At 44.2% G+C, this 71225-nt stretch overlaps 5 protein-coding genes across 5 annotated transcripts in view; all 5 read left to right on the top strand.

Moving 5' to 3' along the window:
• The window catches only part of LOC127345484 (coiled-coil domain-containing protein SCD2), an 8003-nt gene extending 4619 nt beyond the window's left edge, over positions 1–3384 (top strand). The window contains exons 11-17 of the mRNA XM_051371963.2: positions 344–457; positions 549–670; positions 1434–1503; positions 2195–2236; positions 2368–2408; positions 2494–2620; positions 2790–3384. Coding sequence (XP_051227923.1) covers positions 344–457; positions 549–670; positions 1434–1503; positions 2195–2236; positions 2368–2408; positions 2494–2620; positions 2790–2896 — 623 coding nt within the window. The 3' untranslated portion in view covers positions 2897–3384. The remainder of the gene's footprint in view (positions 1–343; positions 458–548; positions 671–1433; positions 1504–2194; positions 2237–2367; positions 2409–2493; positions 2621–2789) is intronic.
• Positions 3385–8680: 5296 nt separating this feature from the next.
• On the top strand, positions 8681–11738 carry LOC127345483 (uncharacterized). The gene is made up of 4 exons (XM_051371962.2): positions 8681–9468; positions 10735–10965; positions 11063–11233; positions 11382–11738. The coding sequence occupies exons 1-4, from the start codon at positions 8806–8808 to the stop codon at positions 11463–11465; spliced, it is 1149 nt and encodes a 382-aa protein (XP_051227922.1). The 5' UTR covers positions 8681–8805; the 3' UTR covers positions 11466–11738.
• Positions 11739–30580: 18842 nt separating this feature from the next.
• LOC127345482 (transcription factor ICE1) lies at positions 30581–32266 on the top strand. Its single transcript, XM_051371961.2, has 4 exons — positions 30581–30699; positions 31425–31637; positions 31712–31882; positions 32023–32266. The coding sequence occupies exons 1-4, from the start codon at positions 30622–30624 to the stop codon at positions 32125–32127; spliced, it is 567 nt and encodes a 188-aa protein (XP_051227921.1). The 5' UTR covers positions 30581–30621; the 3' UTR covers positions 32128–32266.
• A 15399-nt stretch (positions 32267–47665) lies between these two features.
• LOC127345480 (transcription factor SCREAM2) lies at positions 47666–51334 on the top strand. Its single transcript, XM_051371959.2, has 4 exons — positions 47666–48268; positions 50426–50626; positions 50720–50890; positions 51007–51334. Exons 1-4 carry the CDS (start codon positions 47735–47737, stop codon positions 51079–51081), a joined length of 981 nt encoding a protein of 326 aa, XP_051227919.1. The 5' UTR covers positions 47666–47734; the 3' UTR covers positions 51082–51334.
• A 4784-nt stretch (positions 51335–56118) lies between these two features.
• On the top strand, positions 56119–58706 carry LOC127345481 (transcription factor SCREAM2). The gene is made up of 4 exons (XM_051371960.1): positions 56119–56557; positions 57805–57963; positions 58061–58231; positions 58377–58706. Exons 1-4 carry the CDS (start codon positions 56201–56203, stop codon positions 58443–58445), a joined length of 756 nt encoding a protein of 251 aa, XP_051227920.1. The 5' UTR covers positions 56119–56200; the 3' UTR covers positions 58446–58706.
• The last annotated feature ends 12519 nt before the right edge of the window (positions 58707–71225 follow it).

Here is a 71225-nt window from a genome sequence, read left to right as displayed (position 1 = left end):
AGGCTGCTGTGCTTGTGAGGATATTTAACAAGCCTTTATACTGTCTGGTTGATGTGTTAGGCTTGCCTGGTCTCCTACTCCTAGCCTCCTAGGAACTCTTTTGCACCTTGCACGATGGCTGACAATAGAAGTACTGATTCTTTAACACAGAATAAGAGCTAACTGATCGAACTGCTACCAGGCCAGCCCAACTATGTATAGGACTGGATCTGTACTTAGGTTAGGGGACCAAAAGGAAAAGGACCATGAAGTCTATTCACATGTGATGCTAATTTCTGATGTGATTTTATTTCTATCCTGATCCTTGGTTGTCTGATGGCTTGGCTTGCTAACAAACTTGAAGGAGTTTATCCCGAGATTGCGGTATCAAAGCATGAACATTGGTCATCTTTAGCCCCTCTTCCTCTTGAGGTGGTTCTCTCTGCTGGTCAAAAGGCTAAGGATGAGCCTAAGCAAGGCAAGTCTGCATCTATATACTGTAGAAGTTGTAGATCATAGTTTATTCCATGCACACTCCAATGAACTATTCTTGGAATTTATTCAAGCAGGTGAGGATGATGCTCAGAGGAGAAACCGGCTTGTGCGAGATATGAGTGATATTATGGGAGAAGGCAACATAGAGAGCATGCTTTCAGTTGAAATGGGTCTGAGAGAGCTTTCATCTTTAAAGGTATTCTGTCCTTTTCCAGCAGCAAGTCATGTTAACATATTTTTCTAGATTTCAACGGCAAAGCTACATTTGTAGCACTTATTCAAACTTCAATATAGGAACAAGCTGTTCCGCCAAATATCGTGGGTATTAGCTTCTAATATTCTTCAAAGTTTGACTGAGCCTCTGTTGATTCCACCCATTGGAATGCTAAGAAGTCGTTTGGAAGCCAGGCTTTCATTTCGTTTGTAGCATTTTGAAATGAATACATTTACATTGTAATTCCAGAAATGAACACTTGTTTGGTTGCCACAGGAATTGCAAATGACAGTAGAATTCAATATTGAATTTGTAGATGGCTTCCATAGAGAAACACAAATGACAGGTCTCAGTTTGGAATTGTGTTTACTCATGGCATCATTTTGCTGGATTTTCTAAATGAAATGACGGCCCAATTCTGTGGCAACCAAACAGCCCACCTATGGAATTCCAAAATGAATTCCAGGATTCCAGGCCCAAATGATGGATACCAAACGACTTCTAAGTGAAAACATAATTTAATGTGCTGGCAGAGTTTTACATCTGCCAAAAGTAAAGAGTAATTGATTTGATTTCTGATGTAATAGAGGGACTCAAAACTAATCTGTTTCTTCTATGGAGACTATTTCAACTGCTGTACAAATGACACTTTTGATCTTTTATCACTGTACAGTTTCTCTCCTGTCTGTAACTGCTAACTGGCTTCACAATCACTAGGGTCCTCAATATAGTTATTGCCATGTAGGTAGAAGATGCTGTTGTAGTTGCACTGGGTCAACACCGAAGACCTAGCATAGTTCGGCAATTCACATCAGGTTTGTTCTTTTGCATTGTTTCTATCATACTCATTTACGTTCTATCAGTATGATAGTTGCTTCTTTATTGCTCCCTCTGTCCAATATTATAAGATTATTACAACCATTATAGGAGTATATTGGTTGTAATAACATCTTATATTATGGGATGGAGGGAGTACTTTTCATGAAATCAGTGGTGGTGTTACAGCTTTTTGATGGCTTCACTTTAATAAGCAAATACTTCTGCGTATGCAATTTATTTCTTTATTTTTATCTTCTTTTAAGTTTACAATGTAATGGTAGGGCACAGGACCTTTGATGCGTACTATTGTAATTTGACTATTTTCAAGGCTCATTAGTTAACTTTTTTGTCCGGTGGAATTGGTAAAGGGAAATCCCTTATCTACAATCAAGAGGGTCTCACGATGAAATTTTGGGTTTGCATTTCTTCTAATTTGCATATGGGGGCCCTATAATGTGGTTATCTATTTGGAACATTACAAACTCCTCATATAAGCATTTTATCTTCTGTCCAGTAACTGTTTCACTAGCATCCAGCCATAAAATAGTAAGTGTTGATTGTATCATATCATCCACAGGTGCATGCAGTATATTTCAAATTACAGGAATTTTCTTCGTCAACTCCATTAAGATGCATTTCTGTGCCCTTGTTCGCGTTCTTACTAAGCAAGCTATAAATTCTTTTCAGATTATAAATCACCTGGCGAACCTAAATTCTTGGAGGCATTCGGTAACGCATGCCTTTTTCTAATTGTTTATTTGTGGATTTCTGCTTTTACTGTTTCGAGATTGTATTATAGGCACCTTTTTTGAACCGGGTCTGTAACTTCATTTAAGCTGAAACTATTTGACATATTGCAGACCTTAGCCCAGAAGAGGCAGAGGATGTTAGCTTCAAGCACGTAAGCCTTTTAGCAATATGTGAACTGCTAATATTTTAGTAATTGTTACCTGACATTTATGAACTCCATACCACACCAAATGCAGGCGTGGCTTATATACTTCTGGAGACGAGCGAAAACTCATGGTATTGAGGAAGATATTGCTGATGAGAGACTTCAGTTTTGGATTGGTCGCAATGCACATGCTCCAAATTCTCATGATGCTATTGATGGTAAGATGCCTGTTCCCTATTATGGAATATCTATTATTGAAAAACTAACCATTGGCAGATGCCCCTGTTATATTACTAGTTTATCTGAAAAACTAACTAATTCTCTGAGCTAGTATGCCATGATTTTGATTTTCTGCTTTACTGAAAACTGTCTGGTTTGTCACTGCAGTGGAGCGAGGTCTGACGGAGCTGCGAAAATTGGGTGTAGAGCAGCAATTGTGGGAGGGCACGCGTGCAGACATAGATGAAGCTGCTTCGGCAGCCGAGAACGAATAGGGGATGCATCATGAATTCATGGTTGTTTACGCTCCATGTATCATCCCAGTTTTGGAGAAATGGGAACTCTGGTTCCCAGCAGGTCTCAGGCCCTTGCTACCATCGAATCAATCTCCGAGGCGATGCTTCTGTCCATCAGTGTTGAGCAATGGACTTGTCCAATGCTCTGACAGTTTGTATCGCGAGCCAGTATCATCTCTTCATTAATATAGTTTTTGTGGAATGTGTTATAGTGTTTCTTGCGGCAAGATGATGATGACCTCACTTCACCTGGTAACTGTGAATTTTGTGATTACTCCCCCAACGTCCCCTCTTTGTTTCCTAGTTTGTACAAGGATCCTCTGAACAAATGAACAAACCACATGCTGTTAAGGTCCCACTTGTGCATCTTCATCTAGCGAAAGATGTACCACCTGATGCAGGTCGCTTTGTTGTAATTTGTGTATTAAACACTTTGTTTATCGCGGGAAAAAGCTGACCTTGTTTCTTGCATCGTCTTCTGACCTGTGCACGGATCGACGATGCAGGGTCTTCAGATGGGAATGCGACTCTTGGAGTCCGCTACAGAGACAGTTGGACAGGTGCGTCAAAAGATCTCGCCGAGTCACTGTCCGTCCTTTTTGGCTCGTCACATGTGCTGCGATCTCCAGACCCCTACAGTCCTACGCCACACAGACAGGCCCCAACTCAAACTTGTCCTACGCGTGCAGCACATTGCAAGCCAGCGAGAAGTAAATTACGTTTGTTGTTTCTCCATTATGATAATGGTTACAAAAGAAGTCATTACTGCTACACATCTCAATTTCGTTTTTTACCATGTACAAGATGTCAAAGTTACAAGTCCCTGGAAGCTGGAAGCCTGAAGCTAGCACGTACACGGCGACTGTCGCTGGCCGGCGGCGGCCAGCTGCTACACAGGACTGCGTGGGTACGTACATCGATCTTTTCCTGAAACGGAATTTCATCGTCGGCGGTCGGCCGGTTTCCTGGCGTCGAGGGCACCCGCAGCTAGCAGCATCGCTGGCCGGCGGTGACTGGTCGGGTCTAGCTGCTCCGTCGTACTTAGATTATGCCCACCATACGCGTCTGGAATTGATCTCTTGACCGACCGATCGATGGATCGATCTCCTTTTTTCGGGTGAAGGGTCAAGAATGGTTTAGAGCCGTCACGGGGAGCCTGCTGCTGGGCGCGCCTACGTACGCCTTTTGCCGCCGCTCGCTCTCCGTTTCTTATTTATTCCCCACTCCCTTTCATACCTTGCGCCCCTGGGCATTCACTCGCTCGCTCGATCGTCCATCAATCCATGGCCATGGATCCACGCACGGCTGCTTGCAATTGCATCATTGCGCCTGCTCGCTAGCTCATTCCCTCGGCTACACGTTAAAGGCGATCGATCGATCGGGCCTCCTTGTCGTACCGTCGCCGTCCCATACGGTTGGCACTTGCTGCCTACTAGCCAGTGTACGTAGTGGCACTAGTAGTACGTACTGCTTTCTGTACTGTTAGGTAGCCTGTAGACAGCCATACGTATACGTGCAAGATCGAGCGTCAAGTGTGAGTTCTTGTATCATGCGCATGGCCACTTCGTGTGTAGCACAAGAGATGTTCTTTGTACTTGAGTTCGAATTGCACATGATCCATGGACCATGGTTTTGTTGTTGCATCATTCCTCCCACAAAAACCGATACATATGTTATCAACATGCATGGAGATATGTACATTGCGCTGATGTTAAATTACTACTCCCTCGAGCCGTAAGTACTTGTCGCAGCCTCGCAGGTAGGGCTGCAAGAAAAGCTCGTGAGCTGATCGAGAATGACTCGCTTTTTTAGCTCGACTCAAGATCGAATCGAAAATAAATGAGCTGAGTATGAGCGTCTTCTCTAGCTCGACTTGAAAGCCTGATTTTAACTCTGTAGCTCGGAATAATAGCATAATATATATGTATAACTATTTGGCTATGTATCAATAGGAAATATGATAATTTGTTACTCCACATGTGATCGAAGGTGAATTAAAAGAGAAAATTAGGCATTAATCATACCTAGTTTTATGAACAACTTCACGGCCGGTGGCCACTCCAAGAGCACCTACTATCTTTGCACAACACTAGAACTTTCATGAACCTTTTCCTCTAATTTGTCATCCCAGCTAGAATTTTGCGAGTCTTTTTGCTATGCTACAATAAGGTAATAGTCTTCTGAAGAAATTTATATTAATTGCCATGGTTGTTATTGAAAAATATCTTATTGTGTTTGCTATGATGTTGTATTTTAAACTATATGAAAGAATTGCCTCAGAATATAAGAATTTCATTGTCTTGCTTAGCTAGCTTGAAACTCACTCGAGATCGTTACAAGCTGCGGATGATCCAATTTTAAAGGTCGACATTTAACTTGACTCAGTCTGAGCTCCTTCAAATTTTTCTATGAGTTGAGCTGAGCGAAGTATAGCTCGCTCCAACTCGACTCATTTGCAGCCCTAGTTGCAGGTTTAAGCTGCGACAAGTATTTAGAGCGAGAGGGAGTACATACCTGAAAGATATACAATCGGACAGTCCTACTACCTGTACATACGAAGCTAGCTAGCGCTTGCAAGTTGCAGCTACAAGGTGGCCTCTCAAATCAATCAACAGTTTGTCAATCTCACCAAATCTTGCTGGCTAGAAACTTGCAGCTGGACCTGTCAGCAGCAGTACATACATTATCTGAGACGTGTACCGAGTAAAAGTGTAAAACAGCGGCGATGACATTTATGTTCTTCCAAAGGGCGGAATTGTAATGATATCTAGTGCTACCACCCCTTTGCATGCTACCGTGCTACCGTACAAAAAAACGTATTTTATACGTGTCAAAAAATTGTACGAAAAAATGTGAGTACTCATGAAGCATGTCCCTACAACATCACAAAATTTTATATCCAAAATCGACATGGACACTGAGAAACAAAAAAGAGAAAATCAGCATGAATAGTGCTACCTAGTGTCACAAAAAGACAAATCAGAAAATGACACTATTCATGCTGATTTTCTCTTTTTTGTTTCTCAGTGTCCATATCGATTTTAGATATGAAATTTTGGGATGTTGTAGGGACATGCTTCATGAGCACTCACAATTTTCCGTATAATTTTTTGACACGTATAAAATACGTTTTTTTGTACGGTAGCACGGTAGCATCTAAAGGGGTGGTAGCACTAGATATGTTCTCACAGTCCATCAATCTTTAGCCCAACCTAAAACAACATTGATTTTATTAGCATAATAGCGGTTTCATTGTTTAGCAATTTTCTGCAGTGACAACTTATTTAAATCCATGTATATTACTATATGTTTTTCCTTGGTTAGAAAAATTACAGTTCCACAAATTAAGTCTAATATTAGTAACCATATAGAGTTACTGACAGCCTATTTGTACCCATCAAGAGGTAATAAGATTATTTGCCAGTCGGCTACACAAAATTAACGGTTGACATCAATTTTGTGCATCTTAAAAATATTCTTATAGATACGAATCTAACCAACAAATGATTTTTTCGTATAACAAAATAGTTTGGCTTGGTTTACATACATTAGAAATAATTTGGCTTGGTTTACATACATTAGAAATAACATAGCATAATAATATCCAATCAACTTGCAGGTTCGCGCATGGCAATGAATTTCTTTACAGAGTCGCACTCCTATTCTTTCCCTTCATCGTAAACAAGTTGTTTACTTTCATTGTTATGCTGCAACAATGAGCTGCTTTAGCTCGTGAACTTGTCGGCTTGCGATTTAAATCTCCAATCATATAACACAGAACTTGCTTTAGCTCATTGTTGTTTAGATAACAGAAGATAAGTTCGCGGTCTCTGCATCATAGATGCACACAACCAACTTGGCGACTCGTAATTTCTCCTCTGATCATAGCGTACGTACATACTGTCTACGTCAAATTAGGCCGGCGAATCGGAAGAAAAACTCAATTCTCTTCCTCATACTTTACACACGTGAGTCCTGGTTGTGAGGGCAGACCTTTTTTGAGTTTTCCCTCCAATAATTCCATTCCCAAGACCGCGTTGCATCCGATGAAGTTCTCTTGTTCAACTCCGGCAGGGTCACAAGATGCATGAGAGAGTTTACAATTATCAGTACACATACACACACTCGAGGGGTTGAGTAGGAATGCAATCATGTACTCTTCCCTCATTCTCAAACCGTGAACAGAATTATATCTCTCTTGATGTATCTCCTTCTCATATCCAGCACAATTTTGTAGAGAAGCGGGCATGTGCAGATAGTGAGTGTATTTACACATAACCATTGAATCAAGATAAGGTAAGCAAGTAGTCGGAACACTATGTGTAATACACTAGTATATTAGATCCAGCTGTAGTGGCATTTAGATGGAGGATAGAGTACATGTTATATCAAAAGAGAGAAGACATAAGAATTGGTTGGATGGAATTACATAGTTCGTATGTAATTATCGACCAACTATTTTCTTCTTTTAATATCCACTAACTACTATGGCGTGTCTAGGACAGTCTGGGACACTATGTAAATACATTCTGCTAGCCGACTTTTCGTACTATACATAAAAATTGAAACAATAAACTTGGGCAATTTAGCCAACGCCAAGATAGATTAGGTTTGCAAAGTCGGTGGCAAAGTGTTTCTTGTTTCTTTTTTTATGATTGAAGTAACCTTCTGTACTCTTTTTTCTAAGGGAAAACTAAGCAAGCAACCTTCTTTACTTGTGGGCAAGCAAAACAGAGAAACCAACAGAGACATCTGTTGCGCAGCACCCTAGCTCCAATTATCACGAACAGAAAGCCAGCTCATTTGCCATGGGATGCTTCTCCATGGAACAGTACACGTGTCACTCTCCCCAAAAAACCTTGCTTGTAAAAATCGAAATGTCCCCTCTCTTTTCTTTCAATCTTAGCCCCACAGATACACCTATGAATTGCATGCCAACTCACTATTTTTTCTTGCATGCAATATTTTTTATTTGCTACAGGACATTACAATTTGGGGTACAAACAAAACCCCAAAAGACAAAATTCTAGCAGCATCAAGATCGAACCAAACAAAAAACTTCACTGGTGCCAACTCTAAAGGAAGCATATGCATGTACTCCATGTAAAAACTATACATCATGGCACACTGAATTCTAATGCCGCCTTTCGTTTCCACCGAATCTTCCTCTTCTTTTCCATGTCACCTACACATGTGCGCCTAGTCACCGATAAATATATCCTAGGAGATATAATGTGTTTATCACTCTTCCAAAAGAATCCAATGATCTCCTAAAATATACAATGATATTCTTGCAAATAAGTAACAAAAAAAAGTATGGTTCTACTACTTTTTATCTATTTACAAAATGTAATGTTTCGAGTTTTCGGTGGGGTGGCCAGTTTGCGGAGGAGACATGACTCTAATTGGTGGTGTTCAAATTTCACTGCAAGTGCATTTAATTACAAGAAATCTTGCGGATCCGAAAGATTATATCACCTAATGAACAAACAAATGTACAGGCCCGACACAGGTGTGTCCTGCCTTGTCCCATTTACCATTGTGGTTGTCGGACAATTTCACAGGTACAGCCTGGGGTTTTATTGATCTTGTTTGATTCTTTTACTGTAATGTTTGTGTATTGTCTCTCTTGTAAGGAGGAAAAACAAAAAAAAGAAGGCATATCCAATTACCAAGAAGGGAGGAAAGCCTCGGAATACAGCTTTGCGAGGCGTAGGTAGCTCTCTGCAGACGCTGCCAGCCACTGGCCTCTGGCCTCTTCGTCCTATAAGAACTGAAGCTAGACACCCGAGAAGGGTTCGAGTTGCAGAGGAGCGGTGTGAGGCAGAAAAGGATATAATAATAATTGAGTAAGTAACTGACCGAGAAGCTTAGCGGAGGAGGGCGCGATGGAGGACCCGACGGAGAAGGTGGACGAGATGGCGGGAGGCGTCGGCGGCGGGGCCGACTGGGCGTACATCCCGTCGGACACGATGGCGTCGGCGGGTTTCCCGGCGTCATTCCCGTTCCCCTGCGGCCGGGACGTCATGTCCGCGCCGACGTCGGCGTCCCTGCTCATGTCCATGGAGCACGCCGCGCTGTTCGACTTCCACGCCGCCTTCCCGTCGTCGTCGTCCTCCGCCGTCGCCGGCGCGCCCACGCTCCCGGCCTTCCACGACTTCGCGTCCGGCGGCGGCAACAACCCCTTCGACGTCGACGCGCCGCCGTTCATGCTAGGGGCTCCGGCGGCGGCGGGTGGGCAGAAAGGCGGGTTCTTGGCGCCCCCTCCGCTGACGTTCGCCGGCGGGATGGGGTGGGACGACGAGGACGAGGACGAGCTGGATCAGCAGAGCGTGGACGCCTCCTCCTTGGGGCTCTCAGCCTCGCTGGAGAATGCCGCGGCCGTCGTGGCTGCCCCGGGGGGTGGTGGTGGCGGCGGCGGCGGCGGCGGCAACGGGAGGGGCAAGAAGAAGGGGATGCCAGCCAAGAACCTCATGGCGGAGCGGCGGCGCAGGAAGAAGCTCAATGACCGCCTCTACATGCTGCGCTCCGTCGTTCCAAAGATCAGCAAGGTGACGAATTTCTCCCGTCATTTCTCTGTTAACTAATCCCCTACCTGTTCCCATCTCTACTATACTATTGTTTTTACATGTTTTTAGTTCATGAGGGTATGATACTGTTATTGTAGTAGATGGTGAACTGGTGATGAATTCTTGAATTGGGATGCATATAGATCACAAAAGTATCCAATTTTAGTAGATTTTTCAATTTTAGTAGATCTATGGCACTCTTAGAGTCATGTTGTTTGTTCCATCTCTAGGAGCAATGAAACTCGTCCATTATAAAAAAAAATAAAAAATAGAAAAACTCGTCCATTACGAAAAAGAAAATCCAGGCCCTGTTTGGAGCGTGGCTAATTTCTTGTTTACTGCGAGAATTGAAATTATTCACATGGAACAGGTTGCAATAAAATTCTTCCATTATTTACTGGAGCGCGATAATTTCCCTTGTTTCCTTTAGGAGATGAATTTATTCACGTGAAGCAAGGAGGAATAAGCTCTTCCATTATATACAAAAGATCTGTATGCCTATTTAGAGTGTGGGAAATTCTTAGTTTCTTGCAGGAATCAAACTTATACACGTGAAATTCATCTGTTACAGACGGTCTTTTGTCGTGACACTGGTACTCCTTCCATTTAAATGGAAGATTTGATCACGTAACATGTTCTTGATGAATCCATTAATTCTCAGCTTGCTGGATGTTTGTTTTACTATCCAGCCATGGTAGATTTCAGTTCTGAAACTTCATCTTTATCTTGGGGTTTTTTCTTATACTGTTGCCTGAGCTTATTTCTGGGCACCTGTAATTCTTATACTGTTGCCCAGACTAAACGGTGCAAATTTAACACAGTGCCATGCACAAGGTGTTACTACCGAAAGCGACCTTCCAAGTGCATTTTGTTTTCCTATGTCCTTTGACAGCTCTTCTTGTTGGGGTTTTTGTCTTTTGCTTTTGTTGGTTTCCTTGACAAAGTCCTGCTAGCTGTTGGAAGTTTTGGTGGTGTGGCAAGCAACATTTTTCTGCAGTTGTTTCATGTAATCAAGTTCACTTTCTTCACACTGGCCTAGATTGGTTTGAACAGTAAACAATGGTCTGAATTACAGTTCTTAAACACTAATTTTTTTCTAACGTTTCTTCTAGTTTAGCAATACAAGTATATATATATGCACAAAATATGTCCAATATTTCTTCTTAATTCTAATGATGTCTGGATCGTGGGATGCTAGTTTTAGTTGATCAGCAGCTCATCCTCACCAGTTTTCTTCTCGTGCACCAGATGGACAGAGCTTCAATCCTCGGTGATGCAATTGACTACCTGAAGGAACTTCTGCAGAGGATCAACGATCTCCACAACGAGCTGGAGTCTGCTCCAAGCTCCGCACTTGCTGCTGGACCAGGAGTAGCTAGCTTCCACCCCTCAACACCCACACTGCAGCCATTCCCCGGCCGCATCAAGGAGGAACGCTGCCCGCCCTCGTTTCCCAGTCCCAGTGGTCAGCAGGCAACGGTTAGTCCATGTCATGAAGTTTGATATCTGTTGTGTGTGTGTGTGTGTAACGGTGTGGAACCGAGTGGAATTCAGATATGTTTGTTGCTGTGTTCAGGTTGAGGTGAGGATGAGGGAAGGTCAGGCGGTGAACATCCACATGTTCTGCGCTCGAAGGCCGGGCATCCTGCTGTCCACCATGAGAGCCCTTGACAGCCTCGGCCTCGACATTGAACAGGCGGTCATCAGCTGCTTCAATGGGTTTGCGATGGATGTCTTCCGCGCCGAGGTTCGTATTTTCCACGCACCATTATATGTTATATGTATGTCACTGTGGCAATGTGTACCAATTCTGTCAAGGGTGTACGTTTTAGCATGTTACCGTTGCTGTTACCATCTTTATGGTCTGATTTGTTCTGTTTTTCCTGTCGATCCAGCAAAGCAGGCATGGTCCTGGGCTCTTGCCTGAAGAAATTAAGGCAGTGCTCCTGCACTGCGCCGGTCTCCAGAGCGCAATGTAGGCAAAATTCCCGGAAGAAGACCTCCTGCAGGATGACGATGGTGGCCCTTTCCTCCGAGGGACTCTCCATTATTGATCATCCGATCATAGGCATTGGGTGGCACACTGGTACTGCCCTGTTTGCCTGATCAAGATGTATAAAACTTGATGAGATGAGGCTCGCCATCTACAGACATGAGCAACGACCGGATCTATTCGGTCTTTTCATCGATTTTCTCTCTCTGACCTTGTGAACTTGTGTGATGTTCTAATACCAGTTTCTATCGTTGAACTATCTCCAACTTTGCATGGAGGCTAATGATGAGATGTGATGGGAATATGAACTGAGTGTGTTTTCTTCTGCATACATATCCCCATGGCGTCAGTCAAGCTGCAGCACGATCGTGCTGATAGCGGGCGAGAGATTCAGTCGGCCAGTACAATGCTTTCATGCAGCTTGTTGTCGTTGCAGACAAGCTGGGACTCGACTGTATTGAATCCTCTGGCATCTTGTTATTTACTGTTCTTAATATGCAAACTGTTTCTGAAGCGTAGCCTGCTGTCGTCTGGCTGGATCATCATAACCCATGTGCAATTCTGAAATGAGGGGCGGGGCGGGGTGGTGCATGAATGGATGATTAGTTGGGATCAGACTGGCTTTCGATTGACTGCCTGCAGTGATTGTTTCGTTGTTTGCAGGGCCTGTTGTTCTTTCTCTCCGTTTGTTTAGAGCATCTCCAGCGGGTGCGACCTAAAACAGTAACCATTGGATTCAATTTTTCCAGTTTGGGTGGCGTTGCGGAAATAAATTTAAATGTGGTCCAGCCTGCTAGACTAATGCCTCCGGCGACATGACCCATTTGGTTCGCGCTGGCCAGTTTGAGAGAGCTCGGGATGGCAAGGGGAAGACGCAGGAGCACATGGAAGGACGCCTGCACTGTCCGGCCCGACGCATCCGCGACCCAAATTTTGGTGAACGGATGGGTCGGTCCGCGCTAGTCGGTCCGTTTGGGTCATGCCGCTGGAGCATGCGTGACCTATCCGTCAATCCGGGCGGACTTTTTCAGAGAGGGCATAACCAGTTGGGTCACGACGCTAGATCATGCAAAGTAACTATTTATCTGCGCGGATAAGAAATGTTGTCTCCACACCTCTAAGAGGAGGAGGCCTGAGATTGGCCATGGAGGCCTTGTCCGTGCCGCCGCCACCGTGGTCACCGTGGCCCGTGTCGCCTCGTTCCTTCGGCATAACACCGCGAATGGAGTACCTGAAAGGACACGGATGTCGCCTAGAGGGGGGGATGAATAGGCGATTTAAAACTTTTACGAGATGGGCTTAACAAATGCGGAATAAAACTAGCGTTTACTTTATCAAGCCCAAAGCCTATATACTATTGTTCACCTATGTGCACCAACAACTTATTCTAAGCAATGGTTCACCTATGTGCACCAACAACTTATGCTAAGCAATACAAGCAAGTATGTGATAGCAAGATATATATAACTTCAAGCACGATGGCTATCACAAGGTAAAGTGCATAAGTAAAGAGCTCGGGTATAGAGATAACCGAGGCACGCGGGAGACGATGATTTATCCCGGAGTTCACACTCTTGCGAGTGCTAATCTCCGGTGGAGAGGTGCGGTTGCTTAGTGCTCCCGAACGCCACAAGAGGCTCACCTTGAGGTGTGGTTGCTCGATGCACACCAACGCCACAAAGGCCTCACCCCAAGATGCGGTACTCACACCACACACCGAACGCCACGAAGGCGCCTCACCTAAATCTCCGGTGACCCTCGCCACAAAGGCCTAGGTCACGGTTCCACTAAGGGATTTCCTTCGAGGCGGAAACCGGGCCTTACACAAAGATTGGGGCACACATCCACAACTTAATTGGAGGCTCCCAACAAACCGCCACAAAGGCCTAGAATCCGTCTAGGGTTCCAAGAACCCAAGAGTAACAACTTCCTTGCTTTCACCTCCACGAATCACCGTGGAGAACTCAAACCGATGCACCAAATGCAATGGCAAGAACACCACAAAGATGCTCAAGTCCTTCTCTCTCAAATTCCAACAAAGCTACAAAAGCTATTGGGGGAATAGGAGAGGAAGAACAAAGAGGAGAACACAAAATTCTCCAAGATCTAGATCCCAAAGATTCACTCACAAAGAGATGATTTGGTTTGGTCAAAGTGTGGATCTAGATCTCCTCTCTCTTTTCCCTCAAAATGGGGCAAGAATCATGGAGGGATAGAGAGAAAGGGCAAGCTTCTCAAGAACAACAATGGAGGAGAGAGAGAGTAGAAGAAGCAACAGCCCAAGGAGGAAGAAGGGGGTATTTATACCCCCCCAAGAAAATCGAGCCGTTGCAGACTTTCGAGGGCCGGATAATCCGGCCTAAGTTGGGGCCGGATAATCCGCCCCCCGGATAATCCGGCCTCAGGGACAAAACCTGGTCAAAATCCGGCCAAAAGTCCGGCCCCTAGCCTGAGCAGCAATTCCCCAGGTCCTTAGCCGATTTCGAGGGGGCCGGATATTTCCGAAATATCCGGCCCGGATAATCCGGCCCGGATATTTCCGAAATATCCGGCCCAAGTAAACTGCAGAAACACCAAAACTAAAACGGGCATAACTTTAGCATCCGGACTTCGATTTTGATGATCTTGGGCTTGTTTTGAAGCTAGGAACAAGCTCTACAAGATCATGCAGGAAACCATCATAGTCCAACAAGGGAGGATAGAAACAAATGATGAAAGGTTTGACCTATCTAAAAAATACATACCGGTAAAACCTCCAATCTCGAAAATGCAACAAGTTGCCCGTGCAAAAACCATTCTTGATGAACTAGAGCTTGTCATGAGAATAAGCACAAGCTCTAAATCATCACATGGATAAGATCCAAATGACAACCAAGAAAGATGATGAACCAAACTCGAAAACGCAACAAGTGATCTATGCGAAATCCGTTTTCGATGAACTAGAGCTTGTCATGAGAATAAGCACAAGCTCTAAAACATCACATGGATAAGGTCCAAATGACAACCAAGAAAGATGATGCAAGGATGCAAAGGTTTGAGCTCTCTCCGAACGATATGATCGAGTTACTCACTCGAGAGCCCTCTTGATAGTACGGCAACTAAACTATAAACCGGTCTCCAACTACACTATGAGACCGGTGAGAAAGAAACCCTATCAAGAGCAAACCTTATACTTGCGCATTCCACTTGAGCTTGATGACGACGATCTTGACCTCAACAAGATGGAACGCATTTCTTTCTTGTGCTTGCTTGACGAAGTCTTGTAGATTGCTCCCCCATAAACCACCATGGGAGAGCTTCTTCTTCGGCGCATCTTCGCATAACCATGACCACCATGTGGATTGCTCCCCCATAATCCACCATGGGAGAGCTTCTTCTTCGGCGCATCTTCACATATCCATGATCACCATATGGATGGCAAGACTCAAGCAAAGGATCTCTTCGAGATGGCTCATCTTGAACTTGCACATCATTTCTCCATGGCAAGCTTCAAGCTTATGAACTCTTCGAGTTGGCTCATCTTGAACTTGCACTTCATTCTTCATTCTTCATCATATTGATGTCTTGAAGTAACTTGAGGGCTCACTTCATCTTCATCTTCAAGACATACTTGACACTTGATATCCTTCATCAATTTCTTCTTATTGCAACCTTGAAGCCAACATATGGTTCAAGAATTGCTTATGGACAACTCCTACAAATATAACTCAATGCAAACATTAGTCCATAGGGATTGTCATTAATTACCAAAACCACACATGGGGGCTCCATGCACTTTCAGTACCCACTGCCTTCCTAGGCGCCCCATGCGCAGCGGCCACCTTCTCCTCCGCCCGCACCAACATTGTCGTTGATGCCTCAAGAGCCTACGCACTAGTCGTGGCCTTCGGCACCTTCGACCTTCATCAACCTTGGTGACGACGACCAGTAGCCAGTCATGCGGGCGTAGCTAGGGTTATTTTCTAGTTTTTCCAATGTATTTTCAGCACTATGAAACTAGATCTATTTCAAAAAAATGTTGGCAAAAAATGTTTCGAGCTGCCAGGGCTACTCCTGGACACAAATGGACATACCAGCCAACGAGGCCAATTTCATGTCTAAGGCCCACCCCAAACGGACATGGACAGATGTTTTTGGTGTCTATTTTACATCGGGCCGTTGGAGATGCCCTTAGGCTGGACGAGCTGCGGCTTCTGCTGCCTTCAAGATCTGTCATCTACAGACGCGTTGCCTCCTGTTTGTTAATAGTGCGATTTGTCAGCTGAATTATGCTATGTGCTGGGGACTTTCTGCCCGGCTTGGCGACTATATAAGGTTGCTGCCCTCCTTTCGTTATCCCCGTTTTTCTTTTGTTGATCGTATCTTCTCTTCTTCGTCCGCTCCATCATTCGTTGTTTCTACGCAGGTGCATTCGTGTGGTCGCATTCCTCGGTTCGTCCGCCCACTCGTGCCATGAAAGGAGGCCGTGTTCGTGCACGGGGCTGCTCCAGCGCCCGTGTTGTTTTCTGCCATCGAGCTAAATTTTGTTGTTGTTTCTTCGCCTGGTGTTGCTTTTGTGCTCCTGCTGGTGGTTTCTTCTGCCATTTCTGTTATTGGCAGCATGCTGAGGAGCTGTTGGATCGGTCACTTCGTGGCACGCGATCTTTGGTGGTGCCGTTTGCCTGGTTTCTCTGGGGTGCATCGGTCTAAGCCTCCTCTTCGTGTTGCTATTGCTTAGTGAGGTTTGTGTTTGGTTGATGTTTTCTCCTTTATTTTTCTGCGTACTAGCGTGTTGTTGGTTTAGATACTTCTTGTTGTTTGGTTTCTTGTGTTGTTTTATTGTTTTCTGTTGGTATGGCCGTTGGTTCCTTTCCCGTCGGTGGTTGCTTTTCCTTAAGTCTGCTCCGCATGTTGGCATGTATGTTAGCCGCCGTGAAAAATGGTTCTCGTGCTTTCTTGCTAGATGAGACGCGGACACATCATCTCCCGTGGGCTACGCGATGCGATTTGTCAGCTAAATTTTGATATATGATGGGCATTGTATGCTCGCCTTCTTTCAGCGATCCGCCTGGAGGTTGCATAAGAGTAACGACATTTGTTCGATCTCCTAACCTTCCTTTTGTTGATCATGCGGTCTTCTTATTCCGTCCTGTCGTTTGGCAGTTTCGCGCTGGTCCGCTCGTGAGGCGGCAGCTGGTAGCCATTTTACTGGTATTTTTGCCAAGCTACGTGCCCGTGTGTCGTTGCGTCATCGATGATACTCTGGTGAGGGGTGCCTCACAGAGGTGTGAGAGAGGGGGAGCCATGGGCGAGGAGTCACCGGGACGGGGATACACAAGTTACCCAGCTTCGTAAAAATCACGACGGTAGTGATGCCCTACTCTTTCTTGTATGGAATTATCGGGCAACAAGTGCAAGATTACAATAAGTTGTGTCGTGCCTCTAGGACTCGCACTATCCGGATTATAAAGGCTTCTGATCTAGGGTTACAGTTGTAGAGTCCCAACCGGATACGACTAAGCCTATGCTACGCTTAGTAATCCTTGTCATGATGATACATGCATTTTACTTCATCAATATAGTGACTTATATGATTAGTTTTGAATCATATTTGCCATGATCAATCATAATTTATGACTTTTTAGTTGGTTCATGGGACTTTCCTATAAAGTCCCTTTCATTGGTATTTAATTTTTCCGGGGCAAAAAACTTCCTTTTTCATATTTTGCTGTTAAAGAGACCTTGTGGACTCCTAAAAATTAAAGGAAAAAATACCTGATGAGTTTTTCACAGAGAGGAAGATTGTGGGCCAAAGAAGTACGAGAGGGGAGCCACGAGGGCTAAACGAGGCCAGGTCATGCCCCCCCCCCCAACTGGGCGTGCCACCCAGGTCCATTTGGGCCTCGAGCACCGTCTCGACCCCTCCTTTTGAGAGAACCTGCTTCTCGTCAAAAAACCTACGCCATATTTTTCCCATGATTTACAGAGGTGGAGGCGGAGGCAAAAGTCCTCTCCTACTTCAGGATAGGGCAATCCTGCAGCATAGGGATGCACTTTGATGTAATGATGAGGTTGGGAGGGACGAAATAACAAAAACTGTCTTCCAATACTTTCAGTTGCATTAAAGGGGTTTATGGCGGGGACCAATGAACTAACTGCTATGATGGGACATTTATGTCTTAATGATTTCTAAACTTGCTCATGAAAATGGCTCTAGGACTCATTATAAGGGGTGTATTTGCTCATACCTATGGCTGAGGCTCCATCTTAAGGGAATAAAACTTGACAAGACCATGTTGTGTATGAATCTAAATTCTAAGTTAATCCATGCCGCCCTTGGGAACGGTTGTCACATATAAGTTCACACACACACGCACACGCACACACACGCGCGCACGCACACACACGCACGCACACACACACCGACACACACACACACAGAGATACACACACCATTTTATTGTTTTACTTGTCAAACTTACTAACCAATACCTTCATCTCCTCGTGGGTTCAACAACCTTTCTTATTGAAAATTACTACAATTGATCTCCTCCACTTGGGAGCCATCGATCAAGACACTTTTCTGGCGCAGTTACCGGGGAGTGTGACGCTATTGGTAAGGAAACTTTTATTGTTTTATGTATTTACTATTTGTTGTATCATGGTTTTGTTAGGCTGTGAGAATATGAAGCTGAACTCTATACCTTGTCATGCTATTCCTAAAATCATTATATTAAACAATTTCTATGTGAGGTTACCTCAGCATCTTAGGGACTTTCTGGATGAATCCTCTGAAGGAAGTTTCACTAATAGAACTAAAAAAGAAGCAAGGGACTTATTGGATACCATTTCTAAAAATAGTGATGCTTGGGATCTTGATAAAAGTAATGAACCCCACTTTGAATATGAATATTCATGTGTAGAGAACTTATCTACTACTATATTGTTTAAAGAGCTAAGTAACAGGTTTGGCCTTGATCCTCATGTTTTGGTAGAAGTTAGTAAGTCTTCTGCTAACCATTTGAATGTTCCTAAAAAGATTTAATGTTTATGTTGAATCTTATAAATACTCTACATTTGTTCCTAAAGTTGTGAAACATGTTGATCAAGTATCATTAATCAAAATTTGAGAATATGTTGAAACTCCTCCATATCCAAACAGAGTGAAGGAAAATTTACTCACTACTATTGCAAACAAGATGCTAGAAGTGTAGTGAACCATATGAACAAATTGAAGTTAAGCATCAAATTTCGGGCATTAAAGAAATGAATGAAGAAACTCCTTGTAATGTTTATCTATGTTAAGATTCCACCAAGGTAATTCACGATAACACTACCAAAGTTGGTAACCCTATTGTATCATGTGCTATTGGAACTTTATGCTATCATGGTCTATGTGATATTGGAGGAAGTATAAGTGCGAAACCATATTTTATATATCTTGAAATCGAGCCTGACATTGATCCATACACATGGAAGAGACAAGTATAACTATCCAACTTGCTAATAAAGAATATAGTTGTCCTCTAGGTATGGTTAGATATGTTGAAGCATTAGTTGGAAAGATCAAATACCCCGTAGATTTTGTTATGGTTGGTTGTTCCCAAGATTCATTTTATATATGGTTGACCATTCTAATATACTGTGGGTGTTGAAATTAGTTTACCGAGAGAAGGTATTCATTAAATGTGCTGGTGAAAGACTAGAATGTAACTTTTCAAAATTTTATGATAAGCATTTAGAAAAAAATCAAAAACACATAGTGGAAACTCTTTCTTCTGTGGCAGTTGCTTCATCGAATGCGACGGAACGATATGTACTTAATCACGAGGAGCCATTTAGTGATGAAGAAAAAGAAGCATTATAACAAATACTATCTCAGCAACCACCACAACTATAGTTGCATATTCCACCTGATGATCTAGGAGAGCTACCCCCACCAAAGGAGGATCCTAGTTTTGAACTTAAACCTTTGCGTGAAGATATGAAATATTCATTCCTTGTTGAGAAGAAAATATATTATGTTATTATTAGTGCTAAACTTTTAGGTGAGGAAGAGACAAAGTTACCTTGAAGTACTACGAGCTCATAGGCCAGCTATTGGATATTCAGTTGATGACTTGAATGGTATAAGCCCCACTTTATGCATGCATAAAATTAACTTGGAAGAAGAAGCAAAGCCTTTGTTGATTATCAACGCCGTCTTCATTCAAAAATGAAAGAAGTGTTAAGAAAAGAGGTAATCAAACTCATTGAGGCAGGTATTATCTATCCCATAGATCATAGTAAATGGGTAAGTCATGTTCATTGTGCGCCTAAAAAGGGTGGAATCATTGTGGTTCCAAATGATGAAAATGAACTTGTGGCCCAACATACTGTTACTAGTTATAGAATGTGAATTGACTTTAAGAAGCTAAACAAAGCTACTCGTAAAGATCATTGTCCTTTGCCATTTATTGATCAAATGCTAGAAAGATTATCTAAACACTCACACTTTTGCTATTTAGATGGTTATTCAGGTTCTCGCAGATTCCGATGCACAAAGATGATCATGAAAAGACTACCTTCACTTGTCCCTTCGGTACTTTTTCTTATAGGAGAATGCCATTTGGTTTGTGCAATGCTCCTGCTACTTATCAGAGATGCATGAATGCTATATTTGTTGATTATATTGACAAAATTATGGAAGTATTCATGGATGATTTTTCTGTGTATGGTACCTCATTCAATAATTGCTTGTTCAATCATAACAAAGTTTTGCAGCGTTGTGAGAACCAATACTTAGTACTAAACTGGGAAAAGTTCCATTTCATGGTAATAGAAGATGTTGTTCTTAGACACCGAGTTTCAGGAAGAGGCATTGAAATGGACCGCGCCAAGATAGAAGCCATAGAGAAGCTACCATACCCGCGGGATATCAAAGGTATCAGAAGTTTTCTTGAACATGCAGGTTTTTATAGAAGATTTATCAAACAGAATATCAAAGCCTCTAACTAACCTTTTGCAAAAAGATGTTTCATTCTCTTTTAATGATGATTGTGTAGACTCTTTTCATGTCTTAAAGAATGCTTTTATAAGTGCTCCTATAATTCAACCTCCTAATTGAAATTTGCCATTCGAAATCATGTGGGATGCTAGTGACTATGTTGTAGGTGTTATTCTAGACCAAAGGGTTGATAAGAAACTGAATGTCATATACGATGCTAATTAAACTCTTGATGTCGCCCAAATAAATTATGCTACCACTGAAAAAGAATTTCTAGATGTGATTTTTGCATGTGATAAGTTTAGACCTTATATTGTAGACTCTAAAATCATAGTACGCTCTGATCACTCTGCTATTAAATATCTTATGAACAAGAAAGATGAATCCTAGACTTATTAGACCAACTCTAACAGAGACTGAAAAATGGGCCGAAACCGAAACATTCTGGCGACAATACGGGTTCAGGCCAAAAGAGGCCCAGAACGAAGCCCGAACTCGCGGCCTGGATAGTAAAATAATTTTGGGGGCCCGAGAGGTGGCCGCCCCGTATTAAAACGGGCCGCGGAGGGGAGTTCGGTTTCCAAACCCTACTCCCCTGCGCTGCTAGCACTCGCTCCACCGCTGCCAGCCTCCTCTCCAGCGAGCAATTCCGCCGCCGCTGACGCCGCTCCGCCGCTGCCGCCACCACCCCTCCCTCCGCAATGGTGCGCGCAAGACGGAGCGGTAGGGGAGGGGGCCGAATCGGCGGCGGGAAGTCACCACCGTGTCCGCCGGGTGTGCAGTTAGAGGCGGGCGCGCTCCGACGGAGCTTGGAAGCGGGCAGCACGCAAGTGGCCGCGTAGGTTCGTGCGCCGGCTAGCGCGTGAGGAGGCGCGCGAAGGGAAAGCTGAGGCACCCCCCGCCGGCTCGTGCAGCCCGCCGCTGCCGGCGCTTCCACCGCGCGGCGATGACAACGACGATGACGATGCAGACGGGCCGCCTCTCACCTGCGGGAGCTCGGCGGAGGCGGCGCCGTTCGAGGTGGCCGCGCTCGTCGTCGCATAGGCATCGCCGGCCCGGAAAAACCCTAGCGGAAGAACAGCCCCGGTGACAATCCCAAGGCCAATTTAGTAGTTTAACTAGTCAAATTAACGAGCGTAGTAGAGTTAGTCAAGTATTTTGGCTAGTATTTGTAAATTATCTTAAGAATGTAGCTCGATTGGAGCAAGAATTGGTTTCGTTTCGCAAGATCATCGCAGCATATTTTCCCGCGATATTTGATTTTCTGTTTTTCAGTTCACGAGTTCGGTTTCTAATCAGCGCGGTGACTAAAAACATGTAAACTGGACAGTTCGGGAGACCGAACTCCGTATTTTCGGTTCGGATAAATAGAGACACTACTAGAGATGCTCTTAGATGGGTTCTCTTGCTACAAGAATTTGACTTACACATTTTTGATAGAAAAGGTGAGGACAATATGGTAGAAGATCATTTATATAGAGTGGAAAACATTACGGTAGATCCTATTCTTATTAATGATAGCTTTGATAATGAACAACTATCAATATTAATGTATCTAGTGCTAGAGTATCCTCCCCATGGTTCGATAATTATGCTAACTTCATTGGTGGAAAATTTATGCCACCCCACTCCACTTCCCAACAAACAAAAAAATTCTATGATATTAGACACTACTTTTGGGATGATCTATTCCTTTATAAGAAAAGTGTAGATGGTATTATTAGACGTTTTTGTGCCCAAATTTGAGCAGCACTATATCATAAAGGAGTGTCACGACAGTCCTTATGGAGGACATCACGCAGGAGACCGCACAACTTCAAAGGTATTACAATCTGGTTTTTATTGGTCTACTTTATTTAAAGATTGTCCTAACTATGTTAATGCATGTGACAAGTGTCAACGCGTTGAAAATATTTGTAAGAGAAATGAAATATCTATGAATTATTCACTGCCTCTTGAACCATTTGATGTATGGGGATTTGACTTTATGGGACCATTCTCGTCATCAACAACAAAACACACTCACATTCTGGTTGCAGTGGACTATATTACAAAATGGGTGGAAGCAATTCCAACAAAAAGTGCAGATCATGCTACAACAATGAGGATGTTTAAGGATAGCATCTTTCCCAGGTTTGGAGTACCTAGATTTTTAATTACTGATGGTGGTTCTCATTTTATGCAAGGAGTCTTTAGGAAAACTTTAGCTAAGTATGGTGCCAATCATAGAGTAGCATCCCCATATCACCCTCGAACTAGTGGTCAAGTTGAACTAAGTAATAGGGAAATCAAACTCATTTTAGAAAAGACAGCCAATAGTGGTAGGTCTGATTGGCCAACCAAATTAATGATGATTTATGAGCTTATAGAACCGCTTTTAAAAATCCTATGGGTGTGTTTCCTTATAAAATGGTTTATGGTAAAGCATGTCATCTCCCATTAGAGTAAGAACATAAAGCTAGATGGGTTGTTAAAAAAACTCAACTCTGATTTCAAAACTGCTGGAGAGAAAAGAATCCTAGAGCTAAACTTGTTAGATGAATGGAGGAATGAAGCTTATGAAAGTGCTAGGTTATTTAAAGAGAAAGTAAATATTTATGAAAGTGCTAGGTTATTTAAAGTAGAAGATCAAGTATTATTGTTCAACTCTCGTTCCAAGTTCTTTGCAGAAAAGTTAGAATCAAAGTGGTAAGATCTATTAGTTATGCAGGAGGTGTATCGCTCTGGAGCCATCCGTCTTCATGGAGACTACAAGGGTAGACCTCATGTTGTTAATGGACAACATCTTAAACATTATATTTGTTGCGGTCAAAACCCACTGGCGAGCAGCGACGGGCAACACAGTAGAGCCGGGAACAACTTAAGGCTGCGGCTGGCCCTGGTCCCTCCGAGCGACGGCCCGCAAAGCCTCTGGTACACACGTCCGATGCTGATGCAAGGGCGTGCCACCTGACCTATACCTGGTCAGGAAGGTGATGGAGATGCCTCGCTTAGTTTCCTGCATGGCATACACGTAAACATTAAATACGAGCCTCGATCGGCTCTCAGGTTATCCTGTGAATCGGCTCAAGGAGCCGATCCACCCATGATTCGTACGAGGTGCACGAATATATGGTGGTCCTGCTTGATCAAGATAAAGCTAATGCGATCTACGACGATTTAGGGTCTTCACCGCATAATCGGATCATCCTACTCACGATTGGGCCTCGCGGCCACGCACAGTGATCGTAAGCCGATCCTAGACAAGGCCTAAAAACCAACACGAGGTTGATCCCCGGAACATCCTATCTAGGACTAGCAAACGACACCCTACGTGCCGCTGGATCCTCCAACCCTTTGTAAGGCCTAACTATTGCAGATATTAAACTAATCCTTGAAGAACAAGGAGCAACCGTAACGGATCGAATCTACTAAATAAAGATCAAGCGGGGTGCCGCCCCCACACCTAAGACAGGTGTGAGGGCGGCTAGATATGCAAGGGTTGCACTACGATAGCATATGATACGAAGAACAATGCTAACCCTAACATATCTAAGATAACTACGTTGCTCGCCATCAAAAAGGCTTCAGTACGAGCAACGCATGAACAACATAAAGCTCGTGCTGCCTAGATCGCAAGATGCGATCTAGGCAGCATGATGCTTACCGGTAGAAACCCTCGAGACGAAGGAGTTGGCGATGCGCCGAGATTGATTTGTGGTTGAACGTTGGTTGTTGTTTATTTCATAAACCCTAGATACATATTTATAGTCCGTAGACTTTCTAACGTGGGAATAATCCCAACCGTGCACGAGGCAAACTCTAACTAACCGACACGTATCCTACTATGTTACAGATACACGGGCCAACTAGCCCAAACTTTGCATATAAAGGCCGATTCACGTATTCCTTCCATGTATATTCTTCAAGCCCATCTCCAATCGCGGCCCACCTCTGATCCGGTCAAATTCTGGTGATAACACATGCCCCCCTGGTTTTGGAAATGACAATTCCAAAATCATTTTGCTTTTCCTTCGTCGGGTCATGTCGTGGCAGAGCAGAACCGTCGCAGTATCCTCCATCATGATGCCTTGCCTCTTCCACTTCTGCGTGAACTCCCATTTTTGAAGAAGGTTTCGACGAAGGACCAGCCGATGACACCCCAATCGGCTTTTAAAACAGAGCATCTACCAGGCCAGCTGCCCCCCGAGCCTCAGCCAAGGCGAGAACACTGGTGAAGATGCAGAGATCAGACCAAAGGCTTGGAACTCAGATAATTCTGAGACAGCCACCCTGCCAATTCAGCCGCTCTTGACCCCATCGATTGCCTCTTCCCCCGTTGAAAGCCGATGTTGTACGCCAAAACTGACTTCTGACAAAGATCGTTGTAATCGGCTCATTGCAGCTGAGGAAGCTCTCATCGTTTGCCCCCTCGAGGAAGCAGAGGGCCTCAAGAAATCCGTGTCTTGCACCCCAACCGGTAGATCTTGCGTAATTGTACTAGAGTCGATGGTTGTGCATCGGCTGTATGTCATGAAAAATCATCTATGGAAGAACATTGCAAAACCAAATGACATTTGGACTGAAAGGGCAAAAGGTAGCATCTTCTGGATATTATCAACATAAAGTAATATAACAAGTGCAATATGCAAGTATGTAGGAATCAATGCACAGTTAACACAAATGTTTGCTTTTTTAGATAGAAGGAAATGGGTAAACTGACTCAACAATAAAAGTAGAAGAAAGGCCCTTCGCAGAGGGAAGCATGGATTGCTATATTTGTGCTAGAGCTTTGATTTTGAAAACATGAAACAATTTTGTCAACGGTAGTAATAAAGCATATGTATCATGTAAATTATATCTTACAAGTTGCAAGCCTCATGCATAGTATACTAATAGTGCCCGCACCTTGTCCTAATTAGCTTGGACTACCGGATCATCGCAATGCACATGTTTTAACCAAGTGTCACAAAGGGGTACCTCTATGCCGCCTGTACAAAGGTCTAAGAAGAAAGCTCGCATTTTGGATTTCTCGCTTTTAATTATTCTCAACTTAGACATCCATACCGGGACAACATAGACAACAGATAATGGACTCCTCTTTTATGCATAAGCATGTAACAACAATTAGTAATTTTCTCATATGAGATTGAGGATATTTGTCCAAAACTGAAACTTCCACCATGGATCATGGCTTTAGTTAGCGGCCCAATGTTCTTCTCTAACAATATGCATGCTTAACCATAAGGTGGTAGATCGCTCTTACTTCAAACAAGACGGACATGCATAGCAACTCACATGATATTCAACAAAGAATAGTTGCTGGCGTCCCCAGAAACATGGTTATCGCACAACAAGCAACTTAATAAGAGATAAAGTGCATAAGTACATATTCAATACCACAATAGTTTTTAAGCTATTTGTCCCATGAGCTATATATTGCAAAGGTGAAGAATGAAATTTTAAAGGTAGCACTCAAGCAATTTACTTTGGAATGGCGGAGAAATACTATGTAGTAGGTAGGTATGGTGGACACAAGTGGCATAGTATTTGGCTCAAGGATTTTGGATGCATGAGAAGTATTCCCTCTCGATACAAGGTTTAGGCTAGCAAGGTTGTTTAAAGCAAACACAAGTATGAACCGGTAAGACAAGAAAACTCACATAAAAGACATATTGAAAGCATTATAAGACTCTATACCGTCTTCATTATTGTACCTTTTATCATCATATCGAAGCCGATCGCTTGAACCGGCCTCCTCTTTGTCCTTGCCACCAGAGTGACTGCTCTCTTCTTTGTCTTTACCATGGCGGTATACAGAAGCTGCCCTGAAGACCGACTTGGTGAAAATCCGTGTCTTGAACACGCAGCGGGTAGATCCATGAGAATTTTTTTTTACTGGCCGATTTTTCTATCGGCCCCCAATATTTCACTGCACATGTATCACACATGTTCATAGCATCTGTCTATCTGATTATGTGCCCCCCGAGCCGATTCTGTCAGGTTACTGCAGATATCGGCTCTGCAGTTATCCACAGAACTATACCTGAACATCGGCTCTGCAGACATGACCAATGCCGATTTCCTCGAGCTCTCAAGCCGATGTAGTCCCACCGGGCGTGCCAGAATGTGTTGCGGTCAAAACCCACCGGCGAGCAGCGACGGGCAACACAGTAGAGCCGGGAACAACTTAGGGCTGCGGCTGGCCCTGGTCCCTCCGAGCGACGGCCCGCAAAGCCTCTGGTACACACGTCCGATGCTGATGCAAGGGCGTGCCACCTGACCTATACCTAGTCAGGAAGGTGATGGAGATGCCTCGCTTAGTTTCCTGCATGGCATACACGTAAACATTAAATACGAGCCTCGATCGGCTCTCAGGTTATCCTGTGAATCGGCTCAAGGAGCCGATCCACCCATGATTCGTACGAGGTGCACGAATATATGGTGGTCCTGCTTGATCAAGATAAAGCTAATGCGATCTACGACGATTTAGGGTCTTCACCGCATAATCGGATCATCCTACTCACGATTGGGCCTCGCGGCCACGCACGGTGATCGTAAGCCGATCCTGGACAAGGCCTAAAAACCAACACGAGGTTGATCCCCGGAACATCCTGTCTAGGACTAGCAAACGACACCCTACGTGCCGCTGGATCCTCCAACCCTTTGTAAGGCCTAACTATTGCAGATATTAAACTAATCCTTGAAGAACAAGGAGCAACCGTAACGGATCGAATCTACTAAATAAAGATCAAGCGGGGTGCCGCCCCCACACCTAAGACAGGTGTGAGGGCGGCTAGATATGCAAGGGTTGCACTACGATATCATATGATACGAAGAACAATGCTAACCCTAACATATCTAAGATAACTACGTTGCTCGCCATCAAAAAGGCTTCAGTACGAGCAACGCATGAACAACATAAAGCTCGTGCTGCCTAGATCGCAAGATGCGATCTAGGCAGCATGATGCTTACCGGTAGAAACCCTCGAGACGAAGGAGTTGACGATGCGCCGAGATTGATTTGTGGTTGAACGTTGGTTGTTGTTTATTTCATAAACCCTAGATACATATTTATAGTCCGTAGACTTTCTAACGTGGGAATAATCCCAACCGTGCACGAGGCAAACTCTAACTAACCGACACGTATCCTACTATGTTACAGATACACGGGCCAACTAGCCCAAACTTTGCATATAAAGGCCGATTCACGTATTCCTTCCATGTATATTCTTCAAGCCCATCTCCAATCGCGGCCCACCTCTGATCCGGTCAAATTCTGGTGATAACAATATTGTAGGTTAAAAGTTTGTTGAAAAGGTGGAAAAGTTAAATCCCTAGTTAGGGGTGACGTGTGGGATGTGGGTTTGGTTTTAATAACCTAATCATGATAAATATTTCATCAACTTGCGGCTTTTTGTACAACAATAAATTGCTTAAAAGCCGTGCATGTAATTTTTCCCGTACCATACACTAAGTTGTTTGAACACACGTATTAACTTGTCGGCTTTAATTTTCCTTGTTATGGTACAAAAATGAAATTGTCGTATAATTCTCCAACCTTATAACACAAAATAGCTTTAGCTCCTTATAATCTGGTAAATAATGAAAGACAATTTATGTCCTTTGCATCATATGATGCATGCAACCAACTTGCAAATTCATAATTTCACGTATGATCACAGCGGAGATTCATACAATCCACACCAAATTAGGCCGGAGAGTTGGAAGAAAAACTCAATTCTCTCCATCCCACTTTACACAAGTGGATCCTGGTTGGAAGGGTGGGACCCTATGAATTTTTCCTCCAACAGTTTCATCCCCATTTTTCCTCCAACAGTTCCATCCCCTTGCTCGGGTTGCTCCGGCAGTGTCACAAGATGCGTGGGAGAGCTTGTAAATTGACATCATACGCACACACACAAACACAAGGGTTTGAGTAGGAATGTGATCATCTACTCTCTTCATTATCAAATCATGAATATAATTATCTCTCTCTCTCTCTCTCTCTCTCTCTCTCTCTCTTGATGTATCTCTTTTTCATACTCACCACATTTTATTTTAGAGAAGCGTGTATGTATAGCTAGTGTATGTATTTACAGAACCTTTAAATTATAATATGACTCAAGCCAGGAAGATAAGGTTAAGCAAGCAACCTGAATAATGGTTATATTATAGGAATATCCTATTGTGGTGGCTTTTTGATAAAAGATAAGAGTCAATTGTATCTAAAATCTTAAAATTAGGTGGAAGGGAACAACATACTTCGTACTAAACTATCCACCAACATTTTTTTTCTCCTTTTTTAGATCCACTAACAATTATACATATACAGTGGGTTATCGCTTATCGACGTGTCACAAACAGTACATAAATATGTATCTCTAACCAACTTTTTGTACAATACACTGTACATGAAACGAGAAATTTAGGCAATTTAGCCAAAGCCAGAAAAAATTAAGTTTGCAAAGTATTTTTCTTGCTTCTTTTGTGTCTGGATTTATCTTCTCTTACTATTTCTTATAAAAGGAAAAACTGAACAAGCAACCTTCTTTACTTGCTTTTTTTTCGATAAAGGGTGCTTTATTACTCAAATAATATTACACCTGGCCTATGCATAATTAAGATGCACACAGCCGTAAATATCTAGTTACTACACACCGAACGGAATTAAAAAGTCTAGGCGGCACCGAAGCAAATGACTAAAAGCTCAACTATGTGGTAGGCGGTCCAATCTGCAGATCACGTTGCCACTCATGTTGGAAAAAAATATCTCTCGCCGTATCCTCCAACCGTGTAGACACTTCCGTAAAGAGATTTCGATGAACCACATGTTGTAGAGGTAACCACAAACGGAGCATAGCAAAACAAATAAACAAGCAAACAAACAAACAATCAAATACATGTATATGATGCACATCTCCCTAGCTCCAAATATCACAAACAGAAAGCGAACTCATTTTCCATGGATTGCTTCTCCATGGAACCGTACATGTATATCTCTCCCAACAAACTTTTCTTTTTCATAAAAATTGCTATAGTTAATCTCCTCTCTACTTTCCACCTTAGACTCACACATACACCTCTGAATTGCATGCCAACTCATTGCTTTTTTCATGCAACTATCTATTATTTGCTACATGACGATACAATATTGCGTACACACAAGACTAGAAAAGACAAACTTTTAAGAATCAGCAAAATCGAAACGAACAAAAACTTTTCTTGCCCCACAGAAGCATACGCATGTACTAAATAAAAAACCATGTAGCATGGCACACAGAATTCCTATGCTTTTCGTGACTTGAGTCTTCAATTTTTTTCTTCCTTTCCATGTCACATACGTGTGAGCACCTAGTCACTGACAAATATATCCTTGAAGCTATAATCCGTTGACCACTCTTCCAAAAGGACCCACTCATGACTCATCTCATGTGCAAAACCCAAAAAAAAAACATGCTTAAATTATTTTAATAAAATGTATTAATTAACTTTAGAGTTTTCGGTGGGGTGGCTGAGTTTTTTTTAGAGAGAAGGGGTGATCTAGTCAGGGGTTCAAATTTCGGCCGAAATGCATTTAATTAGTAGGATCATGCGGATCTATAATATTATCGCGCTCCGAGCAGATACCCTTGCACCAACATTTTTTAGCACTGAGCACTCATGGTACCGCCGACTTATTCCCACTTACCGTCATTGTTGTCGGTTATACTCTCAAGTAAAATGATCCACATCACAAATCTCGAAAATTGCATCGGCGGCTAAATTGGCAAAAGAAAATAATGCCGCTGTAGGGTTTTGGTGATGTTATTTGTGTTTAGTCTTCTTGTAATGAGGAAAAATAAAAGAGCGGGCATACCCAATTACCAAGGAGGGAGGAAAAGCTTCCGAATGCAGCTTTGTGACGCGCATGTAAGATAGGTAGGCTGCAGACGCTGCCATCCACTGGAATTTGCATCCTATAATAAGGGAAGCTAGCCACTCAAGAAGGGTTCGAGTTGCAGAAGAGAGGTGAGGAAGTAATAGTAACTGATCGGCAGAGCAATGAACCACGCCCACCTCTTCGACTTCCACGCGCTCTTCCGGCCGTCGTCGTTATCCAGCTCCGCCAACGCGCTCGCGATCCCGGCTTTCCATGTCGACGCGCCGTCGAGTGGACGCCTCCTTCTTGGGGCTCTCAGCCTCGCTGGAGAACCTCATGGCGGAGCGGCGCCGCAGGAAGAAGCTCAATAACTGCCTCTACATGCTGCGCTCCGTCGTGCCCAAGATCAGCAAGGTGACGAATCTCTCCTGTCATTTCACTGTTATAACTAATTAACTACCTGTTCCCATCTCGACTGAACTATATATTGTTGTTTTACCATGTTTTTGTTCATGAGGTGATAGTAGTAATAAACTACTACTTTTTTCTGAAAGGACTATACATGAGTAATATTAAGATGGATTATAACTGCAAGGTGAATTTTGGTGATGAATTCTTGAAATGGGATGCATTTAGATCACAAAATCATCCATTTTAGTAGATCTATGACATTCTTGGTGTCATAGTGTTCCATCTCTAGGCCATGTTGACAGAGCAACACAAATATTCCATTATCTAAAAAAATATCTCTAGGCCCGGTTTCCAGCGCGGGGAAATATTCTTGTTTCCTGCACGAATTGAACTTATTCACGTGGAACCCCGAGCAATAAAAATCTTCCATTATCTATTAAGGTGGAATGGAGAGTGCAGGAATTTAAATTAAACTCAGTCTTTCGAAGGTGCTCATTGTGGTAGGGTGTGCGTGTGCGTTCATAGGGGTAGGTGTATGCGCCTGTATGTGAGTGTCTGCGTTTGTACTGTGTTTCTCAGAAAAAAAAAAACTTATTCAGGTGGAATGGGGAGCAACATAACTTTTCCATTATCTCAAAAATATCTCTATGCTTATTTGGAGCGTGGGGAATTCCATTGTTTCCTGACGGAGCACCCCCATGATCACCAGTTTTCTACTCCTGTGTCAGGTGGATAGAGCTTCAATTCTTGGTGATTCAATTGATTACCTGAAGGAGCTCCTGCAGAGGACCAACGATCTTTACAACGAGCTGGAGTCTGCTCCTAGCTGTGCCCTTGCTGCTGGACCAGCAGCAGCTAACTTCCACCCCTCCACACCCACGCTGCAGCCATTTCCCAGCCGCCCGGCCTCGTTTCCTAGTCCCAGTGGCCAGCAGGGAACGGTTAGTCCATTTTCTCTCTGCCATGAAGTTTGATACCTGTTGTGTACATCAGCTCTCTTTGTGTTCATGTTCAGGTTGAGGTGAGGACGTGGGAAGGGCAGGCAGTAAACATCCACATGTTCTGCGCGCGAAGGCCGGGCATCCTGCTGTCCACCATGAAGGCCCTTGACAGCCTCGGCCTTGACATCGAGGAGGCGGTCATCAGCTGCTTCGATGGGTTTGCGACGGATGTCTTCCGCGCCAAGGTTCGTATTTTTTCCACAGGTCATTATATGTTCTATGACACTGTGGCAATGTGTACTAATTCTGTCAACGATGTACATTTTGGCATGTTTCCAACTTTCCATTGCTGTTCACCATTTTTCTGTGTTTTCTATCGATCCAGCAAAGGAGGCATCCTGGGCTCTTGCCTGGAGAAATTAAGGCCGTGCTCCTACGTTGTGCTGGTCTCCGACGGACCCCTGTGCTGGTCTCCGACGGACCCCATTAGTGATCAACTGAACATCGATCACAGGCATTGGGTGATCGTCCTTTCTGATCAGGAAAGTTGCTATATGTATAAAACTTCATGAGATGAGGCTCCCCTTCAACAGACATGAATTGAATCATCTGGCATCTTGTTATTTAGTTATGCAAATTAAATATTTCTTCTTGGTATTATTATATTTCCTTTGTCGAAAAAAATGCGAACTGTTTATGTGGCGTAACCTACCGTCCGGCTGGCTGGATCGCCATAACACATGTGCAATTCTGAAATAAGGGGTGGAGTAGTGTATGAATGGAGGATTAGTTGGGGATTAGAGTGGCTTTGGATTGGCTGCTTCTCTGCCATGGCTCAGTCGTCCCCATCGCTGGGACCTGCGGATTGTGCTATACACGCAGGGGCTGTTTTTGAAGACGTCCGCTTCGGTGCATGCACCCCTGCCCACAAAATTTTAAACAAGGCATCATCATCATTTGGCCTTAATTAGCGGTTAAATCAATTAATTAACATTGACCCGTCGAAGAATATATCCAAGCCATGCATATACCTATGTATACCCAACCATTCATATCGATAGTTATCGCCGGTGCGTTCTCGGACATTGGGGTGAGACCACACTTTTTGGTTCGGTATGGGGCAGTAAGGAGATCCGGATGATATCAAACTGTACGGCAAATACACAAACAATTTTTACCCAGGTCTAGACCACTCTAACGAGCTAATGATTCTATGTTCTGTTTCCTGAATTTTTCGATGATTACATGGAGATTACAACGATGAACCTGACTTGGCCGGATAGGCTTGTCGAGCTCTGTCTTGGCATATTGGGGCAAGGTTGAGAAGACTCTCGACCTTAACCAAATCTCTAGAGGTCCAACCCCTTTTTGGTAGCTGAAGCCTTCCTTTTATAACCGGAAGGGGTGTCCTAGCGTTGCGTCAGGAGCCCTACACGCGCCCCTCCACGCGATCGCATGTGCCTTATGACGTGGTGCATGCCGGAGGGCATGGCACCCACAAGATGGTTCGACGCTTGCGCTAGCGCATGGAAGGATATGTGGTTGTAGTTGGAAACTAGCCCAGGTGGCGCGCCCTAAGAGGGTGGGCGCGCCACTGGGCCTAGTTCCCATCCCCTTAATCTCCAAGTGTCCCACTTTAGCTCGTTTTGTTCGTCTATTAAGTTCCGAAACGTGGCACCTGACCTTGCCTATTTTCGAGTCTCGTGACTCCTCGAAAGTCAAAAATACTAACAGGATGTGTTTTTTACGAGACAGATTTAAAACCAGAGGAGAGGGGATTGTTTCGAAAATCCCCGAAAACAATATAAAACATGAAATTAACATTATATAAGAAGAAAATATGTGGGAATATGTATCAATAGACTACAAGGTTCATGTATGCATTTTACATGCATCATTGGTATGCAAAACAATTAGAGAAGTGAAAGTTTAAATTCATTCCTTCACCTAGACTTTGGTACGACCCTTGTCGATTTACTTGTGCACTATGAGGATGTCGATGTCCGCTTCCGTGAAAACATGGCAGAAAAAGAATGCACGGCTTCACATTCTTTAGCAAGTTGTGATCATCATGGATATCTATTATATCCTTGCTAGAAAACAAACCACAATGCCTATATACTTCTCAGATTTATTGATAGCATGTTATATGTATCAAGAGAAAATACATTATTAGCCACTAGATCACACAAAATTAATGGTTGGTATTAATTAGGTGCATCTTAACATTTTTTATATTAGGAATTTTATCATTCATGGCTTATCATATTATAACAAATAGATTTAGAGTGTTGTATGCAATAACATAATCATTCATTTGACAAATCATTACAAGGAGTAATGAACGCACAAGGATTATGTGAATGCAAATCACACCAACTAGAAAGAACTGCACTCTAGGGAGAAAAGGGAAACAACAAGAAAAGGCAAGAAGAGGTAGAAACATGCTAACACAATCACATCTAAAAATCCAATGAGAAGGACCTCTTCTTCCATCATCATCTAACTAATCACAACACGAGCTCCATGACCTTGGCCATCTAATCGCGATGTGAGACTGCCCCTCAAAGGGGGAGATGCATCCATAGGGAACGAGACAATCCATGAGGATCACGCCTCTCTAACCCGGCTTATAGATGAAAGAATGAAGCATCCTCAAACTTGACAGAGCCCCAAGAAGGATCAATGCTCCTAACATGAATAATACAAGAAGAAGAAGAGAAAGAAATATCCCGACTATCCTACACCACCCCTGACCACAACCCTCGACCTCACACCGGGCAACCATACTCCAATCCGAGATATAGAGAAATAACCATGGCCTAGGTCACATAGGGTGGACGTGGAGTTCTAGCTCCACTATGACGGCCGAAGAGTCAGATGGCACCCAAAGGTCGTGCTGAAGAGAATCAATAGAGATTTTGCTAGTCGCTTCCCACCTTGCTTCCTGAAATGAACCACATCCTTGCTAAACAGAATCACGAGCACGTGACTTCATCGGCCTTCATCCTTCCACAAATCGTGCCTTAATCTAGAAGAATCCTACCCATATATATAGGGGCATGGTATAACTGCCCACCTCCCAAGCAGGAGGCATTGAGCAGCATAGGGGGCCTCCGACACTCTCCTCTAGTCATACATGTGGTCCAACCCAACGTTGCTAGTCGGAGTTGAGTCCCATCTGAACTACCAAGTCACCGATGAGCCAGCATCCGGCCACAAGCTCCCCCACCTCCACACCTCCGTCCATCTCCACATCGGTGGGAACACACCTCGATATACCGAATTGAGTTGCCGCCACCCAGGGAGGTCACATACAAACAGATATAGCTCCAGAAAATCAAGCATCAACCCCGCTAGGCCAAATCTGCCCGAATACGCCATCGATTCCACTGTACCTCTCTCATGTCTCCTTTAGAGGCTACGGGACAGTGCCACCCTGGTGAAGTCAGGGGCAATGGTAGATAGCGAGGCGGCGGCCTGGGGGAAGGGGGCCTAGCGCCATCAAGTAGGGGTTCCCTTGAGTTTCCTATTAGGGATGATGCGTGGAATGTGGGTTTCATTTCAATAACCTAGCTAATCATGATAAATATCCAATAAACTTGTGGTTTTTGATATGGCAAACAAATTTCTTAAAAATCCACACACACACACATAACTTTTCCAACACTATATGACAAGTTGTCCGGGCACAATGATTAACTTCTCACCTTTTAATTCTCCTTGAAATGGTACAACAATGAGCTTCTCTACTATCGCATGAAATTGTCAGCTTGTGCTATAATTCTCCAATCGTATCACGCAAAGTTGAGTTAGCATGTTATAATTTGGTACATAATGGAAGATACATTTATGTCCTATACCGATGGCTCCCAAGTGTAGGAGATCAATTGTAGTACTTTTCAATAAGAAAGGTTGTCGAACCCACGAGGATCTGAAGGTATTGGTTAGCAAAATCAACAAGAAAGCCTAAATAATAAAGTAGCAGTTTTGGTGTTTTTGGTTGTATAGTTTGCGATAAAAATAAGTGCAGAAAGTAAATAGCAAATAAAAAGCTCTCGATGAGAGAAAAGCCCAAGCCTCTATGCAGAAAGAGGACAAGCTCAAGTGTGTTCTTATATGAGACTAAAGTTCCCGAGGGCGACATAGATTTACTAGCATCTAAGTTCTACACAACATGGTAAATATTTTGTCAAGCTTTATTCAATTAGGGGTGGAGCCTAAACTAGGTGCAGCCCTAGATATGTGAAAACATACCCCTTATGATGGGTCCTAGAGCCATTCTCATGTGCAAGTATAGAAATCATTAAGACATAAATATCCCACCATAGCTATAAGATCATTGGTCTCCGACATAAACCCCTCTAATGCAACCCATAGTATTGGAAAATTGGTTCTGTCAGTCTGTCCCTTCCAACACTAATGCATTACATTAACGTGCAGCCCTATGAGCCCATATATGTGAAGTAGTATGTAGTCGAAGTTTGCATAAAACCATCATAGAACAACATAAAAGATAAAAACAAATGACCAAGTACTCATTGATCGTCATATAAAATCATAGCCAGGTTATCCTATGCCCTCAGGAACGTGGGGAACTACTCACAGGTGTCAAACATGATATGGACCAGACGCATAATGATTACAACACAATCTGAATATATAATCTCCCCACCAAATAATGACAAAGTACCAATCACAAACACGCAACATCGCTAGAAAACAATATCCGGGGTTCAATTCAACACAAACTATGAGGGGGGTGACGTCGATCTCGTAGATCGAGATTGTGGTGATGATCGTGTTGATGGAGATGTTGATGGAGATGCCTCCTCCCAAGCCAAGGATGAGTGGGAATGTCGATGGCGTCGATTTCCCCTTCATCGGAGGCACCGGTGCAGCAGGATCTGCCCTCTCCCGGAGTAGGAGAGGACTTTTGCCTCCGCCGCCGCCTCAATAAATCTTTGAAAAAATATGTCTTAGGTTTTTGAGCGAAATGGAGGCTCTGGTATGAAGGGGGACCTAAGGCGACGCTCGAGGAGCGAATGGACCTGGGTGGCGCGCCCAACATGTTTGGGTGCGCCACTTGGGGCCGTTCAACCCTCGTGGCTCCCCTCGCGTGCTTCTTTCCCTCACGGTCCTTCTCCGGGTGAAAAACTGAGCAGATATTTTGACTCGATTTTCAGCGATCCAAAAATCCCTGAAACAAATAAAATACGAAAAAGGAGGTTTCCTGCCTCCCGGGAATTAAATACCAATGAAGGGGACTTTGTAGAAAAGTCCCGGAAATTGACTAAAAATGCAGAAATAAAGGTGTATGATGACAAATAAAAATGAAAACTAAACATATATGAAAGCTAAATAATGATGATGCAAAATGCACTTATCATATACACATACGATGCATGCAACTTGGAAACTCATAATTTCATGATCACATTCGAGATTAATAATATCCTCGACAAATTAGGCCATCGCAAGAAAAACTCATAATTTCGTCCACTTTACACATGTTGTTCTTTTCGGCTCGGTCATAAATTTGTATGTAGGTGGAGGGATTGTGACCATGATTCAAAGGGTTAACAACCTCGAGCAGACAATAGATATATTGGTTCAGGCCCCAGGAATAGATCATGGGTAACAACCCTACTTCCTAGGGGTGGTGATGGGATTAATATGTGTGAGGTGCTAGTGATATGCAGGGTGGTGCCGGCTTTCATTGGGAAGTTGGATGAAACATGTTCTTCCATGTTGTGCAAGAATAGGCTATGAACAGTGGGAAAGTGGAAATGATCTCTTCACCTTCTTATCTCCAAGTGCGAGAGAGGGACAAACTGAGAGTGTTTTCTCTGGTTCCTTAGGTTTTGTGGTTTCTAGGTTTGGCTTCACTTGGTTTGGCTTGGTCCCTCCCCCTGTGGAGGGGATCCTTATGGTGTGAGTGTTGTTGAAGCAAACACTCAACGAATGAAGCGCGAAGGTCGGACCAACATGAGATGCTTATAGACAGGATGCGATTGAGCCATTCTCGTGCTAGCTTGGAGAGGTGCAGTGGGATGTTTTGCATGGCTCGCTCGTCCGTACCCTGCGCCTTCACAGTAGGCTTGTCGGTACTCGGCCAGCCACCTGCCGGGGTCATACCAAGAAGCGAAGAAGAACTTGTTGATGTTCGGAGGGATGGAGTTTTGGGGTCGAGCCATTTCTCTAACTAGGTGGATGAATGTGGCCATAAGGTCTTTGACTAGCTAACTTGGAGTTATTTCGAGCTTGGGCTCGGGGCGGGGCGAGTCGGGAGTCCGACCCTCATTAGGTCGGCTCCCAAGACCCCCCAAATGACTAGGAGATCCGTTGTCCTATACATTTTAAGCCTGAGATTGGCATGGCCATGTATTTCCCCATGATGGATGTGCGCAGGTCGTCATAGGACCGCGTCGTACTGGCTTTCCAGGTTCACCACCTCGAATATTAGTTCTTCAGTCTGTGATTTGTCCAAGCTGTCGAACCCGGCTGGTATGGTTATTTGGCCCCGGGGTAAGGCCATTGCGCCCAGTATAACCCCATAGAAAGGACTTTATTTTTGGTGTGGATGCGAGATCGCGGGATCTCCATCCATTCGAGGGTGTTGAGGTAGAGCAGGTTGAGAATGCTTCCCCCTTCCAGTAATACTCGTGATAGGCGGAACCTAGCAATCCAATGGGCTAACAATCAGGGGTAAGCTGCTCTGAGACCTCGGTGTTAGAGCCAACAAGTTCAGAGGGGAGTTTCTTTGTGTTGTGGTGGTGCCTCCCGCCCGGAGTTCATCGAGGTGGGGACCTTGGACGACCCTCCTGGCTGCTTCAGCCTCCTCGACCTCCACTGATGAGCAAGGTTGGTCTATGTTGATCATGTTGGTCAGCTCCTTCGGGTAATCATAGGGAGGCCCAGAGGACCGGTGGTGCTTCAAGCTGGCGCTTGGCCCACCAACGGTGTAGCGGTCTCGCGTCGAGTGCCCCACTTTTTGCGGTTGGGGTGCTACGGGCAAGGCGCGTCTAGCCACCGCTAGAAATTGCGGTCAGCCTCCCTAGGTCGCTCTCTTGCCACCGCATCTCCGTGGCTTGGAGCCTGGTGCACGCTCCTCTTTTACAGGCAATTGACGGGAGGCTACGCACCGACAGCATGTAGGGCTCTTCCAGCCACCAAGCCGAGTCTGGGGCAACTTGATGCTCTAGACATATTGGGCGTTTCTCATTGGTCTTGGGGGATAAACGGATGCCATCTTCTCCTCAAAACTCTTGAGCCCCGCACCTCCTTACTCGAGTCGCGCGTTGTCTGGTGCTTTGGGCTGCGCCCTTGGACATCCCTGTCTTGGGGATGTCCTTCTAGATAGGAGGGGCAGTCAGCTAGCTCGAGAAACCCAATGGGGATGAGGCGGCCTTGTTGGAGTCAAAAGATTGGTCTTCCCGCGAACTCATCCCCATGAGTATGGCCTTTTCCAACTCGAGAAACCCAGTGGGGATGAGGCGGCCGTCGACCGCTTCGATTACCCTTGAGGTGAAGTCATTTTCATGGATGTGAATGTTATCGAGCTGGTCGGTGATGAAATCGAAGCTTCCAAATATATGGAGTCACCTTGGGGGGCCGTGACTTACCGGGCTAGGGCGAGGGTCATAGGTGGTAGGGTATCTTTCGCCGATAGTGAATGGAAAAGATGAACCCACCAAAGTACTTTGTGGCACGCAAAGTGTCAACACCCGGATTTTTAAGTCCAGATGCCTACTATGCCATTCATCGCAATCCCAGGAATAATGTTGTTGCGAGACATAACAGTTGATATCATAAGTAACCATTCATTACAAACCATACTCGCCTTATAAAAGTAGATCACATGATCCAATATTACAACCATAGTTGATCTATTGATCAACGAACATCACAAATATTACAAAGCGGAAGCGTAGTAGTAGTGGACTATCTAATTCCACAGGCCAACGCTTGACGTCAGAAGATCTCCTAGTTGTTGTAGACGTCCTGTTGGCCGTCATCTTCATACTGCTGCTCCTCTTCATAGTCTGGCCATTTGAATAGCCAGGGACACAGCCGTGAGTACTTTTAAAGTACTCGCAAACTAATACTAGTGTAAGTACCCTTAATTCTATTAAGAGGTTACTAAGCTCTAGGTTTATTTGCATAAAGCCAATTTTAGTTCATAAACATTTAGTAAAAGACTCCTCATTTGCTAACTAACTCAAGTGGGAACATTAGTGTCATTCCCACAACACAGTGGTGATTCAATTCAAGTTCACCATTCATGTCACCATTCATTTCACCATTCAATTCAGAAAACATCTGACAACGGAACAGTATGGCCTTTCCAATCGTCCGTAACCGTGGACACGGCTATTCGAATAGTTTTACACTCTGCATAGGTTGCACACTTGTGCCACAACATTTGATTACATCCGTCAGGGATAACCCTGAATAATCGTAACTCAGTACGCGGATCATCAACCATAACCTTTCACTTACATATCCTAGTATAGGCACCTCTCCCCATGAGCTTGGCCTCCCAGTGAAGACAAACCGTCAGCCTGGGAACTGCACAGGGCTTGGGCCGGACATTCACCTCATTTCACGTCATTTCACATCATTTCAGTTATAACGGAGGCAGCCTCAGCATAACCCCTATGACGCTTGTTTAGAGGGAACCCATACTAAGACACATAAACTTCCAGTTAAGCCCTACCCATAAACAGGTATTGTGGGGATACTGGTAAATTGGAATGGTATCGCATCCGAACCCAATCATCAGTTTTTATCAAGTTCATCAAGTCATTCAAGTCACATTCACCTTCAAAATCATTCAATGTCATTTCATTTCACCATGTTCCCATCTAGAGTAGTCAATTTTATTTGTTAGCACTAGCAACTAGTCATGAGGGGTGCTATCTAGATTTCATTGCTATTGGCTAATTTTGATGATCTTGTTCTACTCTAGACCAAGTGAATCATGAATCAAAAAGTAAACTTTGATAAACCAAAACCAGTAAAGCTTGTAAAGTAAAACTTGGGATGGAATCATTAAGCATAAAGTAAAATATGGTGGTGCCTTGCTCTGGTAGAGCTTTGCACCTAGCAAGAATATTAGCTTGCCTTGGTTGGTGTATTGATCAAAGTGGTCTTCTTCTCCTTGGAAGTAGACCTCCTCCTCCTCCTGGTACTCCTCGGTACTAGCGTCTAAAAACGGATACGGAGTACACAATCACCAAACAAAACTTAAAAGCTAGGCTAAGCGCACACATAAGTCACACAAGCTAGGCTAGCAACATGATTATTATGTTGGTTGACTTTGTTTTCTTCTTAAGAAAAATAATTTCCTCTCATTACAAATATTAATTAAGGCTTCTATTTAATTCTTTGGAGAAATAATTTCCTCTCATTGAATCTTGTTAAGAGTTAATTTCCTCATATGATAATATATGAACTCATGTTGACCAAGGTCAACACTTCATAATCATCATTTGGGAAAATGATTTAAATGAGGTGATACACCTCATGCAATTTAATCTTAACATGGTAATGATCATCAAATAATTCAATATGAGAGCAATTATACCATAGTCACTACCTCATGTTGAGTTACTTGAGACAAGATTTAAATGAGAGAATAGCTCCCATATTATTTAGTAAATATTTTTGGGTAATTTAAATGGACTAGAAATAGCCATAGAGCCATTTTTTAATCTAGACCATGATCATACAAACAACTATGTCATATTTTTATATATTCTGATAGACAATGTTAAATGTGATTTTTGAGAGTTGGAATCAACTCAAAATCATTTTTGGTTGATTTTTAATAAATGTTTGAAGTTGCAAAAGGCCCTGCCTTGTTATTTTTATCACACTAATTCTACAACGAATTTAGGGTTGAGGCCAGTGTAGTTGTTTAGATAATTTTCTCTGCTTTCCAAATATATAAAATTTACTAAATTTTCCCAAGTAGATTTGATTCTATTTAAATTTGAAAACCGCATCTGTGAGCAAATTGATTAATTCGAAAATTCGAATTTGAATTGAGCGGGCCTGGCGGGAAAAAAAGTGGGCTGCACAGAGGGAAAAATAAACGGGCCGGCCCAGCTAGCGTGTCTCGCACGCCACGGGCCGCCTGATAGTGGGAGCCACATGTCAGTGGCGTTTAAACGCCGAACCGTTACGCTCCTATCTGCGCCGCAGGATTAGAAGTGAATCCAACGGCTCGGGTTCATCGTCGACGGTGACGAGAGGCGGAGGTACTGGCGGCGAGGCTAGGGGGTGGGAGAGCTCACCGGTGCTCCAGCTAGGGTTAGCAGTGTGCGCGGTGAAGTGGTTGACGACGGCGAAGCAGCTGGTACCGTCGGCGTCTCCAACGGTGGCCGAAATCGACGGCGAGCTTCTGCGGCGACTACGGGCAGTGAGGGTGAAATTGGGCGGCGCTACGGTGCAATGTCGAGCGGCGAGGTGGCTAGGAGAGGCAGAGAGGAGAGGGGAAGCTGGTTGTGTGAAGAGTTGAGCGCGGGGATGGCTCCTTTTATAGCGGCGGATGGTGGCCGTGGTCTGGCGGTGAGGTCAGCAGCAGCGACGTTGCTACAGGGGCGGAGAGGCACTAGCGCTGACGCTAGTCGCTTGGCGACGTCACGGCGGTGACGCTGGGCGTGATTGCGGTGAAAACGAGGCCAGGGCGAGGATGGGCGCATGACGCGAGCTCGCAGTACCGCGGCGGAGGGCGTTGTTGATGTCGTCGTCTACAGGCGCGGCGCGAGCCAATGGGCGTGTCTTGGCGGTTGCTGGTGACGTAGGGGAGCAGGTGATGCGAGGAGAGCGCAGGGGGTCAACGGAGCTGGCCGGGCGACGTCGTGCCCGTGCGTGTTTGTGGCGCTCACCATGCACGCTCTAGCGTGCGTGGGCGTCTCTGGGCGTGCATCGGGCCGGCGTGTGTGGTGCACCGTTGCGTCGATCCTCGTGTCTGGCACGTCCAGAAGATTGAGAGGAACACGTTGGACATGGTGGTGCACGTTGGCAGGGTCCAGAGAGAGGGGGGGCAAATGTGTGTGTCATGCACACACGGCATGGATGATTTGGTCAATATTGATGATGATCCAGGGTACCATTTGTTGTCTCTAGTGCTTGGCAAGGTTCAGAGAGGTCAGTGGAGTACATTTGATGACCTAGGGTTGATGGTGGAGGCAAAGAACCACTGGATTTTGCAATGTGTTGAATTGGCAGATTTATGTCCACCAAGTGTTTGATAAAATGGCCGCAAGAAAAATATTTTCAAATTTTTGAATGAATTTTGGTGGATTGTAATCATATAATAATTGAAGTCTACTGGTGGTGGTGGTCAAATTGGAGTTGGTTTGCAAAATCTCAGAATGCACATAATCTTGATTCTACTTCAATGTCTCCACTTTGCTTGATCCTCATTTGAATTTGAGCAAGAATTGGCAGGGGTTGTTTTGGGCAAAGTTGTTCACCTTGATGTTGTCTTTGATGAGGTGCAAAGAGTTGGCATAGTTTAGTTTGAAAATTTTCCAAAACAGAGGCTCAAAGTGGGCATCAGGTTAAAATTGTCAATTTTGAACATTAGTGCATGTGAGCTCATTTTGATTTCAAATTTGATTTGATTTGAGTTTCTTTGATTCCAAAAGTGTTAATAAGTGTTTAGGAACCATTTCCAACCAATGGTGCAAGCCAAAAGGGTCTAGGTTAAAGATTTGCAAAAATGGCATAAACCATATGTGTGTGTTGGTTTCATTTTCTCATTTCTTTTTCTCCTTTCTTCTTCCTTTTATTTTGTTGATCATGACATCATAGGTTAGAGTTTTAGCACAATTGCAATCACACAAGCAATCATCATGGCAAATGCACACTAACACAATAATTAAGGATGAGTTATATGCATAGCACTTGTAGTATTAAAAAGTTTTTGTCGGTTCTAAATTTTGCATTTTGGAAACTCTCTTTCTTTCTTTATTGAAATTTTGGGATGTTACACAAAGCTCCTACCTGGTGCTCCAACTGTCCATATTTTGATTCCCGATCGTAAATTTTTATGTTGGTGGGGGGATTTTTACCATGATTCTATGGGGTAACAACCTCAGGAACACAAGAGATGTACAGGTTGAGATCCCATGAATAGATCACCGGTAACAACCCTACTTCCGGTTGGTGGTGGTGGTGGGATTAATATGTGTCTCCTGGTGAGGTGTGAGGTGGTGTCGGCTTACGGTGAGAAGGATGAAGTGTGCTCTTCTCGACTGTGCAAGAACATCCTATGAACGGTGAGAAAGTGAAAAAAGATCTTATTGCTTCGTTATCTCCAAGTGCGAGAGAGAGGGAGGACCTAAGCTTGAGCTCTGGTTCCTTAGGGTTTATGGTTTCTAGGTTTCTTAGTCTGGCTTCTCTTGATTTTGCTTGGTCCCTCCCCATATGGTAGAGGACCTATTTATACTACGAGGGAGTAGCCTCACCCCTGAAGGGGAATAGGACAAGTCATGTCGCTCCGAGACCCACAAGTCCAGGTACACATCCCATACATGGATGGAACGGTCGCCCTTTTAGGCCTCATGGCCTAATCATGCTGATTGTTGGAGTCATAGGCATGGGGGAGTTTCAGTAGTACCTGATTGAGTGGGACACAGACGGAAAGGGGAGTGAGCCTCGCGCTTCGGTCTTGTCAAGATGACGTTGCAATGACTTTGTCATCAAGTGGTCTTGTGTGGTCTTCTCTACATGCTCCTCTTCCCTTTGTACCCCTCGTCCTCTCAGGGGTAGTGAGGGCGCCTCTCCCCTTCTTCAGCTAACTTTTGAGAAGCCTGTGATGACCATGGTGGCTCTGTCTTCTTGCCCAGCCCTTGTGGAACCCAAGGTATCATATAGTTTGATTCCCCGTCAGGTCCTAGTTGGGAGGGCGGGACTTTTTGAGTTTTTCCTCCAACATTTCCATTAACTTGTTCACGTTGCATTTGGTTATGTTCACTTTCTCAGCTCCAGCAGGGTCAAGGATGTTTGGGAGAGCTTGTAATTGGCACTGCACACACCCGCACACGTGCGCACACACATAAACATAAGGGGTGGAGTAGGAAATACAATCATGTATGCTTCCCTCGTTCTCAAATCATGAATAGAATGATGTCTCTCTTGAGCCTGCACGTATATCTAGTATGCATATTTACATAGAACCACTGAGTTATAATGTGATTCAAGACATCATGATAAGGTTAAGCCAGCAACCCTAACGATGGGTATATTATAGTAATATCTAGTCGTGGTGACATTTTGATGAAGGTTAGAGTTGATTATATTTCCACTCTGGTGTCCCTTCAATGGTCATCTACCACCTTGCTGTTTTCAAGTTGCTAGAGTGGATTATTTGAAAAATCAAGAAGATCAGAAGAATCTTCATTTGGATGAAACCAGGGGCTACTCTAGGTGCCAAGCCACACCCTTTAGTAAAATGGAGCATGTATATAGGACCAAGAACTTCGGCGGGTTGGGGGGTCTACATCGAGAAATTTGAGAGGGCAATGCGATTGCAATGGCCATGGTACGCATGGACATACCCATCTAGGCCATGGCAGGGCACCACGCTGTCATGTGACATGACATATATGGAGTTGTTTAGAGATTCGACGGGCATCACAATTGGCAACATGACATCTTCTGGTATTATAGATAGATGCAAGGAAGTACCCTAAAGTGCAACTTTTGGACCTTTTTTCTATTTCCACTTCAAATGTCGCATGGTCTAAAAGGAGCTAACAAATAGGAACTAGATAAGAACCCTTGCCGGAATCCCCACTGCGGCTTACATGGATAAATTCATCAAGCTATGGACCATCATTTAGATGGCGGTTCTCCAAACTCATCCGACACTATCACTTGGAGATGGACGACCTTGCGAACCAGTTCTCAAGCTCTTGCGCCCCTTTCAAATCCACCAAGCAATGTGGTGTGGAGCCAGAGTGTCTCTTCTTCACTTGATTGGTGTTGCATGGGAAGATTCTCACAACCAACAATCTCGCAATCCGTGGATGGCCACATGATCCCATCTGCAAGCTATGTATGATCTATCCAAAGACGATTTGACACCTATTGTTGGACTACAGCTACACCACCACGGTCAAAGATCTGATCTTCACGTGGAATGGCAATATTGGCATGGCGCCCCCTCCCATGGGCCGCACGATCACCGCCTTGACAATCATCTACACTATGTGGGGAGTTTGGAAAGAAAGAAACGGGAGGGTGTTTAGAAACGTGGCAATGCTTCCCGAATTGGTAGCCACGTTCGTCAAGGAGGAAGCATCCCAAATGGCATATACCCACACACAAGACCTTGTAGACACGTTATTTTTTAATTTGTGGCTTTGTAATTTTGTTTTTAAACCGCCCTCATGTGTATAAACCACTTCCTTTATATCTAATCATATGGCACATTGAATGCCTTTAACCTAAAAAGGGATAAAATTAGGTGGAATGCAACTACATAGTTCATACTTAAACTATCCAACAACAATTTTCTTTCTTTTTAAGATCGACTAACCACTATACCTGTTTAGTGGGTTATCCTTATCGATGAGTCATGAACACTAGATAAGTATGTAATCTAACCGACTTTTCGGACAATAAGCAGAACACGAAACAAACAAAAAATGGCAATTTAGCAAAAACAGGGGCAAATAAGGGTTGTAAAGTGTTTTTCGTACTTTTTAATGTGTTTGAAGTAATCGTCCCTTACTCTTTGTTTTTAAAGGAAAAAAACTAAACAAGTAACCTTCTCTACTTGTGGGCAAGCAAAACAAACAAGCCAACACGTGCATTTGTTGCATATCACCCTAGCTTCAAATATCACAAACAAAAAGCCAGCTCATTTGGGACTGCTTCTCCATGAACCGTACACGTGTCTCTCTCTCAACAAACTTTTATTTGTTTGTATTAAAAATTGTAATGTTTCATCTCTTCTCTACCTCCCAACTTAGGCTCACATATAGACCTCTGAATTGCATTCCAACTCTTTTTTTCCCTTCCATGAAACAATTATTATTTGCTACTGGACAATACAATATCGCGTACAAACAAGTCTACAAAAGGCAAAACTGTAATTGCGTGCCAACTCATTGTTTTTCCTTCCATGCAATAATCTATTACTTGCTACAGGACAGTAATATATGGCGTACACACAGGACTGAAAAAAGACAAATTTTAAGAAGCAGCAAAATCGAAGCAAACAAAACTTTACTGGTCCCACGGAAGCATATGCACATACTCCATTTAAAAAACCATGGAGCATGGCACACAGAATTTCTATGCTTTCCATGTGCACTAAGTTTTTCTTTTTTTTTCCTTTCCATGTCTCGTAGTGTGTGCGCCTAGTCACTGGCAAATATATCCTTTATCCTTGAAGGTACAATCCGTTTATCACTCTTCCAAAAGGACCTACTCATCTCCTTACAAAACCAAAAAGAAAAGAGAAGAAAAGACATGCTTCAATTATTTTAATAAAATATAATAACTTTCGAGTTTCCGGTGGGATGGATGAGTTTTTTTTTTTTTTTTGACAAGAGGCTCTAGTTAGGGGTTTAAATTTCGCGCCAAAATGCATTTCATTAGTAGGGATCGTGGTGGTTCGTATTATTATCGCGCTACGAGCAAATACCCGCACACAAACGTGTGTGACCACCGACTTATTTCCACTTACCGTCGTGGTCGGGAGATGTACTTTCAAGTAAAATGATCCACATCATTAATCTCGAAATTGCATCCGACGGTTACATTGCCAAAAGAAAATTATGGCCGCTGTATGGGCTTAGTGATGTTATTTGTGTATAGTCTCTCTTGTAATGGGGATAAATAAAAGAGCGGACATACCCAATTATATTACCAAAAAGGGAGGAAAAGCTTCGGAATAGGAGGTGTATGCAAAGTACTCTAGGTAAGTTGCGGACGCTGTGGCCTACCGCGTCCTATAAGAAAAGAAGCTAGCCATCCGCGAAGCGTTCGAGTTGCATAAGAGAGGTGAGAAAGTAATAGTACCAGACCGAGCGGGCCTGCCGAGAAGCTTAGTGGAGAGGGGCGCAAGCGCAATGGAGTACCCGGCGGAGAAGGTGGACGAGATGGCGGGAGGCGTCAGCGGCGGGGGCGACTGGGTGTACATCGCGTCGGACGCGATGGAGTCAGCGGGTTTCCCAGCGTCTTTCCCGTTGATGTCCATGGAGCACGCCGAGCTTTTGGACGTACACGCGGCCTTCCCGCCGTCGTCGTCCAACGCCGCCAACGCCAACGCCACCGCGCTCCCTTCCTTCCAAGACTTCGCGTCCGGCGACGTCGGCGACCTTTCGTTGACCGAGCTCGAGGCGTTCGCCGGTGGGATGGAGTGGGACGACGAGGACGAGGACGAGCTGGATCAGCAGAATGTGGACCCCTCCTCCTTGGGGCTCTCGATCCCGCTGGAGAGTGCCGCTGCGGCCGTCGCGTCGCCGGGTGCTGGTAGTGGCGGCGGCAACGGGAGGGGCAAGAAGAAGATGACGGCCAAGAACCTCATGTCCGAGCGGCGCCGCAGGAAGAAGCTCAACGACTGCCTCTATATGCTGCGCTCCGTCGTGCCCAAGATCAGCAAGGTGACCAATTTCTCCTGTCATTTCCCTGTTAATAATTACTAATCACCAACCTGTTAGTATTTGTTTTTATCAATCACATCAGACGAACACACCAAGAAAATCTTTTTGCCAGGACCAACAGGCCACGCCAAACTAGGCTAATTAAAACGATTACAAAACGACTCGAACTTGACACCCGAGCATAATACACGAGTCCTAAACTGACTCAAAAACATGCAAAACACGAACAAACTAGCTACGAAACTAACTAGCTCATACGCATGCATCCAAAAAAACTCTAATTGGTGTAACTCTAACAACGAGGTAATACTAGTACTAATACATCAGTATATACAGTTCAAAAAAATACATGAATATATATTACCATAATTATAACTGCAATTGATGCTGAATTTTGGTGATGAATTCTTTAATTGGGATGCATTCAGATCACAAAACCAAACATTTTAATAGATCCATGACGTTCTTGGTATCATAGTGTTCCATCTCTAGGCCGGGTTGCCAGAGCAATAAAAACAATCCATTATCTAAAAAGTTTATCTCTCTAGGCCATGTATCAAGCGCGAAAATTCTTGTTTCCTGCGTGAATTGAACTTATTCATGTGGAACGGCGAGCAATAAAACTATTCCATTTTTTTTATCTTAAAAGCAAAATCGCTAGGCCATGTTTGAAGCGCGGGAAATTTCTTTTTTCGTGTGCAAATTGAACTTATTCACGTGGACCAACAAGCAACAAAACTCATCCATTATCCATTGGACCAGAGAAAATTTCCTAGTTCATGGAGGAAATATTCACGGAAGCGGGCAGCAAAGAAAACTCTTCCATTATCTAACTATATGGACATTTTGAGCTTTGAAAGTTTCGATGTTTCTTGTGGGGTAGAACTTACTCATTTGAAATTCATATGTCGCAAACCGTATTTTGTTTGTTTTAATATTACTCCTTCTACTTTAACTACAAGATTGTATTGTGGAAACAAACAACTACAAAATTTGTCCCTGTAACTTTTTTTCGAGGAATCCCTTCTCAGCAGCTTACTGGATGTTTGTTTTATTATGTAGCCATGGTGGATTCTAGTTTTGAACATGCATAGATATGTCGTTTCTTGGGGCTTTTTTCTTGTACTGTTTCCTGATGTTATGTCTGGGGACCTGAAATTATGTGACAAACCGAGACTTAAACATGCTAATTTAACACAGTGCTTGCACAAGGTGTTACCGAAAGTGACCTGCCAAGTGCATTTTGTTTTCCTTCTGTTCTTGACACCTCTTCGTGTTGGGTTTTTTCGTCTTCTGATTTTCTTGGTTTCCATGAAAAAGTCGTGCTTTTGGAGGTTTTGGTGTGTGAAGGCTATTTTCTCGCAGTTGTTTCATGTTATCAACGAAAGGGAACTGATGGTTAGGGGTACTCCTGAGTTAAGTTACGACACAGTCATGTTACACGCCATAGGTAAATGAGAGAGAGAGAGAGAGAGAGAGAGAGAGAGAGAGAGAGAGAGAGGGAGGGAGGGAGGGAGGGAGGGAGGGAGAGAGAGATGGAATGACAGCAGGGAGAGTTGAAAAAGATATAATAATTATAACAACAACAACAACAACAACAACAACAACAACAACAACAACAACAACAACAACAACAACAACAACAACAACAACAACATAATAATAATAATAATAATAATAATAATATTGTTATTACCTTCGTTCCAAAATAAGATACATTTCAGAAAATTTGTAGTAAAGGATCTTTATATTTTTATTGTTTTATATAAATATGAATAAAATATGAAATGTTATTTTTATTTTTTATTGAACAAAATATGCATTTTGAAAACTGATGTTCTCTTAATCATCATGTCTTTTAAACTGAAAAAAGAAAATGAGAAGGATAAAGATATGCGCAAGTATATATATTTTTGTTTTATTTCATTATGAAAATATATTTTGCTACTCTATCAGAAAAATTATTAAAACATCATGTTGAGGTTATTTAGGTGGCAATGAATAATATATCAACCAGAACATGTATACATTTGTAGCTTTACATATTAATATGAAGAAGATATCAAGTACATCTTGTGTATACAACTATTACAAAATCATTTCTCGGATGATTTTGTTACAACTATTACAATCACCAGTTTTGTTGTCTCATGTCAGATGGATAGAGCTTCAATCCTTGCTGATGCAATTGAGTACATGACGGAGCTCCTGCATAGGATCAAGGATCTTCACGCCGAGCTCGAGTCTGCTGCTAGCTCTGCACTTGCTGCTGGACCAGCATCAGCTAGCTTTCGTCCCTCCGCACCCACACTGCAGCCGTTTCCGGGCCGCATGAACCCTAGTCCCACTGTTCCAATGGTTAGAGCATGTCATGAAGTTTGATCAATATTATTTCTTGTCGATTCACGTGGAAACCGAGTGGAATTCAGATATCTCTGTTTGTGCCTTCAGGTTGAGGTGAGGGCGGTGGAAGGTCAGATAGTGAGCATCCACATGTTCTGCGCGCGCAGGCCGGGCATCGTGTTGTCCGCCATGAGGGCCCTCAACAGCCTCCGCATTGACATCGAGCAGGGGGTCATCAGTTGTTTCAACGGGTTTGCGATGGACATCTTCCGCGGCGAGGTTCGTACTTCCCCCGCACATCATTATACTGTAATTGTTTCAAATCCTACTATTGTTGTTCACCATCTTTATGATGTGGTCTGATGATTGATGTGCTATGTTTTTTGTTGATCCAGCAATACAGGGTTGGTCCTCCGCTGATTCCTGAGGAAATTAAGGCGGTGCTCCTGCAGTATTGTGCCGATCTCTAGAGCGCAATGCAGGAGAATAAGACCTCCAGGATGATGATGTCCTGTGTTTGGTCAGGAAAGTTGCTAGTTGTATAAAACTTCATGAGATGAGGCCCGCCATCTATATACATGAGCGACAAAGACGACGACATTGGTTGCGTGACCGAATCTCTTTGGTCTTTTCGTTGGATTTTCTTTCTGCTGTTGTGAACTTGTATAATACTAGTGTTTTTTTATACCGTTGAACTATCTCCAACTTTCTCTTGTGAATGAAGTCGCTACATTTCCATTTGCATGCATCACCCATCTTGTAGAGCATGACGTGCAATTACAAACTTCAAGAACCACCTAGATGAAGGTTTAGCCTATAAAAGGTATAGAGGCATGATAAATAAATGCCCCATCATGATTTACAACCATGGTATATTTTACACATTTTATATGGATGACTTAACCAAGATAATAAAAAAATCATCTAACTTCGGGTGGAACTTTTATGGAATTCACTATGACACAGGCTTGGGAACTTCTAGAGAGAATTTGTCGTAAGAAACTTGGGGATTTGAATTAGGAGAAGAAGGTGGAATATAAGTATAATATGATTGTCTCAATTCTTATATGGAAACCGGTAAAGTAAAAGAAATTGATGATGAGTTCAACCTTCATGATGATATTATTTTGCAAATTCTTCGGTCTTTTCCAGAGCACGTTGAAGCACCAAAGAAAGAATGGCTTCAATATACTCCACCACCTAATCCAATTGAAGAGGTGCAGGCAATAGTTAATGTACCAATGGAGCCACCAAAGGAGAGGCCCATGTATGTGGAACCACTTCCTTTGCCAAGGACAATAGAAAAACATATGATAGTTCAGCAACTTGCAGAACAATTGGAGGAGGAGCAAAAATTTCTGAGAGGGCAAGAAGAAGCAGCCAAGGTGGAAGAGATTATTCGTGGATCAAATAAGAAGAAGGAGAAGTGACAAAGGAAGGAATATTGGATATATTTGCACATTGCAATATAGTTGAACTTGACACTAAAGCTTCTCAATTCATCGAAGGGAAGGTAAGTGCTAAAAATGTGGGCAAGCCTATTCTTCCATGTACCTTCGGTGAGTCCTCTTACTACGGCCTTTGTGATATCAGAAATGTTGTTAATGTCATCCCTGTTGTATTTTATCTAGACATTCAAGATGAACTAGAACCAGCTAAATTGCTAAATATCGACATGACAATTATGCTTGCGGATAAAACACTTAGAGTCCCTATGGGAGTTATTTAAGATGTTCCAATTTCAATTGGTCCATGCACATATACCATTGGCTTTGTAGTAGTTGATATGCCTACTGACTCCTATTGCCCAATTATTTTCGGAAGAACTTTCTTGATCACCGCAGGGGCAAGCATTGATTGCAAGAAGGAGAAAGTTTCTCTCAAGTTTGGGGAAGATGAAATCTAATCCACTTCTCAAAATTTCAACACAAGCCCCCCTATGAAGATTTTGAAGAGCAAGAAGAAGAAGGTAACTATATCATTAGTCTTTCTACCTTATTTTATTGAACACCTAATGATGATGATGATCTTGAAAGAAGCTTGGTTGAAAATTATAACATAGATTTTTTCTATCGCTTCACACCTTGTTGTACGAAATGAAAAATGTCCCCACTGAAAGTAATCATGAGCATGGGACCTCACCAACCTCCATCCTTCCACACATCACGCCTGAATCTAGAAGAATCCTACCTGCATAGGACATGCCAAAACCGCCCGCCGCCCAAAGCAGGTGGTATGGGGTATCACATGCGGCCTCCGATGCTCGCCACTAGCCATTCAAGAGTTCCAACCCTACATCACCGGTCGAAACTAGTCCCATCAAAACAACGATGTCACCAGCGAGCGAGCACCAAGCTTGACACTCACCCACCACCACACCGCCGCCCATTGCAGCATCGGTGGCAACACTGCTCCATAGACAGAGTCGAGCCACCATCACTCCAGCAGGCCAATCCAACTCCAGAATCCAAGCATCAGTGCCTTCTCCCCCACATCAAGCGCAAGCCTCCACCGCGCACCCACATCGACATTGAGACACCATGTGTGCCTAAAGATGCCACCAAGTACACCTTCAAAGGCTGGAGCCACTTCCACCATGGTGAAACCAGCGGCAGCGAGCTTGCAGCCTTGGGGAGAGGGGCCTAGCGGCTGGAAGTAGGGTTTTCCCTTGAGTCACCTATTAGGGGTGACGCGAGGAATGGAGGTTTGGTTTCAATAACCTAATCGTGATAAATATCCAATCTACTTGCGGCTTCTGATACGACAACCAATTGCATAAAAGCCGCACACATATTTTTCAATACCATACGATAAGTTGTTCGAGCGTGTCTATTAAATTTTTGCCTTTTAATTTTCCCTGTTATGGTACAACAATGAGTTGCTTTATTAGCGCCTGAAATTGTCTGCTTGTGATATAGTTCTCCAATCATATAACTCAAATTTGTTTTAGCTCGTTATAATTTGGTAGATAATGGAAGATAAATTTATCTCCTTTGCATCATGCAATTCATGCAACCAACTTGGAAACTCGTACTATGTTGGTGAAACAGAATCTCAGACAACCTTCATGGGACTGGGGAGAGTACTATCTCGTGGGTCTTAGTTGGAATGACGGGCCTTTTTGAGTTTTTCTCTAATATTTTCATTCCTTGCTCGTGTTACATTCGATAATGTTCTCTTGCACGGCTCCGGCAGTGTCACCAGATTTTCTTGGGAGAGCTTGTAATTGACATTGCACACACACACACTATGGTTTGAGTAGGAATGCAATCATGTATTGTTCTCTCATTCCTAAATCGTGAATAGAATGATCTCTCTCTTGATGTATCTCATTTTCATACTCACCACATTTTTTAAAAGAAGCTTGTATGTATAGCTAGTGCGTATATTTACACAAAACCACTGGATTATAATGTGACTCGGCCACAACAATGGGTATATTATAGGAATATCCAGCCGTGGTGGCATTTTGATGAAGGCTAGAGTCCATTGTATCAAAAAGCATAAAAATTGGTAGAAGGGAAGTACACACTTTGTACATAAACTTTCCGCCAAAAATTCCCTTCCTTTTTAAGATCCACTAACTACTATACCTATTCAGTGGGTTATCGATTATCGACGTGTCACGGACACTAGATAAATATGTATGTCTAACTAACTTTCCGTACAATACACAGAAAAGCAAACTTAGGAAATTTAACCAAAGTCAGAAAAATCTTTCTTGCCTCTTTTTTGTGCTTGAATTAATCTTCTCTTACTCTTTCGTCTTAAAGGAAAAAAACTAAACAATCAACCTTTTTTACTTGTGGACAAGCAAAACAAACAAACCAAAAAACATGGATTTGTTGCATACCACTCTAACTCCAGATATCACAAACAGAAAGCCAGCTTATTTGTCATGGCTTCTTCATGGAACCGTACACGTGTCTATCTCCTAACAAACTTATCTTTTTCGTAAAAGATTAAGATGTTTGATCTCCTCTCTACCCTCCACCTTAGGCTCACACATACGCATCTTAATTTCATGCCAACTTATTGCATCCCATGCAATAATTTATTGTTTACTACAGGACAATACAATATTTCATACACACAAGGCTGAAAAGGGACAATTTTTTAAGAAGCAACAAAATCGAAGCAAACAAAAACTTTCTTGTCCCCCCCTACCCTCCACCTTAGGTTCACACATACACCTCTTAATTGCATGCCAACTCATTGCCTTCCATGCAACAATTTATTATTTACTAAAGGACAATATAATATAATATTGAGTACACATAAGGCTGAGAAATGAAAAAAAAATTAAAGAAGCAACAAACTCGAAGCAAACAAAACTTTTCTTGTCCCACAGAAGTATACTCCAACCATGGAGCATGGCACACAGAATTCCTATGCTTTTCGTGTCCAAATCTTTCTTCTCCCTTTACATGTCATGTACGTGTGTGCAACTACTGAATGACAAATATAATCTGTTTATCACTCTTCCAAAAGGACCCACGCATGTCCTAGCAAAACAAATAAATAACAAAAAGGGGATGCTTAAATTATTTTAATAAAATATATTAAATTTCTGGTTTTGAGTGGTCAGCTGAAAAAAAAATAGAGAAAGCATGACTGCGCTTTGGGGTTCAAATTTCGCGCCAAAATGCATTTAATTAGTACGGATCATCCGGATCCCCTAGGAGCAAATACCCGCACAGGAACATGTGTGAGCACTCGTGGTACCGCCGACTTATTACCACTTGCCGTTGTGGTTGTCGGATGTACTTTCAAGTAAAATGGTCGAAACTGCATCCGACGGCTACAATGGTAAAAGAAAATAATGCCGCCGCAGGGTTTTGGTGATGTTATTTGTGCATAGTCTTTCTTGTAACGAGGAAAAATGAAAGAGCAGGCAATCCCAATTATCAAGAAGGGAGGAAAAGCTTAGGAATGCAGTTTTGGGACGTGTGTGAAGATAGGTAGGCTGCAGACGCTTCCATCCACTGGCAGTGCGTCCTAGTAGTATAAGGGAAGCTAGCCACTCAAGAAGGGTTCGAGTTGCAGAAAAGAGGAAGTAATAGTAACTGACCGAGTAGGCTTGCCTAGAAGCTTAGTGGAGTGGGAGGGCTACTCCGGTGCTCCCCCCTAAACTAACTTAAAGGGTCATAGTTGATATTTTTTACTATGTTGGATCTGCCGAAATTCATATCTAGCACATGTATAACTGTCTATATTGATACGGTATATATACGTCGCGCAAGGAAAAAGAAGAGGTCACATGAGCAAGATCTTTATAGCATATTTCTATTTCAGCACACGCACGTGACCGTAGATACGTATAAAACGAGGTACAACACAACGCGGACCATACGGGTCTGTATATGGCTGTACGGACGGTGAACCTACACTCAAAATTACGATCGTGAGCCCTCTTACGAACATCTATGGGAAGATCTTCACTGTTATTGTATTTTACGCGTCCATATTTTTTTCAGGGGAGGAGCACCGGAGCATAAGTGAGTGGGGAGGGGGCCGGTGGAGAAGGTGGACAAGATAGCGGGAGGCGTCAGCGGCGGGGGCGACTGGGTGCATATCGCGTCCGACGTGATGGATTCGGCGGGCTTCCGAGCGTCGTTCCCGCTCATGTCAATGGAGCACGCCCAGCACTTCGACTTCCACGCGGCTTTCCCCCCGTCGTCATCCAGCGCCGCCAACGCGCCCGCGATCCCGGCCTTCCACGACTTCGCGTCCCGCCACGTCGGCGAGCTCTTCGACGTCGAGGCGCCAGCGGCGGTGGCCGAGTGGGACGACGAGGACGAGGACGAGCTGGATAAGCAGAGAGTGGACGCCTCCTTCTTGGGGCTCTCAGCCTCGCTGGAGAACCTCATGGCCGAGCGGCGCCGCAGGAAGAAGCTCAACAACTGCCTCTACATGCTGTGCTCCGCCGTGCCCAAGATCAGCAAGGTACGAATCTCGCTCGTCATTTCCCTGGTATAACTAATCAACTATTGTTGTTTTACCATGTTTTTGTTCATGGGGTGATATAAGTGGGTTATAACTGCAATTGATGATGAAATTTGGTGATGAATTCTTTAATTGGGATGCATTTATTTTAGTAGATCTATGACGTTCTTGGTGTCATAGTGTTCCATCTCTAGGCCATGTTTATAGAGCAATATAAATATTCCATTATCTAAGAAAAATATCTCTAGGTCCGGTTCCGAGAGCGCGGGAAATATTCTTGTTTCCTGTGTGAATTGAAATTATTCACGTGGAACAACGAACAATAGAACTCTTCCTTTATCTATTAGAGCGCATGAATTAAAATTGAACTTATTCAGGTGGAATGGAGAGCAGCAGAACTTTAATTTTTGATTATCTAGAACATTTTTGCTAGTTCTCGGCTCGAGAACTATCGTAGCCCTAGATCGACTGATTAGATGGATTACTATTAGAATTGGGCTTAGTAGTGGGCTTTTGCGTTTTAGCTTTTTGGTTTTATGGGTTTTGCTTGGGTTTTATTTTTTACCTACGATTTTATTTCTTGTTTTCTATGTTGTCTTTTTAACCTTTTGTGTTGGGCTGCGTGAGTAACAAATAATTTTTAGGGGAGATCTGTTTTCTATTTCATATGTTTTTTTCTTCCTTTTTTAACCCCGGTGTAGGTACATTATTAGGCGTTCAGTTTCACGTATTTTGGAGGTTTCTTATAGGTGATTTTACGCAATTGCAATTGCATATATATGTAATTTGAAAACTCATGCTATTTTTTCACGTGCAATTGCATATAGATGCTCAATTGCAATAGATATGCAATGGGGAACTGATGTTATTTTTTACGTGAAATTGCATATATGTGTGCCATTGCACATATTTGCAATCTAAATTTATCTTCACATTTATATGTAAGTTGCCTTTGTTCAACAGAAAAACATATCATCTTTTTTTCTTGTAGAGATACAATTGCATATGCATGTGTAATTTTTTTTAAAGAATCTTCAATTACGTTTATTCATCTTTTTAATAAAAAAGGCCTAGTCAAAGAAACCCAGAAAAAATTAAAGGTGGACCAAGTGGATACTTTGCAAAGAAAAATATTAGCGGTCATCGATTGAGCGCCAGGCGCGTCCTTCTCCTATTTGGAGCGTGGGAAATTTCATTGTTTCCTGACGGAGCACCTTATGATCATCAGTTTTCTACTCCTGTGTCAGATGGATAGAGCTTCAATTCTTGGTGATGCAGTTGACTACCTGGAAGAGCTCCTGCGGAGGATCAACGATCTCTACAAGGAGCTGGAGTCTGCTCGTAGCTCTGCTCTTGTAGCTGGACCAGCAGCAGCTAGCTTCCACCCCCATGGCCAGCAGTCAACCGTTAGTCCATTTTCTCTCTGTCATGAAGTTTGATACCTGTTGTAGAACGGCTCGTCGAAACCGAATGTAATTCAGCTCTCTTTGTGTTTATGTTCAGGTAAAGGTGTGGATGGTGGAAGGGCAGGCACTGAACATCCACATGTTCTGCGCGCGAAGGCCGGGTATCCTGCTGTCCACCATTAGGGTGCTTGAAAGCCTTGGCTTCGACATCGAGCAGGCGGTCATCAGCTGCTTCAGTGGGTTCGCGATGGATATCTTTGGCGTCAAGGTTCGTATATTTTCCACAGGTCGTTATATGTTCTATGCCACTGTGGCCATCAGGCCATGTGTACTAATTCTGTCAATGATGTACATGTTGGCATGTTACCATTGCTCTTCACCATCTTAATTTCTGTTTTTTTATGTCGATCCAGCAAACTAGGGGTCCTGGGCTCTTGCCTGAAGAAATTAAGGACGTGCTCTTATACTGTGCTGGGTTATAGGCATTGGGTTCTACTGTCCTTTAATTTCTAATCAGGAAAGTTGCTAGATGTATGAAACTTCATGAGATGAGGCTCGCCATCTACATACATGAGCGACAACGGTGGTGGCGTGACCGGATCTCTTCGGTCTTATCGTTGAATTTACTTTCTGGTGCTGTGAACTTGTATAATAGTACCTTTTTCTGCGGTTGAACTATCTCCAACTTTCGCTTGTGAATGAAGTCGCTGCATTTCAATTTGTATGCAATCCCCATTGCCTCAGTCATGGTGCACAAGAGATTCAGCCTATCAGGACAACGATTGCATGGAGCTTGTCGTTGCAGACAAGGTGGGACTGCACTGAATTGAATTTTGTGGCCTCTTGTTATTTACTTGTTTTCTGTAGACTGTAGTGTAGCCTGCCTGCTCGCTGGCTGGCTGGATCATCATAAGCCATGTGCAATTCTGAAATGAGAGAGGTGGACTGGTACATGAATAGAGGATTAGTTGCGATTTGGATTGGCTGCTTCTCTCTGATGGTTCAGTCGTCCCTGTCCCCGGGCTTGGCAGGATTATGCTATGCCGGCAGGGGCAGTTCTTGAATTCTGCCGTCACTCTGCTTCCGCCTTCCATGCCACAGCTAAGATTTGCAGATGCAGCAGCAGTGCTGGCTTCACATTAAACATTACTCACTCCGTTCTAATGAATAAGTCTTATAAAATTTGTCAAAAAGTTAACATCATCTAAGTTTGACCAATGTTATAGATAGAAATATGAACATTTACGATAACAAATCAATATTAGTAGATTTACTGCAAAATATATTTTCATAAACTATTTGTTTCATTTTATAGATGTTTATGTTATATTCTTTATATTTGACTAAACTTGATTTTAACTAAATTTATAAGTCTTATCAATCAGAACGGAGATAGTAGCTTATTTTTACCCTATCATGTCAGCATTTGGCCTTCCTCCTGGGGAGGAAAAGGAGGAGACAATAAATATCGGCTCTCTCCTTGCCTGTCATGACCAATACTATGCACACAAATTATATCACTGAATCCATATGCGAAGAAAATCGAATGATTTATGTTTGTTATATATGACTCATATTTCCTGATCTCTAAATGCATGTAAAATGAGTGTAGGCTTTACCTGGAGAAGAGAGAGTATCGTTTTTTGGAATTTTAGAACACCCAAATTAATATGAACCTTTGGTTTTTCTCATACCTACTAGGGTTGTTACTTCTTATAGTTGTATGTTGTTTAATGTAGACTTTGCACCTCATGCAAATTAAAAACTAATATAAATCACTAAATCGTGTTCATATGTAAGGATACACTGTGGTTAGTTAACTGATGATATTGATTCTCCTCCACTTTTGGTTCCATCTCGAGCTCTCGTGCATACAATTTTTTCCCCTTTCAACAGGCTATGAACAAAATACTTTACTGTTAATAGTAACAAATCGATTCAATATATGGAGAGAGAGAGGCCGCGATCTAGGTTTTCTATGCCTCTATGAATAGAGGATTGGTTAGGGTTTGGATTGGCTGCGTCTCTCTAATGGTTCAGTCGTCCATGTCCTCGGACTTGGCAGGATTATACTATGCGATAGGGGTAGTTCTTGAATTATACCGTCAGTCTCCTCCCAGGCTACAGCTAGATTTGCAGATGCAGTGCGTTCTGCGTCGACCCTTGGCTGGACGGTAACTCTCTTGTTGCTCTAGCGCCGGATCTCATCGGGTTCTACACGTGAAAGACAATCACGATGGCTAACCGACCAGTCAAACTTGAGGCATGTCGTCCATTTGAAGTTTGCTGGCGGAGCCTTCCAAACTCGGTAGTCCGGCCAGATCAATCAAGACATGTTTCAAGCAGATCATCGTCATGGCATGAGAGGGATCCTAAGAAGGGAATCTTGTCTATGATAAAACCTACCAAACTAAGTGTGATTCAGAGTCCACCAACGGCTGAGCATAGAAGTAGGATGTCTAACATCCCCTATGTTTCGGCCATATGTTCTATCATGTATGCAATGATGTGTACTCGACCTAATGTGACCCTAGTGGTTAGGCTAACTAATTGTTTCCAGGGTATTCCTAGATTGGAACACTGGACAACCTTTAAAAATATCATGAAGTACCTGAAAAGAACTAAGGATATGTCTCTTATCTATGGAGGATGTGAAGAAAAGCTCGATGTAAAGGGTTACACCGATGCAAGCTTTGACACAGATCCAGACGACTCGAAGTCTTAGTCAGGATATGTGTTTATTGTGAATGGAGACGCGGTGAGCTCGAGGAGCAAGAAGCAAGGTACGGTTGCTCAATCTACCATGGAGTCGGAGAACAGAGTTGCTTCGGATGCGGGGAATAAACTTATTTGGCCGAGGAAGTTCATCATCGAACTAGGTGTGTTCACAAGTATGCATGACCATGTGGTACTCTACTATGATCACACAGAGGCCATTGTAAATACAAATGATCCAATATCTCACTTAATGGCCAAACACATTCCCCAGCGCTATCATGTGATAAAGCAGTATGTCCATGACAATGAAGTAAATGTTTGCATAATACATGCGGATCTGAATGTTGCGGAAACATTAATGCGTGTGTGGTATGTAAACAAAACATTCTCCCTAGGAAAATAGTCCATTGGTTAATAGATGATCAAGGTTTTCTAATCATGGACAACAACATCAATTAATAATGGATTCATGTCGTTGGATGAATGAGAGTGATGGACTCACACCCATATAAAGTATTGTAATGTGATCCAGCAACAATGTTTAGCATTGTGATACTAAAGAAACAACGTAACTCAATCCTTAGACCTTGAGACCATCTCTAATCACTGTCACCGGAGGCTGCTTTGACAGCATCAACCGTCGCACCATAACAGGGTGATCATAAAGTTGTTGCTAAGGTATTCCAAAGGGATGGGTTGAAGCGTATCAAGAGCGGGATCTGTCCATCCGCGTGACGGATAGATACTCTAGGCCCACTTGGTGTTATTACATCTATAAAGCTTGCAAGCATGTGACTATATCAAGGGGATGTGATATCACGAGAACGAGTTGAATGTGTCAGTTGATACGTCTCAAACGTATCTATAATTTCTTATGTTCCATGTGTTGCGGTCAAAAACCCACTGGCGAGCAGCGACGGGCAACACAGGTGAGCCGGGAACAACTTAGGGCTGCGGCTGGCCCTGGTCCCTCCGAGCGACGGCCCGTACAGATTCCGGCACGCACGTCCGATGCTGATGCAAGGGCGTGCCACACACGACTCTATACCCGGTCGAAGGTGATGGAGATGCCTCGCTTAGTTTCCTGCATGGCATACACGTAAACATTAAATACGAGCCTCGATCGGCTCTCAGGTTATCCTGTGAATCGGCTCAAGGAGCCGATCCACCCATGATTCGTACGAGGTGCACGAATATATGGTGGTCCTGCTTGATCAAGATAAAGCTAAAACGATCTACGACGATCTGGGGTTTTCACCGCATAATCGGATCATCCTACTCACGATTGGGCCTCGCGGCCACGCACGGTGATCGTAAGCCGATCCTAGATAGGGCCTAAAAACCAACACGAAGTTGATCCCTGAAACATCCTGTCTAGGACTAGCAAACGACACCCTACGTGCCGCTGGATCCTCCAACCCTTTGTAAGGCCTAACTATTGCAGATATTAAACTAATCCTTGTAGAAACAAGGAGCAACCGTAACGGATTGGATCTACTAAATAATGATCAAGCGGGGTGCCGCCCCTACACCTAAGATAGGTGTAAGGGCGGCTAGATGTGTAAGGGTTGCACAACGACAGCATATGATACGAAGAACAATGCTAACCCTAACACACCTAAGATAACTACGTTGCTCGCCATCAAAAAGGCTTCAGTACGAGCAACGTTTGAACAACATAAGCTTGTGCTGCTTAGATCGCAAGATGCGATCTAGGCAGCATGATGCTTACCGGTAGAAACCCTTGAGACGAAGGAGTTGGCGATGCGCCAGGATTGATTTGTGGTTGAACGTTGGTTGTTGTTTATTCCATAAACCCTAGATACATATTTATAGTCCAGGGGACTTTCTAACGTGGGAATAATCCCCACCGTGCACGAGACAAACTCTAACTTTTAATCTAAGATGCGATCTACTATAATACAGATACACGGGCGATCTAGCCCAAACTCTTCGTGCAAGGCCGCTTCAGAGATCTTCCACGTATAATCTTCCAAGCCCATCTCCCTTACGGCCCACCTCCTGATTTGGCCAAAATCCGGTGATAACACATGCCCCCCTGGTTTTGGTAATGATAATTTCAAAACCACTCTGTTTTTCCTTCGAAGGGTCATGTCGTAGTAGAGCAGAATCATCGCAGTATTCTTCATCATGATGACTTGCCTTCTCACCTTCTCTGTGTGATTTGACAATTTTGGCTCCATCTCCTCGGAAACTGCAATGGCATTAAATCTCTACTAGGCTCCTCTTTATTTAACCGTGCCGATTGATTAGCCCTCTTCATCCCCTTTCTCCGTTCTAGCTATCGGCACCAAAAAAAAACCTCTTCCCCTGTAGCAATGTCTTCCTCTTCCTCTGTCTCCTCCGGCCTCTCCCTCCAATCCTTCTCCTCGAGCGAGCCGGAGTGGAACTCCGACCATGCGCCAGAGGACGACCTGCCTCTGACCGATGGGGAAGACGATCTCAAATTCCTCATCGAAGGGGAGCTGATAAGCGAAAGTGAAGACGACCTCCATCCCTGGGTGAAACCCACCTCCTCCGACGGGAAGGGGGAAGAAGTAGAGGAAGAAGAAGAAAAAGAGGAGGGCGGCCCCTCCTCCCCCGCTAAGCTTCTGCAACACCTTACTGCTTTCGGAGAAGATCACGATGCAGGGTCAGCCGATGCAACTCCAATCGGCTCCAAAAACAGAGCATCTACCAAGTTAGTTGCCCCCCGAGCCTTAATCAAGGCGAGAATACCGGCGAGGATGCACAGGTCAAACAAAAAGGCTTTGACCTTAGGTAATCTGGTAATCCGAGATAGCCACCATGAAGAGTCGGCCAAACTTGCCCCCATTGATCAGCTTTCTTCCACTGAACGCCGATGTTGTAGATGAAACACCAACAGCTTAACTGACGCAAAGGGTTGTCGGCTCATTGCAGCCGAGGCTGCTTCTCATTGTACATTCCCTTCAAGGAAACAGAAGTTCTTGAAGCCGAACTGGAAACCATCTTGGCGAAAATGTGAGCCTTGAGCACATAGCCGGTAGGTCTTGGTCTTGTGTAATTGTACTAGAGTCGATGGCTGTACATCGGCTATATATCGTGGTGCTGATTTTTTTTTACTGGCCGATTTTCCTATCGGCCCCAACATTTCACTGCACACATGTTGAATCTGCACATGTTCATCTGATTAGGTGCCCCCCGAGCCGAATCTGACAGGTAACTGCAGATATCGGCTCTGTAGTCTAGCCAAGGCACCGTATTTGCACGTCGGCTTTGGTAGGACCAATATTGATTTTCCCGGACTCATCAGCCGACGTAAACCGCTGCCCATTAGATCGACGTTGCATATAAGCAGAACATGTGGTGAGGATAATTTTGGCCGATTGCTGGAATCGGCCTCCATATTGATTGAAGCGCTTCAATGAAGGTTTAGTAATGTTCCTTCATAGATCTTTGGGAGCCGATCCCAAGGATCGGCCTCGCCATCGTTTTGCTCTTGCTACACGGTCAGGCCAGTGGATAAAACCAGCCTAACCCTTCCCTTCGTCACGTCGATGCGCTCGCAGTCGTCCAAATTGATACCTGAGAGGGGTTCTTGGCCTGCTGCTTCCCACGCGTTCATGCCAGCCGTTGAAATTTCGGCTGAGTCATCGGCCTGGACGACCTCTACCTCATCTCCATCCCACTGTATTATGCATTGGTGCATCGTGGAGGGAATGCAACAGTTGGCGTAGATCCAATCTCTTCCTAGCAGAACAGCATAGGTGCTCTTGCTGTCGACGATGAAGAACGTCGTAGGGATGGTTTTCCTTCCTACGGTCAGATCCACGTTCAGAACACCTTGTGCGTCAGACGCTTGGCCGTTGAAATCGCTCAATGTTACGTTGGTCTTGATCAGATCCGAGCTAGAGCGTCCCAACCGACGTAGCATAGAGTATGGCATAATGTTGACTGCCGCTCCGGTGTCCACCAGCATCTTATTGACAGGCCTCCCATCGATATAACCTCGCAAGGCTGTGGCCTTCAGATGTCTGTAGCTCCTTTCTCGTGGCTTCTCGAAGATAACCGGCCGTGGGCCGCAGTCAAGTTGTGCCACAGGTGCCTCGTCTAATCCTGGAGCACTGAACTCCGAAGGAAGGATGAACACCATGTTTGTGCCAGCCGATGTTTCACCATCGGCTTTCCTTTGCTTGGGGCGCCACTCCATTTTCCGTGGTCGACCCTCTTCATCCAAGGTTCGCTGGACCTTTGCGGCCGTATCAGGCCGCGCTTTCCTTAGCGTGTGCAGGTATAGCCTTTCGGCTTCCTCCAAGCCACGCAGTCGCTGAACCCTGCGCTTTTGGGAACGGCTGAGTCCATCAGGGCACCACCTTGGACGGTGGTACCTGTCTTCTTCTTCTCCCTCGTCTTCCGAATCCTCGAGATCTTCCATCCGAGGGGACTCAGCGCGTTTGCTTTGTGGTGGGAGAGGCCCTAGACGTTTGAACACGGACACGTTGGCTGCCTCCTTCTTATTCTGGTTGCATTCTGGGCAATTGCCGATTGTAGGCAATCGGCTCATTCCTGAGTCCCAGCAGTGTCTGAAGAAGGGGCAGTCCCAGTGCCTATCCTCGTCGCCTTGCTCCCTTGCCTTTTCCTTGGCACGGCGCTCGTACTCCTCCTCATCGCGATCATGCCGACGATGTCTTCTGGCTTCTCTAGCCAGACGCTCTCTTTCATCATCATCGCTAGATCGTCGGCGTTGGTCATACCGACTCACGTACTTGTTGAGGAGGTGATCAGAGAGAGGTCGCTGATATCTCACATTCCTCACTTCTCCCTCTGTGATGTAGCGCTTGTCGTCGTGCTGGAGCCGATCGCGTGGAGCGGCTTCCTCTGTGTCCTTGCTACGAGAGCAGCGCCCTCGTCTCCGTCCTTGCCAGCGTGGTGTCCAGGTTCTACCATGTTGATGCTGAACGAGGATCCCGGCTGGCAACCTTCAGGGTAAGTGCACTCCACCATGTTAACGGCGGGGAAGGGGTGGGTATCGACCTTCATGGCGTACTGGTTGAAAATCAGACGTCCTTGTTCTATCGCCATTTGGATCTGCTGACGCCACACCCTGCAGTCGTTGGTGGCATGGGAGACCGAGTTATGCCATTTGCAGTATGGCTTTCCGTTCAGCTCCTGTACCGTGGGGATTTTGAGGCCTTCGGGTATCTTCAACTGCTTCTCCTTGAGTAGGAGGTCGAAGATTTGCTCAGTTTTGGTCACGTCAAAATCAAAGCCTCTGGGCGGACCTGGTGGCTTGACCCATTTGCAGGACACGGGGGTTGCCCCCCGAATCCATTCAGCCATTGCTACTTCTTGATCGCCCGCAAAGCATTCGTCTTCGTCTGCCTCAACCAGGACTACCGCACGCTTGAATTTATCCTGGTACAAGTCCGGGTGGCGCTGTTCATATGCCGGATAGTTTCGAACCATGTGCGCTGTGAAGGGTAGTCTCGCTTGAGAGGCCACGTCCTTGATTTGCGATGCAAGGCCCACCACCGCCAACTCGATCGCTTCCTTTTCACTACACGAACCGAATAACATCGGTTCCTAAGATTTCTGAAGCGTTGGATGTATTCTCGCCACGCTTTCTCCACGCTTCGACGTATTTGCGCTAGATCGGCAAGGCCGGACTTCGAAGCGTCCGAGTGATACCGCATGTGGAACTGTTCTTCCAACCGCTTCCAAGTCCGGATTGAGTCCGGTGGCAACGGTGTAGCACCCGAAAGCCGATCCCGTGAGGGACCGTGCGAAGAACCTCACACGTAGTGGATCCGACGCCGAGGCCGTTCCTAGCTGTGCCAAATATCGGCTCACATGCTCGATGGATCTGGAACCATCTGATCCATCGAATTTGGAGAAATCGGGGAGCCGATATTTGGGTGGTAGCGGGACCAATTCGTATTCGTCGAGTACGGCTTGGAATAGCCGATTGTCCTTCTTTTCGGCACCATGCCGAACTGGTCTCTCAGGATCGTGCTGATTTGATCCGCGGTACTGGCTGTAGGAGTCGAACTCTGAAGATTCGCCGGGGTGGCGTACTTAGCCAGCCATGCTTGCTTTTCCAGCTCTGAGCCAACTGCAGGAGCTGCGCTCTGGAGGTTCGTTGGAGTGGCATACGTAGCTAGCCACGTCTGCTTCTCAAGATCCGTCGCCGACGTTCCTCCCGCTTTCGAAGTCCCCGCTGTTGCGATCTGGTTTGCGAGTGCCCAGTTACTGCAGTCTGGCACGTATGTGCACGTGTATCCGTGAGGGATCTCCTTAGGCGCCTCGTACAAAAACTGGTAGTCACTAGGGTCACCACCGATCTTGTAGACGACAAATGCCGGTGAATTCGGCACCTCTGGTGCTGCCAACGCAAATGGCAGCGGTGGCCGGGACTGGAGTGGCATCTCTCCCTGGTGTGTCCCGAGAGCTGGTCCTGACGGAGAGTATTGACGACTCATGATCTCCTGGATCACTCGAAGAGCAACACGCTCCAAAGTGTTCACCAGGTTCTCAGAGTGGCGGTGTAGCGAGTGAGCCACCATGTAGTTAATCTCCTGACGAAGGGACCTAGTGCGTTCTTCTGATGGGGCAGACAAGTCTATTCCATCGAGCGCACCTTGAGGCGAGAACCCTTTCCACCTGATGCCATGTGAACGGGTTCTGTGAAACGAGCCGATGAGGTCGGCCTCGAGGATCGTTTTGACCTCGTCATACTTCTTCTTGAGCTCCTCGGTCAGATCCTCGTACGTGACTGGAGTGCCGTCCGCCATCTTAGATGTAGATGGCGATGTGGTTGATGCCGAAGATTGTCCCACCGAGCGTGCCAGAATGTGTTGCGGTCAAAAACCCACTGGCGAGCAGCGACGGGCAACACAGGTGAGCCGGGAACAACTTAGGGCTGCGGCTGGCCCTGGTCCCTCCGAGCGACGGCCCGTACAGATTCCGGCACGCACGTCCGGTGCTGATGCAAGGGCGTGCCACCTGACCTATACCTGGTCAGGAAGGTGATGGAGATGCCTCGCTTAGTTTCCTGCATGGCATACACGTAAACATTAAATACGAGCCTCGATCGGCTCTCAGGTTATCCTGTGAATCGGCTCAAGGAGCCGATCCACCCATGATTCGTACGAGGTGCACGAATATATGGTGGTCCTGCTTGATCAAGATAAAGCTAAAACGATCTACGACGATCTGGGGTTTTCACCGCATAATCGGATCATCCTACTCACGATTGGGCCTCGCGGCCACGCACGGTGATCGTAAGCCGATCCTAGATAGGGCCTAAAAACCAACACGAGGTTGATCCCCGGAACATCCTGTCTAGGACTAGCAAACGACACCCTACGTGCCGCTGGATCCTCCAACCCTTTGTAAGGCCTAACTATTGCAGATATTAAACTAATCCTTGTAGAAACAAGGAGCAACCGTAACGGATCGGATCTACTAAATAATGATCAAACGGGGTGTCGCGCCTACACCTAAGATAGGTGTAAGGGCGGCTAGATGCGTAAGGGTTGCACAACGACAGCATATGATACGAAGAACAATGCTAACCCTAACACACCTAAGATAACTACGTTGCTCGCCATCAAAAAGGCTTCAGTACGAGCAACGTTTGAACAACATAAGCTTGTGCTGCCTAGATCGCAAGATGCGATCTAGGCAGCATGATGCTTACCGGTAGAAACCCTCGAGACGAAGGAGTTGGCGATGCGTCAGGATTGATTTGTGGTTGAACGTTGGTTGTTGTTTATTCCATAAACCCTAGATACATATTTATAGTTCAGGGGACTTTCTAACGTGGGAATAATCCCCACCGTGCACGAGACAAACTCTAACTTTTAATCTAAGATGCGATCTACTATAATACAGATACACGGGCGATCTAGCCCAAACTCTTCGTGCAAGGCCGCTTCAGAGATCTTCCACGTATAATCTTCCAAGCCCATCTCCCTTACGGCCCACCTCCTGATTTGGCCAAAATCCGGTGATAACACCATGCTACTTTTATGATGATACTCACATGTTTTATACACACTTTATGTCATTATTATGCATTTTCCGGCACTAACCTATTGACGAGATGCCGAAGAGCCAGTTGCTGTTTTCTGCTGTTTTTGGTTTCAGAAATCCTACAAAGGAAATATTCTCGGAATTGGACGAAATCAACGCCCAGGGTCTTATTTTTCCACGAAGCTTCCAGAAGACCGGAGGGGATACGAAGTGGGGCCACGAGGGCCCGTACCCATAGGCCGGCGCGGCCAGGGAGGGGCCCGCGCCGCCCTATGGTGTGGGCCCCTCGCGCCGCCTCCAACCCTACCCTTCCGCCTACTTATAGCCTTCGTCACGAAACCCCCTGTACCGAGAGCCACGATACGGAAAACCTTCCAGAGACGCAGCCGCCGCCAATCCCATCTCGGGGGATTCAGGAGATCGCCTCCGGCACCCTGCCGGAGAGGGGAATCATCTCCCGGAGGGCTCTTCATCGCCATGATCGCCTCCGGATTGATGTGTGAGTAGTTCACCCTGGACTATGGGTCCATAGCAGTAGCTAGATGGTTGTCTTCTCCTCATTGTGCTATCATGTTACATCTTGTGAGCTGCCTATCATGATCAAGATCATCTATGTGTAATGCTACATGTTGTGTTTGTTGGGATCCGATGAATATGGAATACTATGTCAAGTTGATTATCAATCTATCATATATGTTGTTTATGTTCTTGCATGCTCTCCGTTGCTAGTAGAGGCTCTGGCCAAGTTGATACTTGTAACTCCAAGAGGGAGTATTTATGCTCGATAGTGGGTTCATGCCTCCATTGAATCTGGGACAGTGACAGAAAGTTCTAAGGTTGTGGATGTGATGTTGCCACTAGGGATAAAACATCAATGCTTTGTCTAAGGATATTTGTGTTGATTACATTACGCACCATACTTAATGCAATTGTCTGTTGTTTGCAACTTAATACTGGAAGGGGTTCGGATGATAACCCGAAGGTGGACTTTTTAGGCATAGATGCATGCTGGATAGCGGTCTATGTACTTTGTCGTAATGCCCTGATTAAATCTCACCCCTCTCTATTTGTCAATTGCCCAACTGTAATTTGTTCACCCAACATGCTATTTATCTTATGGGAGAGACACCACTAGTGAACTGTGGACCCCAGTCCATTCTTTTATATCTGAAATACAATCTACTGCAATACTTGTTCTTTACTGTTCTTCGCAAACAAACATCATTTTCCACACCATACGGTTAATCCTTTGTTTACAGCAAGCCGGTGAGATTGACAAACTCACTGTTTCTTTGGGGCAAAGTACTTTGATTGTGTTGTGCAGGTTCCACGTTGGGGCTGGAATCCCTGGTGTTGCGCCGCACTACACTCCGTCACCAACAACCTTCACGTGTTCCTTGACTCCTACTGGTTCGATAACCTTGGTTTCATACTGAGGGAAATCTTTCTGATGTACGCATCACACCTTCCTCTTGGGGTTCCCAACGGACGTGTGTCAACTGCACGCATCAAGGATTTTTTCGGCGCCGTTGCCGGGGAGATCAAGACACGCTGCAAGGGGAGTCTCTCACTTCCAATCTCTTTACTTTATTTTTGTCTTGCTTTACTTTACTTTATTTACTGCTTTGTTTGTTCTATATATCAAAAATACAAAAAAAATTGTTACTAGTTTTACTTTATTTACTGCCTTGTTTGCGTTCTCTATATTAAAAACACAAAAAAATTAGTTACTTGCACTTACTTTATTTAGTTTGCTTTAGTTGCTACTGCTAAAAATGAGTAATCCTGAAGTTGAAGTTCGTTCGTTTATAAGCAACAAGGTGGAGAAAGTTTTAAAGATGCTTGGTATAGAATTAGTGATGCTCATCATAGGTGCATTAAGAAACACTCCACTATTATCCTACTTAGGAACTCTTATGTTGGTATCTCTAGCTCGAATAGGTATGATCTTGATACTCTTTCGGGGGGTAATTTCCTAGGTACGCCTGCTTTAGAAGCTAGTTGCATCATTGAGAGCCTAGTTGGAATACCACCTATTAATGAAACTAAAATTGAAATCTCTCTTGAGGATGTCATGAAAAAATTGGAAGCCATAGAGAAAAATCTTCCAAGTGTTGATACTAAACTGGGAATATTACTTGATAATACTGATAAACTTGATAGATCCCTAGGAGGAATTAATGAAAGAATTACTATTTTAGAAACTTGTGCTATCCATGATAATCAAACCCATAGGATTGGTAAACTTGAAGAAGCTATGGGAACGTTGGGTTCAACTTTTTCTTATCTTAAATTTAAGGAGAAACCTTATGTGGGCAAGGAGCAAAAATTCATGTATGTATCTAAGGTACCCTCTGCAACAAGTTGTGTTTGTAAGGAAAATTATAATGTTGATGCTTCATCTCTTGATGTTACTTGATTCACACTTTCTGCGCCTAGCTGAAAGGCGTTAAAGAAAAGCGCTTATGGGAGACAACCCATTATTTTACTTCTGCACTTTTGTTTTATATTTGAGTCTTGGAAGTTGT

Source organism: Lolium perenne, chromosome 3, assembly GCF_019359855.2.
Source record: "Lolium perenne isolate Kyuss_39 chromosome 3, Kyuss_2.0, whole genome shotgun sequence".
Lineage (NCBI taxonomy): Eukaryota > Viridiplantae > Streptophyta > Magnoliopsida > Poales > Poaceae > Lolium > Lolium perenne.
The sequence above is the reverse complement of the archived record's forward strand: the minus strand, read 5'-3'. Positions and strand labels throughout refer to the sequence as shown.

Bases quoted from the DNA above. Each gene is read 5' to 3' on its own strand.
- LOC127345482 (XM_051371961.2), top strand. From the start codon at position 30,622: ATGGCGGAGCGGCGCCGCAGGAAGAAGCTCAATAACTGCCTCTACATG. The intron at 30,700-31,424 runs GTGACGAATCTC...CTCCTGTGTCAG, and splicing joins TCGTGCCCAAGATCAGCAAG to GTGGATAGAGCTTCAATTCT. The intron at 31,883-32,022 runs GTTCGTATTTTT...CTATCGATCCAG, and splicing joins CGGATGTCTTCCGCGCCAAG to CAAAGGAGGCATCCTGGGCT.
- LOC127345480 (XM_051371959.2), top strand. From the start codon at position 47,735: ATGGAGTACCCGGCGGAGAAGGTGGACGAGATGGCGGGAGGCGTCAGC. The intron at 48,269-50,425 runs GTGACCAATTTC...GTCTCATGTCAG, and splicing joins TCGTGCCCAAGATCAGCAAG to ATGGATAGAGCTTCAATCCT. The intron at 50,891-51,006 runs GTTCGTACTTCC...TTGTTGATCCAG, and splicing joins TGGACATCTTCCGCGGCGAG to CAATACAGGGTTGGTCCTCC.
- LOC127345483 (XM_051371962.2), top strand. From the start codon at position 8,806: ATGGAGGACCCGACGGAGAAGGTGGACGAGATGGCGGGAGGCGTCGGC. The intron at 10,966-11,062 runs GTTAGTCCATGT...TGCTGTGTTCAG, and splicing joins CCAGTGGTCAGCAGGCAACG to GTTGAGGTGAGGATGAGGGA. The intron at 11,234-11,381 runs GTTCGTATTTTC...CTGTCGATCCAG, and splicing joins TGGATGTCTTCCGCGCCGAG to CAAAGCAGGCATGGTCCTGG.
- LOC127345481 (XM_051371960.1), top strand. From the start codon at position 56,201: ATGGATTCGGCGGGCTTCCGAGCGTCGTTCCCGCTCATGTCAATGGAG. The intron at 56,558-57,804 runs GTACGAATCTCG...CTCCTGTGTCAG, and splicing joins CCGTGCCCAAGATCAGCAAG to ATGGATAGAGCTTCAATTCT. The intron at 58,232-58,376 runs GTTCGTATATTT...ATGTCGATCCAG, and splicing joins TGGATATCTTTGGCGTCAAG to CAAACTAGGGGTCCTGGGCT.